General features: G+C 42.9%; 2 protein-coding genes across 4 annotated transcripts in view; one reads left to right on the forward strand and one right to left on the reverse strand.

The window, feature by feature from the left end:
* The first annotated feature begins 17896 nt into the window (after positions 1–17896).
* On the forward strand, positions 17897–42580 carry PGLYRP3 (peptidoglycan recognition protein 3). 3 transcript variants are annotated; one of them, XM_058715693.1, is made up of 10 exons: positions 17897–17980; positions 28153–28391; positions 28626–28721; positions 29869–29976; positions 30804–31005; positions 33546–33664; positions 34836–34988; positions 36246–36444; positions 39627–39745; positions 40412–42580. In XM_058715693.1, exons 3-10 carry the CDS (start codon positions 28667–28669, stop codon positions 40588–40590), a joined length of 1134 nt encoding a protein of 377 aa, XP_058571676.1. In that variant the 5' UTR covers positions 17897–17980; positions 28153–28391; positions 28626–28666; the 3' UTR covers positions 40591–42580. The 3 variants fall into 3 exon arrangements, with proteins under 3 accessions (XP_058571676.1, XP_058571675.1, XP_058571674.1); XM_058715692.1 differs by having other exon boundaries at positions 17913–17980; positions 28150–28391; XM_058715691.1 differs by lacking the exon at positions 17897–17980 and adding an exon at positions 26571–27194 and having other exon boundaries at positions 28150–28391.
* Positions 42581–70086: 27506 nt separating this feature from the next.
* LORICRIN (loricrin cornified envelope precursor protein) overlaps positions 70087–71795 on the reverse strand; it is a 19359-nt gene continuing 17650 nt past the window's right edge. The window contains exon 4 of the mRNA XM_058693223.1: positions 70087–71360. Within this exon, the coding sequence (XP_058549206.1) occupies positions 70321–71360 (1040 nt within the window). The 3' untranslated portion in view covers positions 70087–70320. The remainder of the gene's footprint in view (positions 71361–71795) is intronic.

The raw sequence follows: 71795 nt of genomic DNA on the forward strand, positions 1-71795 counted from the left end.
GTATATATTATGTATATTACATATATACATATATATATTGTGTGTGTGTGGTATATGTGGTGTATGTGTGTATGGTATATGTATGGGGTGTGTATTGTATGTATGTTGAGTGTGTGGTATATCTGTGGAGTGTGTGTGGTTTGTCATGTTGGTGGTGTATTTGTGGTTTGTGTGTGTGATGTAGATGTGATGTGTATGAATGTATGTTATATGTGTAGTGTGTATGAATATTACAAATATGTGGTTATTGTGTGGTGTATATGTGGTGTGTGTGTTTGTGTGGTATATATGTGTATGGTGTATAGGTGTGCTGTATTTGAGGTGTGTGAAATGTATGCAGCAAATGTATGAGGTGTGTGGCATATCCATGGATACATGTGGTGAGTGTATGATGTGTGTTGTGTGATGTATGTGTGGTGTATGAGCAGTATGTGTATTTGGTATATGTGTGGTCTTTGAGTGTGTTGAGTGTGTATGTGTGTAACATATGTATGTTTTCTATGTGACGTATATGTGATGTATTTGGTGTGTGAAGTATATATGTGATGTCTGTGTGGTGTAAATGGTGTGTATGTGGTATAATTATTGTGGGTTGTGTGATTATTGTGTGGCATAAGTACTGTATATATGTTGTTATGTGTGCTGTATGTATAGTGTATGTGTTGTTTGTGGTATGTGCGTGGTGTGTATGTGCTCCTTGTTTACTGTGTTTGTGTGGTGTTTGTGTGGTATTTGTGTGGCATGTGCGTTGTGTGTTGTATGTGTGGTGTTTGTGTGACATGTGTGTTGTGTCTGTGGTATAAGTGTGAATTATCATTGCGTGTGTTCGTTGCATATGTAGTGTATGTGTGGTACACATATTGTGTGTATGTGATATATATTCAGTGCATGTGTATTGTGTGGTGTGTATGGTTAGTATACACGTGTTGTATGTGTGTTGTTTGTATGTGTGTGGAATAAATGTGTGGTGTGTATGTGGTGTAAAAGTGATGTGTGTGTGCATAATAATAATAATAAATGTGTGTGTGGTGCATGTGGTGTGTGTGTTGTGTTGGTGTGGTATTTGTGTGATGTGTGGTGTGTGTGTGGTATATCTGTCCTGTGTGGTATATGTGTGGTGATTTTGTATGGTATATGTGTGATGTTCATGTATATATGTATAGTGTGTGCTGTGCATGTGATGTGTTTGTGTGTGGTATATGTGTGGCATGTTTGTAGAGTGTGTTGGTGTGTGTATTGTGTATATGTGTTGTATGTGTATGTTTGGTGCCTGTGGCACCTTTGTGGAGTGTCTGTGGTATGCATGTGTTGGTTTTTTGGTATACTTGTGTTGTATGTGGTCATTTTGTGTGAGGAAGTAGAAGTGTGAGTGTGTGGTGCACATATGATCTATGTTGGATATGTTTGTGGTATAAACATGGTGAATGAGTATTGTATATGTGGTGTGTGTGTAATGTATGTATGATGTGTATGGTGAATGTGTGGTATGAATGTGTATGTGGCACTTGTGTGGCAACTGTGGTTTGTGATATGTGAGTTTTGTATGGGGTGCATGTGTTAAATGTGTGATGAGTATGTTGTATGTGTGGTTGTATGTGCTGCATGTTTGATAGTTCTGTTAGTTTGTGTTATCTGTGGTGTGTGTGTGTGTGTGGTAGTTGCGTGTTGTGTATGGTAGTTTTGTGTTTTGTATCTGTGCTGTGTTTTGGCATATGTGTGGTGTGTGTACAGTGTATGTTTGATGTCTATGTGTTGTATATGTTTATTGTGTGTTGGTATATCTGAGGTTAGTGTGCATTTGTGTGGCATAGTTTGTTACGTATAGTGTGTATATGGTCAGTGTGTGATGTGTCTGGTGAATGTGTGCTGAGTGTGCTGCCTATGTGGGGTTTGTGGGTTTTCTCTGTGTTGTATGTGTGCAGTGTGTGTTGAAGGTTTTGTATGTATGTGTGTGTGGTATGTGTGGTGTGTATAGGGTTTATGTATGGTGTGTGTGTGTGTGTGTGCATGTGCATGTGTGTTGCTTTCCTTTGGTACACATGTGGTGTTTGTGCAAGTGTCATATGTGTGGTGTCTGCAGCGTATCCATGTTGTATGTTTTGGTGGTGTATTTATTACATGTGTGTTGTGTATGTTTGGTGTTTGTGCTGTATGTTCAGTGTGTATGTGAGGTGTATGTGTGTTTCTGTGTGGTGTATGTAAAGTATGTGTGTTGTTTATGTGATGTGTGAGTGTGGAGTTTGATGTATATGTGTTATACGTGTGGCTAGTGCTTGTGTATGTGTGGTGTGCATAGTATGTTGGTGGTGTGTTGTGTGTGATTACCATGTGGTGGATGGGTTTTGTTTGTGTGGTGTGTATGTAGGTAATATATGCATGGTGTATGTGTTGTGTGAAGTGACTGTGGTATGTGCCATGTATGTGTGCTGTTAGTGATATACATGTATGGGTTTTGTGTAATATATGTGCAGTATTTGAGTGGTGAACGTGTGGTACATGTGTGTTGTATGTGTGGTGTGTGTTTTTGGTTTGTATAATGTGTGTGTTGTGTGTGTTTGGCATGTATATGGTGTCTGTGTAGTATAAGTGACATTCATGTGTGGTTTAAGTGCACTGTACAAGTGGTATGGATGTTGTGTATATGTGGTGTATGTGTAGTGTATGTGCAGTGTGTGTTGTATATGTGTGATCTGCATGTTGTGTTTCTGTGTTTTATTTGTGATGTGTGTATAATACATGTGTTGAGTTTCTGCAGCATATGTATGGTCTTTAAGTTGTGTATATGTGGGTTGTGTAGTATCTTTGTGGTATGAGTGGTATACAGGTCGTGTGTTTTTGTGTGGTATAAATGTTTTGTGTGTATGGTTCATTTGGGTTATCTGTGTATATGTATATGTGTGTATATGTGTGTTGTGTCTGTGATGTGTGCAGTGTATGTGTGGTGTGTGTTGTGGTATGTGTACAGTGTGTATGATGTATGTGAGGAGTTCTATGGTTTCTGTCTATGGTATCTGTGTGGTGTGTGTGGCATGTGTGGTATATGTGTCATGTATCTGAATGTGATGGTGGTATATGGCTGTAAGTTTTATAGCTTCTGTGTGGTGTGCTTATATGGTATATGAGGTGTGTGTGATGTGTGTTTTGTATGTGTGGCATATATGTCTCATGTACTGTAGGTGTTGTGTATATTTAGTGTGTATATGGCATGTGTAGAGTGTTTTTCTGTGTGGTATGTGTGTGCTGTATGTGTATGTGTATGGCATGTGTGCTGCATGTGTGGTATATGTGTGTGGCATGTGTGCTGCATCTCTAGTTTATGGTGTTTGCGTGTGTGTGGTTTGTGTATGTGGCATATGTGGTGTGTATGTGTGAGGTATATGTGTGGGTGTATGTGTGATGTGTGTGGTGTGTGTGTTTAATTGTGGTTGAAGTGTGTTGTATATGTAGGATGTGTAGTATATTTTGGCATATGGTTTTATATATGTGTGGTGTGTTTGTGGTGTAATTATGATGCACGTGTGGCTTATTGTTGTATGTGCATTGTTTCTGTAGTTTGTGTGTGGTACATGTGTGGTGTGTGTCATATGAATTGTGCATGTGGCATATGTGTGCTATGAGTAGCATGTTTGGTTTGTGTGTCTTCTCATGTATATGTGTGGTTTGTGTGGCATATATGTGCACATTTTGTAGTGTATGTGTGGTGTGTGTATGTGGTATATATGGTATGTATGATGTGTGTTTGATGTTTAAGTGGTGTGTGTGTGGTATATGTGTGGTTAATGTGTGGTGTGTATGTTGTGTGTGTATGGTGTGCTTATGGTGTGAGTGTAGAGTGTGTTTGGTATGTTTGTGGTGTATATGGGGAAAACGTGTGCTGTATCTATAGATTTTTTTGATGCCTGTGAGGTTTGTGTATGTGTGGCATATGTGTGCTAATGTGTGTGATGTGTGTCTGGTGTGTGATGTGTATAGTATAAGTGTTGTGCATGTGTGGAGTAGGTGTGATTTATGTGCAGTGTGTGACGTGTGTGAGTGTGGTGAAATTGTGGTGTATACACAGGTGTGTGTGGTGTACATTTGTTGCATGTGACATGCCTGAGCTGTATGTGTGGTATAAGTCTGTTACAAGTGTGTTCTTTGTGTGTTGTGTGTTTGGTATTGTGTCGTGTGTTTATGATGTATCTTTGGTGTGTGGTATATATGTGATGTTCGTGTATGGTTATTTGTGGTGTTTGTGGGGTATATGTGGTGTGTGTGTGATATGTATGGTGTGTGTTTGGTATGTGTGGTTGGTGTTTGTCGAAAGTGTTTTCTGTGTGGTGTATACGTGGTTTGATTGAAGTGTGTGTGTGTGTGTGTGTGTGTGTGTGATGTGTATGTGAGGTATATATATTATGTGTGGTGTAAGTGTGTAGCTTATGTGTTTGTGTGTGTTGAGAGAGCGGTATATCTAAGTAATATATGCTTGTCATATGTATAGTGTGAGATATCGATGCATTATGTGTGGTGATTGTGTGGTATATGTGTATTTTATGTCTGGTTATTGTGATGTGTATGCTGTGCAGTGTATGTGTGCTATTTGTGTTGTGTTTGGTTTGTATATCATGTGTGTGGTGTATGTGTTGTTTGTGTTTGTGGTATATGTGTGCATGTTTTGTGACCTATGTGTCGCATGTGTGTTTGTGTATGTTGTATGTGTGGTTAGTGTGTGGTGTCTGTTGTGTACCTCTTCTGTGTATGTTATGTATGTTTGTGTAATATACATCTTGTATGTGTGGTGTGTATATAGTGTATGTGTGGTATATGTGTAGTGTTTGTCATATATTTGTGGGCTGTGGGAGGTATATCTCTAATATGTGAGTGGTATTGTGTATTGTGTGTATGTGAGGTTATGTGAGGTTTATATGCTGTGTATGTGTAGTGTGTGTTTGGCCTGTGAATGCAATGTTTTTCTCTGTGGTATATGTGAGTTGTGTGTGTGGAATGTGTGTGCTGTATCTGTAGTTTTTCAGTGTGCGATTTGTGTGTGTGTGGCAGGTGTGTTGTGTGTGTGTGGTGTATGTGTGGTATGAATTGGTGTGGGTGTGGTGTATATCTGTGCTTCTTGTGTATGGTGGTGTGTGGGTGTGATATATGTGTGTATATGAGTGGTGCTTATGAGATGTATCTGACTCTATGTGTGTAGAATATATAATTGCTCATAATATTCTCTTATTATCGTTTGTATTTCTGTGGTGTTGGTTGTGACCTCTCTTTCATTCATGATTTTATTTGGGTCCTTTCATTTTTCTTTTTGATATCTGGCTAGAAGTTTATCAATTTTATTAATTCTTTCAAAGAACCAGCTCCTGGTTTTGTAGATCTTTTTTTTTTTTTTTAATCATTGGTTTCTGCTCTAATCTTTATGATTTCCCTTCATCTGTTGGTTTTGGGCTTTATTTGCTGTTCTATTCCTAGTTCCTTTAGGTGAAAGGTTAGGTTGTGTATTTGAGACCTTTCTTCCTTCTTTAGGAAGGCCTGGATTGCTATATACTTCCGTCTAATGACTGTCTTTGCTGCATCCCAGAGGTTTTGGACTGTTGTGTTTTCATTTTCACTTGCTTCCATGTACTTTTTTAATTTCCTCTTTAATTTCTTGGTTAACCCATTCATTCTTTAGTAGGATGTTCTTTAATTTCCAAGTATTCATGGTCTTTCCAAGTTTTTTTCTTGTGGTTGATTTAAAGTTTCATAGTGTTATGGTCTGAAAATATACATGGTATGATCTCAATCTTTTTGTACTTGTTGAGGGCTGACTTGTGACCCAGTATGTGATCTACTCTGGTAAATAGTCCATGTGCACTTGAGAAGAATGCTGTTTTAGGATGAAATGTACTGAACATATCTTTAAGTCTATCTGGTCCAGTGTGTCATTTAAAGCCATTGTTTCCTTGTTGATTTTCTGCTTAGATGATCTCCCCATTGTTGTAAGTGGGGTGCTGAAGTCCCCTACTATTATGGTATTGCTATCAATGAGTTTCCTTATGTTTGTGATTTATATATTTGGGTGCTTTTAAGTTGGGAGCATAAATATTCATAAGTTAGATCTTCTTGGTGGATAGACACATTAGTTATAATATGATGCCTTTCTTCATCTCTTGTTACAGTCTTTGTGTTAAAATCTAGTTTGTCTGATATAAGTATGGGTATTCTGGCTTTCTTTTGATGTCCATTAGCATGGTAGATGGTTCTCCATACCCTTACTTTCAATCTGCAGGTGTCTTTAGGTCTGAAATGAGTCTCTTGTAGGCAGCATATAGATGGATCTTGTTTTCTTATCCATTCTGATACCTGATGTCTTTTGATTGGAGCATTTGGTCTATTTACATTCAGGGTGATTATTTAAATCACTGAATCACATGAATTTAGTGCCATTGTGTTTTCTGTAGAGTTGGTGTTTCTGATGATGGTCTCTGGTCCTTTCTAGTCTTTATTGCTTCTGATCTTTTTTGCTTTGTTTTGTCTTTTCTCCAAAGAGTCTCCCTTAGAATTTCTTGCAGGGCTGGTTTAGTGGTCACAACAAACACCTTCAGTTTTTGTATGTTGGGGAAAGTCTTTATCTTCCTATTTTGAATGACAGCCTTGGTGGATAAAGAATTCTTGGTTGCATATTTTGCCAATTCAGCACGTTGAATATATCCTGCTACTCCCTCCTGGCCTGCCGAGTTTCTGTGGATAGGTCTGCTATGAACCTGATCTGTCTTCCCTTGTAGGTTAAGGCCCCCCACCCCCGCCTTGCTGCTTTCTTAATTCATTCCTTGTCAATGTAATTTGTAAATTTGACTATGATATGTCTTGGTGAGGTAGGTTTTTGTTGAATTTAATAGGTCTTCTCTATGCTTCTTGGATTTTGATGTCTGTGTGCTACCCTTAAGAAAGCTTTCTGCTATAATTTGCTCACATAAACCTTCTGCCCCATTTCTCTCTCTTCATCATCCTATGATTTGAATGTTATTTCTTTTTAATAAGTCACTGAGTTCTCTAAGTCTTGTATCATGATCTTTTGCCTTTGTTTCCATCTTTTTTCTGCTTCATTATTTTCCATAATTTTATCTTCTATGTCACTGATTTGCTGTCAAGGCATTGATTTGATATTGCATCTCAGTTATAACATTTTTAATTTTGGCCTGACTAGACTTTCGTTCTTTTATCTCCACAGAAAGGGATTCTCTGGTGTCTTCCATGCTTTTTGCAACCCTAGCTAGTATTATTATAATCATGGTTTTAAATTCTAGTTCATACATCTTACATATATCTGTGTTGATTAAGTCCCTGGCCATCATTTCTTCCTGTTCTTTCTTTTAGGGTGAATTCTTCCATCTTGTCACTTTGGAGGAAGAAAAAAATTAATAAAAGAAGAAATAAAAATTTAAAAATTACAAACAAAACAAAATAAAATCAAATAAAGGAAGCTATATCCCTGGTGTGTTTCAGTCTGCTTGTTGAAAGAAGCTTGATAGAATAGAGAAAAAAGAGAAAGGAAAGAAAGAGAAGTTTAAAAAATTAAATAGTAAAGTAGAATAAAATAAAGAAAATAGAATTAAAGTTTTTAAAAAATTAAAAAAATAAAAAAGAATTTGCTCATTCTGTATCCAAGAAAGGGAAAAGAAAGGAAGAAAGAAAGAAAAAAAACAAAGAAAACAATTTAAGCAAAAACAGAAGCAAAGAAAATGAACAAATGAAGGAACCAGCAAATACAATGAAACCCAAATGAAGTTATATCCACTTTTCCCTAGAACTGAATCTTTAAAGTACAGTATAGTCCATCGATGAAGCAGGTGGAAGGATTTGTGCTGGTCTTCTGGAGGATGTGCCTGGAGGTTGCAGTTGTGCAGGGCTTGGTGTAATGCCTCTGTTCTCCACTTGGTGGTACTGCTTAGCTTACTGGAGTGGATCCGTGTGTTTGAGTGCAAGTGGGTGTACAGGCAGGGTGTATGCAGGGATGAAAATGCCCCCACCCAGCTCCCTAGTCTCTAGCATAGGAACTTTGCACTCTCATAGACCTGTGATCAAGCACCCCTCCTCTGTCTCAGGCCTCCGTCCATTCCAAGCTGTCCACCTGCCAGATGGTACCTCTCTCCAGAGTTTTATCTCAGATAGGTGTGTCTTCAAAACCCCACACTTCTGGGACCCCCACAGCTTGGTCCTGTGCTGATTCCCTGGGGGAGGGTCTTGCTGAGCAATGGCCAGGTACCAGCCTGCCCCAGAAATGTTTGCACAATTGTGCAGTGGCAAAGGTTCAGAGTTTATGGCAATCACAACACATACCTGGTGCCAGGTCTCACTGGACTCGCATCTTTGTCCTGATACCAGCAAACATGGCTACTCTCTGGGGTCTACCGACACCTTTGCCCCCAGGGAAGCCATATGGCCTCTACCAAATGCACTACAAGCAGGAGAACCACTTATTCCAATGTCGCACATGGACTCCTGAGACCATGATGCCTGCTCCTGGGGTTTCACCAAAGCACCTGAGCTGTGAACCTTCAGACTCTGCACCCTACTGTTTATATACTGATGCTATTGAAACCCTCTCTTTTCTCCCCCACAATGGTTTTGGGAAACAGATTTCTTGTCCAGCCCCCTGCAAATGTTTTCACTCTTTCTCTCTTTTTTTCTAGCTACTTTTGGGGGAACTGCTTTTCTTTCATGACCTTGATGTACCACCTGCCCCGTTCTCTTTCTCTCTGTTCTCCCTCCACAAAAAGGGCTCCCTACCCTCACAGCTCTGTGGCTTTTCTCTCCCCCAATTCACCTCTCCACACCATGTACCTACCTGCCAAGTTCTGTGGCTTAAGTTATGCAGAATGTTTCATTAATCCTCAGATCAGTTTCCTAGGTGTTCCAAATGGTTTGATGCTGATCTAGCTGTGTTTCAGTGACAAGACAAATTCAGGGTCCCCGAGCTGCTTTGCCATCTTACCTCCTACATCTATTACTCTTTAAAAGGATAAGACTTGCTGTTAATGATGAAGAGACTCATGGGGCACCTGGGTGGCTCATTCGGTTAAGCATCTGACTTTGGCTCATGTCATGATCTCACGGTCTGTGGGTTTGAGCCCCGTGTCGGGCTCTGTGCTGACAGCTCAGAGCCTGGAGCCTATTTCGGATTCTGTGTCTCCCTCTCTTTCTCTGCCCCTACCCCACTCTCACTCTGTCTCTTTCTCTCTCTCTTAAAAATAAATACACATAAAAAAAATTTTTTTTAAATAATGAAGAGACTCATTGCTTACAAAATTTTCCACAGAGTATTCAAATTCATTTATTTGGGGCCTGAAACAATTCTATTTTAGTCCATTTGCTTCTTAATGAGTTTAAACAAGCTGCACTTCTTTAAAGCCAATAAAACATTAAAAAGTAAAAAAAAAAAACCCTACTAGTTCTCCAAACCATTTAGCATTCTGGTCCCTAAGGAAATGTTTACCACCAATGCAAACCTCTAAATGGAATACCATCAACTCATAAAAATTATGTGACTAAGCATATATACTAGCAGGGAAAATTTAAAAAAAATAACAAAAACCAATATAACCAATAAAGTATATTAAAATAAGAATATGAATAGTACTACTTTTATTGTGGAGTTTAAACTACAGGGAAAAATGCAAATCCTATAATCCATACAAGAATCCATCCAATATCTACTATAACTTATATAGTAGATAATGAATCTAACAGAGCTTGCTTGAAATATTTGGTGCCAACATTAGAAAGGCTCCATATATTCTAAATCTTTGGGTCACCCATTGTACAACACATCTTTGCTTTTCCTATATTTTCACAATCCCAGTCACTACCTACCAGACACAATCACTACCTTAGTGTTCAAACACACAAGTTCACACTTAGTGTTCACATCAGATGAGGGCAGGCCAACCGATCCAAATCTCCTTTAGCATCAGTTAACCATTGATAAGAACTATCAAGGTCAAGGGAACCTGGATGGCTTATGTGATTAAGCATGACTCTGGATCTCACCTCAGGTCATGGTCCCAGGGTCCTGGGATTGAGTCCCTCTTTGGGGCAGAGCCTGCTTGGGATTCTCTCCCTATCTCTCTACTCCTCCCCTGCTGTTTCTCTCTCAAAATAAATAAATAAACACTTAAAAATAAAATAATAATAATAATAAATAAAAGGGAGGCAGATTGAAGAACTGTCAGCCTGCACTATTGCCATAGCACTGCTACAGACTTACTAATAAGCATCTTTCTTTCCCCTCTATGTAATTCTTTGTAAAGACACAAAATTGTTTTGTATTCATGTCCACTTATATCACTGTGTACTACAACAAAGCACCCTTCTCTTGAAGTATAAAATATGACCCACCTGAGTAGTGTTTAAGCATTTTTAAGCATAACTTTAAAACTTTTCTTAAAAAAATATTCCATCCTCCTGAAAATAAAAGGACTACTTTTATGAAGCTTTGGCATAACAGATAATAAAACTTCCAGTGGGTCCAGGGGATGTGGACACTGACTGGATCACAGAAGCATGGCAGCTACTTTCCTATCTAATCAACACCTCCAAAGGATGGTGTCCCTTGGAAACGGGGAAGACATACACTTTCCCTTGCCCCCACCCATAGCGGAGATGTCAAAGGGTAACAATTCTCCAGAATGATCAGCGTCCTCTTACAGCATTCAATAACTATCATTATTTATTCTTATAATTTGGATGTAATAATATCTTGCTTTACTAGCTACCATTTGTCAACTGAGAAAAGAGACAGAACTGAAGTAAAACAGAAGCATTTATTTAGGGTCTTATAATTGCAATTTGAAGCACAGATTCAGGTAACAACCCAAATTGTGTCCCTTTAGGGAACAAAAGTTAAGGGCTCTTAAAGACAAAAGGAAATGCTTGTATACGTTTTTTACAAATAATTGTGATTGGTATTGCTGGCAGAAAACTAATCTCAGCTAAACAGAATTAAGACCATCACTGAGCAAAAGTCCATTAAGTTTGCAAGTTGCAGGTGTTTCTGAAGAATCCCTGGAGTATTCATAGTTTGGTTCTGTTCAAAGGTTCATGGTCCACCCACTGAGGACATTAATAAGGCCCACCTCCTTAATGGCCTCCTGGCTCCATTTTAAAATCCCTTGACATAAATCACCCCATTTTGTTTCACCTTTCACTCATTTCAAATGATTAGAAGTCATATTTGCCACATATTTATACTTCTAATATAAAAAAGACAGGATATTTTTATTAAACAATTTTTAAAGTTTATTTATTCTGAGAGAGAAAAAGAGAGCACAGGAAAGGTAGAGAGAGAATGATAGAGAGAGAATGCCAAGCAGGGTACACGCTGTCAGCATAGAGCCTGCACTGGGCTCAAACTCATGAACTCAGAGATAATGACCTGAGCCAAAACCAAGAGTCAGACACTTAACTGACTGAGCCACCCAGGTGCCCCAAAACTTAGAATGTGTTTTCAGTCACTAAAATTGTATCCTATAGCTTTCAGGTCACAGGCAATACTTGTTTCTTCCTAATGGTCCCTTAATGCTAAATTTTATTAACATTAGATTATTACTTATAATGCAAAAGCAGGGATGAACAGAGTAGTATAATTTTCTATTTCCTTTATCTCTTCTTTTAGTGCCAATAAATTTGTATTTAGAAACCCAGTTACTATATTACCATTGCTATTTCAAAATCAGTTGACAAAAATAGAAATAGATGTTCTCTCCACACAAGTTCTATCAAAGTATCATTCTATCTTCACCATTGATTAAATCACGCTTCAATCAAAATAACTAATTTCAACTAACCAAAACTGTTAGTAATTTTCTACCTTAAATTCAACTAGTGTTAGTTACCAGTATAAAGCCTAGACACCCAAGTTGGCTGTTTAAAATAACGATAAACAAGATGGCTAACTGACACATGAAAATATGCTCAACATCACTCATCATCAGGGAAATACAAATCAAAACCACAATGAGATACCACCTCACACCTGTCAGAATGGTTAACATTAACAGCTCAGGCAACAACAGATGTTGGTGAGGATGTGGAGAAAGAGAATCTCTTTTGTGCTGCTGGTGGGAATGCAAACTGGTACAGCCACTCTGGAAAATGGAAAAGAGGTTCCTCAAAAAATTAAAAATAGAACTACCCTACAACCCAGCAATTGCAGTACTGGGTATTTATCCAAGGGATACAGGTGTGCCGGTTTGAATGGGCACATGCACCCCAATGTCGCTAGCAGCGCGAGTGACAATAGCCAAAGTATGGAAAGAGCCCAAATGTCCATCGACGGGTGAATGAATAAAGAAGATGTATATATATACAATGGAGTATTACTTGGCAATCAAAAATAATGAAATCTTGCCATTTGCAACTACATGGATGGAACTGGAGGGTATTATGCTAAGGGAAACAGAGAAAGACAAATATCATATGGCTTGGAACTGGAGGGTATTGTGCTAAGCGAAATTATCCAGAGAAAGACAAATATATGACTTCACTCTTATGAGGAATTTAAGATACAAAAGAGATTAACATAAGGGACAGGAAGCAAAAGTAATATAAAAACAGGGAGAGTGACAAAACCTAAGATACTCTTAAATACAGAGAACAAACAGATGCTTGCTGGAGGGGTTGTGGGAGGAGGGATGGTCTAAATGGTAAGGGGCATTAAGGAATCTACTCCTGAAATCATTGTAGCACCACATGCTAACTAACTTGGATGTAAATTAAACAATAAATAAATTAAAAAAAAGATTATTCCTGTTCAGATGACTCACCTAAAGAAAAATAAACAAATAAATAAAAATAAAAAATAATGGTAAACAAGTATTCCTAAAGACCTCAGTTTACTTAGTGCCCATCCTACTGCCTGGCACACAGCAAGCACTGAGTAGATGGGTGTGGGTAGGCTGACAGAGAGCAAATGATGAATGGACAGAATCAGGTAAGCAGGTGAGGAGGAAGAAAAAGCAGAAGGAGGTGAGAAAGAAGACACAAAGGGTCCTTAAATCCAAGAAGCATATGTGAAATGATACAGGTAGTAAGTATGGAGACATGCAGACGGGGCCAGTTAGGTCTAGCTAGTAAAGATATGAGAGGATATAGGAGTTCAGTCAGCCCTCTCAGACACTAAACCAGGAGAGACAAGTAGTGTGCTCCAAGAGTGTCTGCACTATGTCAGCCAGCAGAGTTTGGCTGCTGTGCCCTCCAGGCCTGTTGGGCTCAGGCCAGTCTTTCCAACCTGTAGAACCCCCACAGTGGGCAGTGCCCACTGCCTGAAAATCTTTCTGAAATGGCACCTTTAAACTGACACAGTTACCCCCCACTTGGACTGGCTGCCTGATGGGGTCCCAGGCTTACCAGTAATCAAGGCTATCAGCTGTTACCAGAAGGTATCTCAATCCATTTCACACTGCCCTGAGAAGGCAGTCCATATTCCTCCAGTTGTGTCATCAGGGGGAATATGCACATTTGTGCAGATTAGCACTTAGAATTAGGCAGTGGTCAGGTCCCCCAAGTAACTCGCTAATGGAACCTAGACTCTCCCTACAGATGCCCTGGTTCAGATCCCAGACTCCCCTGACCTGTGCCACCCATGCATGTGTAGCATGTATTCTGTCAGCTGTCCTTTAGCTCTTGGGGCCCTCCAGGTCTGTTGGGCTGAAGCTGGTCCCCAAAACTTGCATATCATTCAGGGTGGACAGTGCTCATTTCCTAAAAATCTTCCTGAGATGGCAGCTTTAAACTGGAGACTGTCAGTACCCATTTGGACTGGCTGCCTGATGGTGTCTTGGGCTTACCTACAGTAATCAAGTCTCCCTGGTATGCCTTAATAAAGGATGACCCAGCTAACTGGCTGGGCTGATGCTGGAAATGCAGTACAATTTCTTCCATCCCATCCTTCAGAGGTAATATGCACATGTGTGGAGAGTAGAGCTTGCAGTCAGGCACACTCTTGGCCTTGCAAGAGCTGGATCCTGAGACCTGGCCTCTATAGACCCTTGCCTGTTCCAGATCCCTGCCAGCCCTAATGCCCAGTATACACTCCTTCAGCAGGTCTTGGACACTGGGGACCTCCAGGCGTGGGGAGTTGATGCCTGGCTCCAAATGACTGCATGGTCTATAGGGTGGTAGAAGCCTAGCCACCCAAATCACTCAGGCAGCAGTTGTAAATTGGTGACAGTCAGTCCTGTTAAGGTTCCAGGTGTCTCTTATTGGAGGATTCACCAATAAGAGGATTCCTGCCTCACATTAAGAAGCCCACTATCCTCCAGCTCTGCCTACAGGGGAAATGGGCACATTTGTCCATCCTAGGGCTTGTGAATGGGCGTACCCCTTGTTCCCCCAAAGCTATCTCCTGTGACCCGTAATCTGCAGACTCTTGCCCTGTTCCAGCTCCCTGGCAACCCAGACCTGCATAAACCACTATGCTCTGTTCATGTTCCTTCAGGAGGTCTTGGTTAGATAAGGTGCTCCACTCCTGTGCATCCAGGGCCTGAATCTAAACACCTGCATAGTGGTGTAGTGGGAGCTCACCTCCCAAAAATTTTTCTGAGGCAGTGAAACTGCAAATTTGCCACAGTCAGTCCCCATTTGGACCTGCAGCCTGATCTGGTCCCAGGTGTCCCTGTATCAGGGCTCCCAGGTGTCAGTTATTAGAGCAAATAACAGCCAGCCACCCAGTCCTGATCCGAATAGTCACTGCTAAGGTGGAAGATGATGGGCTTCCAGGTTAGAAAAGGGTTTCACAGGTCAAGCAGGCCTATGTCTGTGCCTCATTCACATATGAAGTTTGAGCCCTGTGGTCAGAAAAAAAAGTCATCTCCCAGCCCAAGTGATGTCCATGGCTACGTCTGCCTTCTCCCAGGCCACGCAAAAGGGACCAAGGCTTGAGTGCTCATCCAAGGCTTGTCACTAACTGGCCCTGTGGCTTTGGCTGGCCCCTCAGTCTCTGTGAGCCCACCACCCCTCATCTGTAGGAGGTGGCATTAGACTCAGGGGATCTCTGAGCGCCCAGCTGCCTTACCCCTCCCTCTCCTCAAGTGAGCTGGACATGAACTTCACAGGGGACTTCCCTGCACCGTGACCTCTCTGTCCTACAACAGGCTGTTTCTACATGTGCATGTTTCATGCTAGGCGCTTCTGTTCCTGGGAGTTCAAAGAAGCCATCATTTTGCTCCAAGTGAACTGGGGAGTGAACTGGTTCCCAAAGGGGGAGTGTGGGATCTGGGCAGTGGCTCTGAGCAGGGCCATCATCACCCGAGGTGGTGGGGAAGCTTTCACTCTAACCCAGTGGCACCAGAGGCTCCTCAGGACAGCAGCCTCTCCCCTCAGCTCATCCTCCTGACAGGCTGTCACTGAGCACCTGGCCCTGCGACCACCCAGCTCTCACTGCAGCTCAAGGAGCCACCAGCAGGGCCTGACAATGGACTCACCCTGTTGCATTTTTGTCTCCAGGTGAAGTCCCCGAGGGCTCTGCCAGGTACCCCAGTCTTGTGACCCTTGCCTTCCAGGAGTCACTCGAGAAGCCTTCAGGCAGCAGGAAGGATGGGCCCGCCCCCTTGTTGTGCAGATCCCACCTGCTGAGGAGACCTGGGCCCCACTTCTCCACACCTGCTGGAGGGTCCAGGAGTCACAGGTGTGGCCTGGTGCAGGAGGGCGAAAGGCAGAGAGCCTCTCCTATAGTTAAGGACACCATCAGCCAGGGTGTGCTTGGTCCAGTCATGAGCAAAACATACATATGAATAGACACTTTTCCAAAGAAGACATCCAGAAGGCTAACAGACACATGAAAACATGCTCAACATCACTTATTATCAGGGAAATACAAATCAAAACCATGATGAGATATCACCTCACACCTGTCAGAATGGCTAAAATTAACAACACAAGAAACAACAGGTGTTGATGAGGATGCGGAGAAAGTGGAACCCTCTTGCACTGTTGGGAATGCAAACTGGTGCAGCCGCTCTGGAAAACAGTATGGAGGTTCCTCAAAAAGTTAAAAATAGAGATACCCTATGATCCGGAAAAATAGAGCTATACCTATGAACTATTAGGTATTTACCCAAAGAATATAAAATTACAGATTTGAAGGGGTATATGCACCCCAATATTTATGGCAGCATTATTAACAATAGCCAAACTATGGAGAGAGCCCAAATGTCCATCGACTGATGAATGGCTAAAGAAGATGTGGTGTGTGTGTGTGTGTGTGTGTGTGTGTGTATAATGTAGCCATCAAAAAGAATGAAATCTTGCTAATTGTAACAAAGTGGATGGAGCTAAGTGAAATAAATCAATAAGAAAAAGACAAATACCATATGATTTCAATCATATATGGAATTTAAGAAACAAAACAGGGAAACATGGGAAGCGGGGGAAGAGAAGGAAAAAAAACAAGCCACAAGAGACTCTTAACAATAGAGAACAAACAGGGTTGATAGAAGGAGGTGTGCGGGAGATGGGATAGATGGGTGACGGGTATAAAGGAGGGCACTTAGGATGAACACTGGGAGTCCCTTTTGCTGTATGATGTAACATATTCACAGGTCCTGGGATGAGACTGGGGACCTCCTAGGCAGGGGCATCATTCTACCAACCACCACACTACCAACTCAGGTGACAACTAATGTTGGATGTCCCCTACCCCCAAATCTTTTTTTTCTAAGTTTTTTAAAAAAAATTCTTATTTATTTTTGAGAGAAACAGAGACAGCACGAGTGGAGAAGGGACAGTAAGAGATGGAGACAGAGAATCCCAAGCAGGCTCCACACTGTCAGTATAGAGCCAGATGCTGGGCTCGAACTTACAAAACCGTGAGATCATGACCTGAGCCAAAATCAAGAGTCCAACACTTAACTGAGCCAGCCAGGCGCCTTTTTCTAATTTCAGCAATTTAGTAAAAGTCAAATACACGTCAAGGCACAAGGGAGACAAAGGCAAATCAGAAACCAGAGCGCGCGGGACAGGACCATGAAATTGCCCCAGGACTAGACTCTTCCGAGTAGGTGCTGCTTTGTTTTCCAGACCTGGCTTTTCCCCACGGAAGGCGGACTTTGCTGGCAGAAATCTCCTCCAAGGGGAAGCGCGCAGCGGGGGAGGAAGGGAAGGCGGAGGCAGAGTGGGGCGCCGGGACCCCACTAACCTCTGCTGTGACTTCTGGGGGCGGGGGAGGGTCTAAGTGGGCTCAAGGCAGGTTTCCGTGGACCCTCCCTCGCCTCAACCTAGGGATCCTGGTGCGCCTCCCCCGGGCGGCCACGAGGGGGCGCCGCGGCCCCGCCCCGCGAACGCACCTGTGCGGAAGCAGGCCGCGGCAGTTCTCAGCCGGCAGGTGTGGGTTCGCGCGCCCAGAGCTGCCAGACGTTCGGTTCCCCCAGCGCGGGTGTCCAGGCACGGGGGGGACGGGGGGACTGGCTTGGGGGCTGAGCCCCTCAGGTGGAGTCATCGCATTGTGTCTCCTTCAAACCGGGCTCTGAGCAGAGAGAGAGCGCGAGGTGTGTGGGCGCTTCTCCGGCTGGGGGACGTCCTCCCTCGTGTTTCTCTCAGGCGAGCGCAGTCGGCCTGGTGCTGGCCGCCGCGTGAGCGCCCCGACTGGCAGAGGGGGCGGGGCGGGAGCTGGTGGGAGAGGGAAGACGAGCTGTAAGCAAATCAGTGTGGAGGGGAGAAGACGGAGGAGACCCGCAAGGAGAGGAAGGAGGCGGGCGGGGGGGGGGGGGCAGGAGGAGGAGGAGAAGCATCAGAGTTGTGATCCCGGTGGAAGGGGAGCTGGGGGCAGGGAGACCGGGTGTGTGGAGCTGGGTGGTGCGGGGAGGGGCGGGGAGTGAGAGGAGGTGGTTGTATTCTGAACGGGGCGTGGCCTTATGTAAATGAGGCCGCGGTGGGCGCCTTTCCGGGAGGTAGAATTCCACAGGCTGTGGAAATGCCCGAGCGGTTGCTCGGCTTGTCTGAGGAAGACGTGTGTGGGGTGAGAATGGCTGAGACGGGAGTGGGTGCAGAGGGTTTGGGGGTGCGGGGAGGCAAGTGACCGTGTGTGTACAGTGTGAGGCCTGTGAGGCTGCATTGGGGCGGGTTGAGAACACGGTACATTTTCTTGGTAAGAGATAGCAGGATGAAGAACGTGACACTTCCCAGAGTGAGGCTTTTTCACTTTATTTTGGGTTTCGTGATCCCTGCGTAGTTTTCTAAATGTGAAATTGTCCCGACTGCATTCGCGCTTTCTTATGGTAATCGGTGTTTAAAATGTCGGATGCGTTTTGGTGTTTGTTTTGCTGTGTGTTTGTTTGGCTTGTTCTTTTAATTCAAGTGTTTTACCCTCCCATTGTCAGAGATGCTTAGTGAGTAAGCACCAAAATGGTCCTTCTCCTCTACTTCTGTTCACTTGTTTGTTTACTTTTAGTTTGTGATTTATTTTCAATTTCTTATTTGCTTTATGTAGAAGATAATTTAGAGTAACGTCCAGGACGGAGTTTGTATTTAAATGATTCAAGTTCGTTTCAACCTTGTTTTTGGTAAGGAGATTTTACATTTTTGCATATTTATTTTTGGGGGTGGTGGTGCTGGCTGGCCCAATGCGCGGGTGCGGGTCAGTTTTAGGGTTGGAAGTAAGGAGCCAAACGTTTGGCGGGGGGCGGGGGATGGTCAGGCTGAACCACGTCTCAGGATCCCCTCCTACAGCTCCATCCCGGGGTGGAAATGTCATGGCGAAAATGTGGCTTCCACGGGGAGATCTTTCCCGTTGGTCACTGGCCCCCATCCGATATTTCAGATATCCATGGTGGGCCCCCTTAGGGCCAGAGCCCTGGCCAGAGTTAGGGTTAGGTCCCAGGAGGCTCCAGGCGCCGAACCCCCTCAGTGCAGTGGTCTCCCCGGAGGGCTGAGTGGAGGGCACGTGGGAGGTTGCGGGTCAGGCTTTGTCTCCGCCCTCAAGGGCCCATCTAGAGTGTGGGTCACGCGTAGGTCGCGCCTCATTTTCCTCCTGGCGCAGTCGACGACCCTGCTTTGGAAATGTCATGGAGAGCTTCCCAATTCCACGCTGAATCATCCCGCGCTGGTTTTGGGTGGAAGGGGTAGGGAGAGAGACTGGGGAAGAGGGGAGGGGGAAGAGAGGCTTGTTGCGTCATGAATGGGGCGTGACCTTATGTAAATCAGGCGGTTCCGGGCGGTAGAATTCCTGGGGCTGTGGAAGTCCCAGAGCTGTTGCTTGGGTTGTCTGAGGAAGGCTTGTGTGGGGTGAGGATGGTTGAGACGGGAGTGGGTGCAGAGGGTTTTGGGGTGCAGGGAAGCAAGTGACCGTGTGTGTTCAGTGTCAGGCATGTGAGGCTATGGGGGTGGGAGGAAATTGAGGCTATACTACCCAGTCAGGATAGATACTACCCCTGGAGGTAGTTTTTACAGGGCTGGGCTTATCCGTTGCGTTTTGATTGTGACAGTTATTTCCCTAAAGGTGGGCAAGTTGGTTGTGTGTCTTGTGACAGAAGTGTGCTGAGTTTATGCTTTTTTTTTTTTTTTTTTTTTTTGGTAGGGATTTGGAAATCAAACTTGGTTCTGTAAAGTTGTTGAATTTTTTTGTTCTGTTTTATTTTAATAAAAATAAAGCCTTTGGGTATATATAGCTCTTCCCCCCTTTTTTCTTTTTGTAGTTTTCTAATTACTTTTTGACAGTAAAGAAAATGGGTTCATTTTTAGGAGGAAAGAAAGTGTAACTTTGGTGAGGTTGTTGTGTGTCTCTTCCCGGAGAAGAGAAGTTAGTTGGGGTTGGCTGTTACCTGTACTACAATCCCCAGAAAACTCAAGACAAAACCCAGACTTCCCATCAGGCCACAGCATTTGTGTTGGGCCTTCCTTAAAAGACTTTCAGGAGAATACGATTTAATGAGATTGACACACCTCTAAAGAGGTATGGCAACTCTGGCCACATGGACAAAGGATGGGTTTTCACCATCAGCTCTGGGACAAAAGGTGGTGGGCCCTGTGCTTGCTCTCAGGCTCAAGTAAAAACTGTCCTTACAACCCTGCATTGATTTGTAAATATATGTTTTAAGGGTTTTCTGGCTTTACGTTTTCACTGGGGCTGTGGCTTTTACTCTGTAAAAGTCTCTATTGAGAATTTACATTGATGGTTTCCAACTTTGGTTTTCACTTAGGGGAACCACACCATTATGGACTCACAGAAACTGGATTTACTCTTTTGTCTATAACAACAAAACAAAACCACACAAGATATACAAAATGCAGATTTCCAAGATACTGGGCATCAGGCAAAAGAGGACGGCAATTCCAGACACTTGGAAACACACACAGGTGAGCCAAGCCCTACACAACATATGTGCTGCCTCGAGAGAGTTTCCAAGTAAGGTGCAGGGAGGGGAAACTGAAGAGGAGCCCAGTGTACTATGTGGAGTTGAGGACACTGAGCTGCGAGTCCACAGGACGATGTGGTGGGGAGGACAGAGCTGTGAAAGTCAATTAGCAAGAGCTGTTGGGGGGCCCTAAGTGTGCAGCACAGTCCTGCTCTGTGCCTCCATGGGCGCCAACTCCAGCAAGTCAGGGAGCAATCTTGTGAAAGGATTAGAGGGAACAGAGCCTGTACCTCAGCACTGGAAATACAGCCTGTTGCCAACAGATAGACTGGAAAAAGTAACCCCCCTCACTCACGAGGCAGGAGGACTCAGGGAGGTCTTGCCACAGTGTTGGGAACTCCTAATTAGCCCTTTGCTGAGCACTGCTCAGGACCACTGAAAAATCATTAAAGTAACACCAGACATGATCAAACTGTTTCCAAGTAACTGAAATGCATCCTTGATCAAAGCTCAGGATTATAGAAAACACAAAAATATCCAGCAACCAAACAAGGTAACATTCCCACTGGCCATTCCATCCAAGATTTTGAGGTGTGCAGAGCAACAGGGGAAATGACCGTTAATGAGGAGACAGTTCAATCATCTGGAAATGACCCAAAGCTGACACAAGTATGAGAATCACCAGAGGAGGACATTAAGGCGTTTCTTATAATTGTATTCCATCAGTTCAGAATGTTCAACAGGTAAATGGAAAATGTGAAAAAGACCCAATCTCACGTTAAGCAATGAAAACCACAATGCCTGAAGAGAAGTGTACTGCAAGGGGTTGACAGCAATAGAAAATGCAGAAGAAAGACATTTCATAGGACTTGTTTTGAATCTGTAGACCCCATTGGTTAGTATTGCCGCCTTCACTCCATAAAATCTAATCCATGAACACAGGATGTCTTGCTATTTCTTTAGTTTCTCTAATCTCTTAGAGCAATGTTGTATAGTTTTCACTGTAAAAGTCTTTGCTTCCTTGAATCAGTTCATTTATAGATATTTTATTGTTTGGGGTGCTATTGTAAGTGTAATTGTTTTCTTAATTTCCTTTTCAAATTGGTCTTTGTTGGTGTAGAGAAACACAACTGATTTTTGTCTATCTTGTCCTCTGCAACTTTATAGAATTAGTTTATTGACTCTAGTATTTTTGTTTGTGAAGTACTTCGGATTTTTCTCTAGATAGGAGGATGCCTTCCACAAATAGAAATAATTTTATTTATTCCTTTCCACACTATTTTTGCTCAACTTCAATTCTGAAAGATATTTGGGCTGGGTGTGGAAGCCAACAACCGCCACAGGCCACCCCTGGATTTTTGGGACAGAGATGAGCAGTGACAGGAGGTTGCCTATTTTGGGTCACCTCAGCCCGGGGTCTTGGATGAGCACACACAGCCTGGCCAGGGAAATAGAGTCCTTGTTCTTTGCAACCACCTCAAATGAGAAGGACCAAAAGACCCCTTGAGGCTCCTACAGGGAGGGTTCCTGCCCCTCCCCGACCTGGGAATGGCCCAGAAATGAGAAGTCAGAAAAGGGAAGGGGCTGGGGTGGCTGCTGACTCCAGGCCGTGGGAGGCCCCTGAAAGCTATGCCTAATTCCACCTGTAGAGAGCAAAATGGGATCTCTCACTCAAGCAGGGGCCTGGGTCAAGCAATAACACATGCAGTTAAAGATATTGCAGCTAGGAGGTACTGCTAGGACCAGCATCAGCTGACACCCCAGAACTGACAATAATTAGAAACAGAGGAGGGGGCAAGACTGATTAAATCCCTTTAAAAAGGAGAGGATTTTTACAGCAAACTGTCAGACTCTTCAGACATGACCTCTCTATGTCGGACCACTTCAAAAAGGCAGCTACTGCTGAAGGCTCTGCCCAATTGATCCTCAAACAGAACTGAGATCCTTCACTGCTTAAACATAATAAGCAATAAGTGCCATGAACTGTCCTGGACCGGACCAAGGCCAGAGGACTGCATGCCCACAGACTGGCTTCTACACTTTCTGTCATCTTGTTTGTTGTATGGTTTGTCTTATGTTCTGCTCTCTGTGTTGGGTAAGAAGCCAAGTTTAATCACTTGGTGAAATGTCATTGAATTTGGAACCCTGAAATTGCTTTATAATAGTGATTAACTTTGCTTTTTGATTGAATAAAGCTGACATTGTGGAAAGACACAATTCTGTGTGTGCACCTTATTAGTGTGCGCATGACACTACCTCACCCTCCTGCTCCTTGGGCAGAAAGGGGAAGCCACCAAGCCCAAAAGGTAGAACCACACACACTTGCATAGGGAGCTCTTTCTCTGTTATAATTTGAATTCAAACCCAAGCTACCAAGGTTCCAAACCCCACACCAGCTATACCATGACCACTACATGCCCCCCATGACCTGCGGTGCTATAGTTGAATCTCAGCATTTGAGGTCAGTAGCATCTAGAATTGAACCAGTCTCCCTCTCTACCTTCCTTCCTCCCTCTTTCTCTCCTCCTTCCCTCCCCCTTCACTCTGTCCCTTTCTTTCCCTCCCTTGCTCTCTCCCTCTTCCTCCTACTCATGGTTGCCTACCCTCACCTTCTTTCTCCTCTTCAACTTTCCCTTTTACTCCTCTCCTTGCCAACAACACACTCAGACTGAGGCTGCTGCACTGCCGTGTTCGGAATAGGAAACCCATTGTCTTTCCAGGTGAAGCCCTCTAGACATCTATAGAACTTTTACCTGGTTCTAAACAGCTGCTAGAATAAAGGTTGTTAAGAGCAGCCAATTTGAAAGACTTTTCACCTGACCCCATTCCAGGGTTCCTCTAAGACTGAAGACTTAAGAGTCCGCAGTAGAGCTCTTAATACTCCACCCCAGGCCCCATGGCAGAATGTATCCTTCATGGGTGCCTACCTGGTGACAAGCCCTGCTCTGGCCACATGGTGAGCAAACCCTAGGTCATTGCACCATGAAGCCTCCATTGGAGGCCTGCGGGTGGTGCAGTGGGGGCACAGCTGGTTAGTTCCTTCCCATTATGGGGCCCATGCACCCCATCTTGGGGAGACTTGCTGTGAACAAAAAATGGATGAAAGCCGACCAAGAATGGGAAATGTGTGACTTCAGCCTCAGAGGCTACTGGTCTCACCTGGAGCTCACCTGCTTGCAAGACAGTTCAGAGGGCTTGCAAGGTAGGGAGGGCCTTGGACCCAGGATTTCAATTCACAGTCCCCAGGTCACTCCCTGAAAATGACCCTGAGGCAGCAGCTGCAAATTGGCGACAGTCAGTCCTATTTGGACTTGTTGCCTGATCAGGTCAAGTACTCTTCTGAATCAGAGAACCCAAGGGTCTCTTACTGGAAGAATCACTGCCTAGCTGACCTGTATTGCCCTGGAAATACAGTCCAGTATCTTCCAGCTTTGCCTTCAGGAAAAATATGCTCGTTTATGCAAATTATGCCTTGAGATTAGGCATATCCCTTATCACCCTAGACGCTGATCCTATGACTCAGCCTACCTCACCAGATTATTAGCTCCTTGAGAGCAGGGGTTCTCATATTCACCCAGTCCTGGATGATAAGCTTTGCATTTGAGACATCTGATAAACATTTGCAGAATTATACGTGCCTGCCTTGGTTTTGACGGAACGCACGCTTAGAAGATTACTTCCTGTAATTGAGAGGTTGTGCCTCCCAGGAGAGTGCAGAAAAGGAAAGAAAAGAAGTGGGAGGTGCAGTGGACAGGGATGTGGGGAGGCCCGTTTGGAATTACTGCACAGCATGCTGCCCCCTTGTGGCCTACCAGCTACAGGTCAGCCCATGACATTCCTTGGATCCCAATTCTTACACTTTTGGCTCTCAAGACCCTTTTACACTAAAAAAAATATTGAAGATACCAAAGAGTTTTTGTTTATGTAGGTTATGTGTATTAATACGTATAATATCAGAAATTTTAAAGTCAAAATACTGATTCACTTACACTAGTGTAACTAAACCCATATTAACACATTTTTAAATGAAAAATACTATTTTTTAAAGCAAATAGGTGGTATCACTTTTTACATTTTTGTATGCCTCTTTAATGTATGAGTTAAAAGAAGACTCCTGAATTCTCATATCCATTTCTGCATTCAATATGTTTTCTGTGTTGTTTTGGTTGAAGATATGAAGAAAATCCAACCTTACACAGATAAGTAGTTGGAAAGGGGAGGAATATATTAATAGTCTTTAAAAATCACTGTGGATATTCTTCTTTGATAAGACACCAAAACTCAACAAGTAGAGGTTTCTTAAGGTTAGTTGCAATGTAGAATCTGAAACCATATCAATGAGTCCTTTGTATTCTGTTACATTGAAATCCATTGTCTATTGTGAAATTTGAATGGGTCTTTATTCAGGCATCATTTTGTAAGTTCATATATTGGTCATTGAAAAATATTGATTCACTGAGTTATCCACACTTTCCAAATGCTGACACATTTCAATCTTTAATATGTACATATATAAATCAGATAAATTAATATCATCGCTGATCTTATCAGAAAAGTCTTAAAGTATTGGGAGACTGTCAAACTCATGATAGCCAACACAAATTTTCCAAAACTCTAATTTTTGTTTGAAAGCTCCAATTTCATTATTGCGAACAAATTTCATTTGTTGTTTTCCTTGAAGTAAAAGGCACACTCTGTTCATTTTTGAGATGTCTGAGATATATATATATATATATACACACACACACACACATGAATATCCATGGTTTGTCTGTTAATTGTTCTTTCAATATACTTGAAATGGTGCTACATGAAAAAAAGTGGCTAGTTCAGCTCACCATGCAGTCACACAAGAACTTTTCCCTGAGACAACTATGTTGAGAGAACATTCAGGAAAGGAGCTGCTCTGGCCAAGAGAGGTGAGTGTGGCTGGGAAGGATAACTGGACCTGAGTCATTCAGAACTTAGCATTTTAGTCCTAAATGCACAGAACCAGAGAGGGACAGCCCACATTCTTTCTCCCTCCTGATGCCATCATACAGAATGGGCCCCTTAGCCCTAAGTATTCGCTGCCTGGGTGCTACTTGCTTCCTCTTGGCAGCCACTGCCTAGTATTCCCATCCCTCCCTCACCAGCCAAGATTCCAATCCCATCCCTGACGTTCTCATTTGCAGGCCCACCTGCAGAAGGGGACCAGTCTTCTCAACTGTGGAACTGGATGCCCCAGAGGTGAGCTTCTCATTGCAAGAACTTTATTACTAGTCAAGGTGGGGATATAGCAGAGGTAAGGAGAAACAGCAAGTCAGCAAAGTTTGGGAGACTGATGGGATCCCTATAGTATTGATCCCAGACTACAGCTAAAGTAGCCCCCTGCTCTCTTTCACACTGCTCCTGGGGCCTTTCTCTCCAGCCTTGGGTCTTGTCGGTTAAATGGGGAGAACGGCATTTGGAAGTGGTTTATTTGTGCGATCCCCCCTTGAGGGGGCTTTTCCAGTTCCCACAGGCCTGAGAGTAAGACTGCAGTCCCACTAAGGGCCACCCGTCTGGATTTGGGGCATTCCCTCAGAAGGGTCCTTTCTGCAGTCTCAGGAGGCTGCCCCCACCCCCTGGGAGGTGAGAGCCGTGCAGGTCCTTGCGGAGATACTCCCCTCATGGGAAGTGAGCTTGGAGTGGGTGAGGGACCAGGTGTTCTTGGTGGGGCTGGTGGATGCATGGGCCAAAATAAGTACTAGTGATGATAGCACATTGTGGATATCCACATTGTGGATAGCACATTGTGCCTTCTGGAATGTACCTTTCTGTTCCTCTGCCTCCATCCTACCTGTGCAGGTGGCCCTGGTGGAAGGAGGGTGGGGCAGTGGCCCCCATCCACAACCTTGACACTCCTGGAGCAGGTCTGTCTTGTTGGGGATGAAAAGTTTTCTTCTGCCTTTCAAAGTTCATTAAATGGACTAAAAATTAAATTGACATGAGACAGATTAATAGAAAATCAAGGAAAGCTTAAGAAATTGTATACTTCCTATATATACATGGCAGAGCCCCAGGAAAACGGAGTAACTCCCCGAAATGGCCAAAGCCATCACCTTAAATACCATCATTAACTAAAGACAAAAGATGTTGGGGGCAGGAATTCAGTTGTGGGAGGTTCCCAGGAAAAGTACAGCAAACAAGGGCAAAGTTAAGCAGATATAAGTTATTGCTTTCTCCAGTGATAGCAGCTTCTGGACAGTCACACCTGCATCCTAGTGCTGAAGGAGACACCCTTACAAGTGGAGATTTCCCTATTCATGTGTCTCTTACAAAAGCGTAACTTCTTGGTTTTCAGAACTTCTCATGGCTCTTGTGTATTTCCTTATAAAATAACCAGCCTGGAATAACCAATATGCCAAAAAGGCATATCTTGGGGTAGCAAAGTTTGACCCACTCAAGGCCAAGAAGTTCCCAGATGTTGGGTTGGCTGGGCTTCCCAAAGGCTGGGGATGAGGAAGCAGCTCAGGGAGCCTTGGGCAATTATGCTCTTTCCCAGGGAGGCGGAACCTGGGCTTATTCACAGGGTGAGGTCTTGCTCTCAGTTTGAGTCTGGTCTCTCCCAGTTACTCTGGGTGCCCTGCACGGAGCCTCCTGGAAGCCTGAGAACTCTGTCCCCTCTTCACCTTCTATTAGGAACCCAGGTGTTCTTCTATCCAGAAAGCCAGGAGCCAGGTGCTCCCTTACCGGGGAGGGAGTGCCCTCTGGTGAGAGGCGTCCTGAAGGCCTGGGAGGTGGCAGCTGGAGGAGAGCAGGGCCAGAAGCCAAGTCTGAAGGAAGGAACTGCCAGCCAATGAAGGGCGGGCTGCCTGTACCCTGACCTGTGGGGCTGGGACAGCACGGGACCCATAGGTATTTCTGAGTGTGAGTGTGAGTGTGAGTGTGTTCCTTGTTGAGAAGCCCTCTCCCTTGGAAGGGACTGGACTCTTCTATCTGGCTAAAATATTAATATGGTGGAGAAAGTTCCGTGATCTTCCCTTTTGAACTCTTCCTCCAAATAAAAAAATTCTATTTTAAATTATACTAAATGAGTTTAGTTCTACCATGCCGGGATCTTTCCTGCCAAGGTTGTGGGTCCTGGAGTTAACTCTACTCAATTTCTTTCCTTTCTGTCTAGCTCTGAATCCCTATTGATTATGTTTCACTTGGTCCCTATTCTGCTATGGCATCTTTATTTTAAGGATACAGAATGCATAGCAGTGTGAACCAAGGCAGATGAACTCTGGCACCAGGCAGGGTTGTGATTGGAGGTGGGGGTGGGAGGTGCCACTAGTCTCTGCCCTGGGTGTGATGAGGGGCTGGGCTCAAGCCTTGTAATTTCAGCTGTGTGATGTGACAAGCTCGGGACAGCATTTGCCACTTAAACACTCATGGTTGGGAAAGTACCATGAGCAAGTGACCAGGATCCAAACCTTCTGTTGACCAGAATTGATTGCTGGTTTCTAAATAGCTTTGCAAAAGGCCAACCTGTTTTCTGGGAGGCCAGCCACAGGGCTCCATATTGGACAAGCTAATCCTTACCTCTCATTTGGCCAAAGAGGAAGGCTGACACTTTCCCACATGTTTCCTACTCTCATCTGCAATTGGCTCATTTCCTCTTAAGTGACAGTTTTTCCCAAATGAATGGAATACTGGGTATTATTAACCAAGAGATTGCTGGTCCTGATCCAGGAAGTTCCTATATGCTCAGGTCTTAAAACATGGTTCTAAACATTTTCCATCTGGGGACTACTGATTATAATATAAAAACTCTGGAGGACAATGATATACCTCATTTTATCTGAAACTTCCCTCTCTCATTTCTCAGTAGGATAACCAGGAGAAAAGTTGATGTTTTGTTGTCATTTTGGGGAACTGGTATTTCATTTTGATTGAGCATAAACAAGCAATTCATTTCTGCCCAAGAGAGCCAAAAAGATTCCTGCAGCCAGAAGAGACCACAGAGATCCTGGGGTTTAACCTCTTGGGCCCACGTTGAGAATCTCCAGCATCAAAAACTTGGACAGACTGTGGCGAAGTTCCAGGCAGAGGCTGTGGAGACATACCTGGGTATGAATCCTGATCTGCCACTACTGGTTGGGTAACTTTGGGCAAGAGCTGCTAGCACCCTCAACTTTAATGAGCACCTGCTGAGGGTTAGGCTCTGTGCTGAGGACCCTGAGACCTCTAGGCAGGTGCTGGCTCTCAGTTTGGTTGTGAGGCAGGCAGGGGTGCCATGCAGTGGGGTGGGTATCCTGTTTGAGGAGTGAGCACAGCTGGGTTAACTGTTGACATCTCTTCCAGGGCCAAGGTCCACACTAACCCTGTTGGCACCCTGGGACCACATGAGGATGCTGCTGTGGCTTCTTATTTTCCCCGCTTGGGATTTTGGGACTTGGGGTGAGTTTTCTTTCATTGGGTCAGAAGTGCTTTTCATACTAATTGTAAGTCATCCTCCTTATCGCTCATTGATTGTTCCTTCTGGCCAGTCCTTGGCTCCCCATTAGAGCCTAGCTCAGGTGTCCCCTGCCCTACTGAGAGTGGTGCCAGTCTTCAGTAGTCTCCCCAGTCTGCCCAGCACACCTTGGCTTTAGTTTCATGGTCATGAATTTGCTCCGATAATTTCTCAGAAGGACAGAATGGAGGCCCTTAGTGACCTTGACTTACAGACAAGGATACGAGCTGGGCTCCATTGCAGCAGTGACTTATCCAAGGTCATCTGACAGCTTTGGAGAGGTCACCAAGTATAGTGGCAGTGAACGCAGCTTGGGTCAGACAGCCTAGGTTGGAACCAAGCCCATGGCTTAAACCCATATCATCTTAGACAAGTAACTTAACTTCTTTGAGCCTTAGTTTCTCCTCTGTGTTGAGGGAGTGGTTAATTTTCTTTGCTTATCACATATACGTGTTTTAAGCCACAAATCTAGTAAGGCTCTTGAAAGTGCTTGGTAAACTATAGAGCTGCCCTGTGGGAGGTGATGTTGGTGACACTGCTGGTTCTAGTAGGTTTTGCTCCTATGATCTCTGGTACTAAACAGGCAGAGGAGAATGAGGCATGTTGATGATGACTAATCCTCAGTTAATCCCATCTCAAAAATCTAGTTTGTGAGGACAGTCACAACAATCTGCAAATTTCTGTATTTCAAGAACCTTGTCTGGATCAATACATACTTGATACATGTGTACATGTTACCACCAAATAATGATGACCACCTTGGTATGTGACCCTCTGATCTGAACAAAGGTATGTAGGTGAGCCAGGAGAGCTAGAGCTGCTCAGACGAGGGGGCAGGAGAGATGGCAATTCCCCTGGAATGGAGGGGATTTGGGAGGGCATGAAGGTCTCACTGGGGCAGATGTGGGAGGCAGAGGTGGGGTGAAGCCAGAAACATCTGTAGTTCTCTTTTGTGTTGTTTCCTAGAAGATGTCAGGGGACTTGGGGGAGTGGAGAGGCTGTGGACTTTGGGGTGGGGATGTCGAGTCTATTCCTCTTCACTGGTCCAGGTATTCTCCAAGGACCAGCACTAAGTGCAATGTTCCTTTGCAGGGGATTCCCCACTGTTCTCCTGGAATGAAACCCAAGCCAGAGGATTATCAGAGGGGCTTCTAGACTTGTTTGTTGGCATCTCTCAGCTCATTCACAAGGGTCAAAATGGTGAGGTGGTTTGGGGTTAGCTAGGGATCCTCAGGTAGCCAGAAGTGTTTCTCGGGACTTAATTATACTTGGGCTGGGTTGGTAGGTGGGGTTGAATCCCACAAAGCTCCCATGGATTGCCATGAATCCTCAGGCAAAGGTGGGTTCCAGGAAGGAGGGAAAACCCAGGGACTAAGAACAAGGCCCCCAGTCTCCAGCTGTCAGTAGAAGGGTAGAGACACCCTATCCCTCAGAAAGCTCCCAGATGCTTCCAACATAAAGATAGTAAGTGAGCCCTCAGGGGTCCTGGGGTCCTGTGCAGGGCTCTCAGCCCTGTCTGCAGTGCATTTTCACATGGGAGAAAGACATGTACCTGATGCTCAGGGAACTTCCTAAGGGCTCGAATCTGAGGAGAGAAACAGAGCTTTCCTCAGAGAGTCACCGTTCTGAGGGGAGGCCCAGACAATAGACAGGTCAGAGACCCAGGGCAAATGCCAGTGAGGACAATGCATTCATACTGGGGTGCTTTAAGAGATGGCAGCTCAGAGCCCCATGGTTAGCACAGAGTGTCACAGGGGCTACTTTCTGGAGGTGGGAAGTGCAAAGCAGGCCAGGGTAGGGCTGAGGGGGGTTTGTCCTTTAGGATATACAATGAGGGAGTGTATGAAAACCAAGACAGCTTTACTTCTGATGCTGATGTAGAGTCTGCATGGGGACTGCTTTTAGCCAGAATAGGCTATGGAGATGAGAAGGGGGGCTGTGGGTGGTGGAGGCATCCAGGGGACTCTCCCAGGCCTGCAGAAGAAATAGTAGTGCTTGCTGTATGCCATCCTGTGGTCCCCTTGCAGAAGCTCCCACCATTGTCTCCCGCAAGGAGTGGGGAGCGAGATCACAGACCTGCAGGGCCCAGCTGACACAACCTGTGGCCTATGTCATCATGAACCAGCTCACAGGGATGGAGTGCCAGGAGCAGGATGTTTGCAGCCAGAGGCTTCGGGGCTTTCAGTCCCATTCTGTCTATACCAAAGGCTGGTGCGACGTGGTCTATAAGTAAGCAAATGGGTGGGTCCTGGGGCCACATTCAAATCTGCCTCTGAGGGGGCCACCCAATTTCCCTCATCTAGTTTCCCATCTTCCCATTCATGTTGCTTTTATAATGAATAAAAAATGTTAAAACAAATGAACAAAATCCAGAATCCTCAGAGGTGTTTAGGAAGGATGGCTCAGAGCCATTTATTCAAAGATGGTCTCAGACACTGGAGGATTCTGGAACAAGTAAGGGAGGTTGTGTAATAACTACAGTTGCCCATGGAGCATGTAGAATATTACAGTTTACAAAGGTCTTCACAAGCATTACCTAGGCCCTCCCATCCACTCTGAGGAATGGGTGAGAGAATGGGAGAACTTTACCACCCCCTGTGTCAAAGGTACGGATGCCATGGTCTAGAGAAGACAGAGAATTTGTTAAGTTAGGGAGTGGGACCTAGAGCTGTTCCCAGACTGCCTACTGATCCAGCAGTCTACACAAAGACAGTGAGGAGCATTCTCCCACTGGGTTCCTTGGAGGACCACGTCACACTGAGGTCTGATCTCACAGGGAATGGTGGTGGGGATCGAGAGGGGAGAGCCCCATGTTAAAACAAATGTGATGCATGGAGAGATCCTGAGGTTGTGTATCAAGTGTCCACTCAGGATTACCAGTGGAGGCCCAGAAACTCTTCCTTTCCCCTTAATAATGAGAATAAGAGTGCCTGGGTGGCTCATTTGGTTCAGCATCTGACTTGTTTTCAGCTCAGGTCATGATCTCATGGTTTGTGAGATGGAGCGAGCTTCAGTCATAGGGCTCTGCACTGACAGTGGTTATCCTGCTTGGGACTCTCTCTCTTCCTCTCTCTCTGCCCTTCCCCACATGCACACCCACTATCTTTCTCTCAAAATAAATAAATATAAACTTAAAAAAATTTTTTTTATGAGGATGTGTATATAGACACACATAATCTCCAGTTTGTATGGTACAGCTGACTGTTGCCATAAGGGACAGTTCACATTGGACTAACCAAAGGCTGCTGAAGAGTGACAGAGATACTTACTGAAAGTCTGGGCAGCAAAGTCTTCCCAGATCAGTGGGCATACTGAGGCCCCACCCAATCCCCAGGCCATGTCAGTGCAGGGTGGGAGGTGGGCTCACCTCCATTCAGGGTCTTTAGGCATCCTTGAGAAAGTGTTCTTTCTGTGCTCCATTTGCTATGGAAACTCAGTCTATTAAGAGTGGAATATGGCAAGAGCTGTGAAAACATAATTTCTGAAGAGTGTAGTTGGGAAGTGGAGAGTAAGAAAGTTAGAGAGACAGAAAGGAGGCAGGAGGTAGAGCAAAAGAATAGATATATTGTTTTTAAAAGAAACTGAAAAAAAGGAATATTCTAAACAAATTTCTGTGATACAGAAGAGCTTACAGGTATTCCTAAGGAGAAACTGAAGATAAAGCCAATATTAAGGGATTCCTGAACTCCAACTGTTTATTTTATTTATTTATTATTATTTTTTTTAATGTTTATTTTTGACAGAGAGAGAGAATTACAGAACATGAGAGGGGGAGGGGCAGAGGGAGAGGAAGACACAGAATCTGAAGCAGGCTCCAAGCTCTGAGCTGTCAGCACAGAGCCCGATGCAGGGCTCAAACTCACAAACTGTGAGATCATGACCTGAGCTGAAGTCAGACGCTCAACCGACTGAGCCACCCAGGCACCCCTCCAGTTGTTTATTTTAAATGTTCATGTGCTTTCCCCTATAATTAAAAAATAGGATGGATGAGTTTTCATTGCCCTGGAAAAGTGTTGAAATAATGTTCTCAGGTGTTTAAGAGTCACACATTTGAATTCCACTTTGAACCAACCGAATATATTTTAAAAATTTTTTAAAAATGTTTATTTATTTTTGAGAAAGAGTGAGATAGAGCATGAACAGGGGAGGGGCAGAGAAAGAGAGAGAGGGAAACACAGAATCTGAAGCAGACTCCAGGCTCCGAGAGTCAGCACAGAGCCGGATGAAGGCTTGAACCCATGAACTGGGGGATCACGACCTGAGCCGAAGCCGGATGCCTAACTGACTGAGCCACCCAGGCACCCTAGAACCAACTGAGTATTTTTTTAATTAAAAATTTTTTACCTTTATTTATTTTTGAGAGACAGATAGAGCACAAGTGGGGAGGGGCAGAGAGAGGACACAGAATCCAAAGCAGGCTCCAGGCTCTGAGCTGTCAGCACAGAGCCCAATGCAGGGCTCGAACTCACAAACCATGAGATCATGACCTAAGCTGAAGTTGGACGTTCAACCAACTGAGCCACCCAGGCGCCCCACCAACTGAGTATTTTTAAAGTGAGGTTCTGGGACACACAACTAAGCTAAATCACAACATAATTTAAAGTATATTCCCACATCTCTTGGAAATTTAAATGGGTTATCTATGTCCCACTGTTAGGTAATTAAAGCATAGTACTTATTGATGAGCATTTAAAACACTTTTCCACTCTGAGGGTGGGTGAGAGGTCTTCTTTAATTTGCCTTCAAATCCATGTTTCCTTGCCCTGCAGCTTCCTGATTGGGGACGATGGCAGGGTGTATGAAGGTGTCGGCTGGGATGTCCAAGGCATGCATACCCAGGGCTACAACAACATCTCCCTGGGAATTGCCTTCTTTGGCAATAAGATAGGTAACGGTTGTCCCCTTGGACCTTCTGCCAGAGAGTTTTCCACACTCTCTTCCTCCACTCCCTTGTCTTAACACTCTTGTCTCTCCAGTCTACAACATACTGGTCCTCTCTGACCATCACCCTTCTCTCTCTCTCTGTCTCTCTTTTAATGTTTATTTTTGAGAGAGAAATAGAGCATGACTGGGGGAGGGGCAGGGGGGGGGGGAGACACAGAATCTGAAACAGGCTCTAGCCTCTGAACTGCCAGCACAGACCCTGATGCAAGGCTCAAACCCACGAACTGTGAGATCATGACCTCAGCTGAAGTCAGACACTTAACCAACTGAGCCACCCAGGTGACCCATCCTTTCTTTTGAGTTCCTTTCTCCCTTGGATTCTATGATATAGCTTTTTTGTTGTTGTTGTTGTTGTTTCTCTTCTTCCTCTCTGGTCTGCACTCCTGTTTGGTAGCTGAAGCCACCACTGACACCCCTTAAGCTCTCAGTTCTTACCATCACTTCTGGAGTCTGATGTTGTATGGCACTGAGTCTATACTTATGGATGGCAGAGGAAGAAAAACATGGCTTCTCTCTTGCTGGAGCAGCAGAACCCAGCCAGAGCTGGCACCAATGAGGTCTGGGAAATGTAGTTTGAGGTTTCTAGCCCCTGCGAAACAGGAGAGCTCAAGAAAAAAATGGAGTTAAGAGCTAGTAAGTGAATAACTGGAACCTGCCAGGATCCTCATTTGCCAACTGGGGCTAGGAATAGCATTTATCTTGGAGGTTTTCAGTGGGAATTATATGAGTTAATGGATATAAAGTGCACTTGCCACATGCCTGATTGTGGCAGTTCCTAAATTCTGTTCCCTTTTCCTGCATGCTAAGGCATACCTGATTTAGTCAAGTTGGCCTTCCTTTGCATGTAGCTTTAATTGCCGCCCAGCTCTTTCACCTAGAGATGGAGTATAAATAAGGTCCTAGTTTGGCAATTGGAATAGGTCACCAATTTGGCTTCTAAGAGCTCTGTCCAAGTAGCTCCTTGTCTCTTAGGCCCTATTTTGGCTACTGGATTTGTTTCCTCTCTTCCAATCTATCAGTTATTCAGACCTAGGTGACATCTTATCCTCTCCCAGGTCTAGATCAGGATGGAATGTCTTGCTGACAGTTCTTGGTCCCACGTTATCCTCTTTTAGGAAGTAGTCTAAGCCCTGCCGCCCTATCAGCTGCAGAGGACCTGATATCCTATGCCATCCAGAAGGGTCATCTGTCACCCAGGTATATTCAGCTACTCATCTTGAATGAAGAGGTCTGTCTGGTCCCTCAAAAGCCAGTGATGCCTAGGAAAGGTAAGACCCTCAATCTTGCCTCACCTTCCTCCCAGTTATCACTCAACCACATTAGGGAATGCTGTGTCCTATTGGTGTTCACTGGCTTCTTGGATCAAGAACACCTCATGCTGAGATCCAAAAAATTCTGACAGGCTAGCTTCCTGGCCTCATCTCCTTCCCACTAGTAGTGTGATATAGCCGTGAGACCATTCTTGTTAGCAATATATATGTGTACACACTTTCATTCAAGCAACAAATATTAACTGAATACGAGGCACTATTCTAGGAACTGAGAACACAGCTGTGAACAAATATACAAATCTGCACATTTCAGTGAAGAAAGACAGGAAATGAAGAACTCAACAAGTAAAATACATATGATGTCAGATTGCATCAAAGCTATGGAGAAAAAGGAAACATGATAATGGGATGGGGTAAACATTTATACAGTTTTGTGTATAGCAGGTGAGTACATACACACACACACACACACACACACACACACAGCATTCTAAGAGCAAAATGCAGCCATCCTGCAGCATGACCACACACTGAGAAAAACGAGTCAGCAGGTAACACTGACATCAGAGTGAATATTCCAAGAAGTAGGGTAATAAAAATCATATGTTATTTTGGAGTGAGCAAGCAGTGACCTAAAAACAGTACAATATATCTAGCTTTCTGCTAGAGTGGACCTTTTCTTGGACTCAAGGATATTTTTATTAAGCTTTTTTTTTTTTAAACTAAGTTTTTAATAAAATGCTTCTGGCTTTCAGATGGATGCTGTCTTCAATAATGATATTTTTAGCATTTGTAGAGTTTTTTATATATTTTGAATTATTTCCATATACACATGATCAGTTCAGAGACACAGCTGATTTCTTCACATTGTCCTGTTTCATAGGTCCACACACCTGCATAAATGTGCAATATAGCAAGTAGGTAGGCAATACATCAAGCAGGTAGGCATACTTTGTCTTTTGAATAAAATGGCCATGCCTCTGTACAATCAACAGTCCTTCCCCTTATGTTCATATAATGATTTCCACAGTTGTTATCAGAACTTATAAATTTTTACCTCTGTCCCTTAGCTCCAGGCCCATGACCCAGAAAGTTCCTATCTGGACTTTCCTAAATTCCAAAGCTTGAGCTTACATCAGGAAGTGGCAATGGGTGCCAGAGGTTGGGGAGACTGAGAAGGAATCCAGCCTACAGTTATGAGTTTGTCCATAAGTAGGTGTGTTCCCATGCTCTTGGTTTTTTACCTTACCACAGCTTGCCCCAACATCATTTCACGGTCAGTATGGGAAGCCAGAGAGACACACTGCCCTAAAATGAGCCTCCCAGCAAAATATGTCATCATCATCCACACCGCTGGTACAACCTGCAATGTATCCATGGATTGCCATATTCGTGTCCAAGATATACAATCCTTCCACATGGACACACAGCACTTCTGTGACATTGGATATCAGTAAGTGGGATTGAAAACATGCCCTCCTCTTGCTGGGATGAGCACTGGGTGTTGTATGGAAACCAATTTGACAATAAATTAATGTTAAAAAAGAAAAAACATGCCCTTTTATTCTTCAGGACTGTAGGAGGAAGGCTGGGGAAGGAACTGATGTTTATTGAACCCTTCTTTGGTAGTGGGTGCTTCACATAAAACCTCACATTTTATTCAAGCAAGTCTCTGGACTGAGTATCAGTTAGATCATAGCTAAGGGTTAGTTATCTCTCCTGGGCATATTCTCTATGAGTGGTTGGGAAGACTCTGAAAAGACAATAACAACAATAATGATAAAGCAAGACCATGAGACCCTTACAGAAGGCCATTGGAGGATTGTGCCTTTTTATGCAATCTCTTCCAACCACTCAGGGTCACAGGCCCTACTCACCTCCTACCTTACTCTGGCCCAACCTCAAACTTGCTCCCTCTGATGTTAGAATCCTATGATAACTCTGGTATAGTTTACTCCATTTTATAGATACACAAACTTTTCACCTTCCTGGGCCTCTTTTGCCTCATCTCTGAAACAGGAACAATAATACCTTATCTATTTGAAGATACAGAGTGAAGTAAAAATGTTCTTTTCTGGTTCCTTTAATGCCAGGTCTATAATAAAGAAACACATTAAGTTAGTGGAATGGCAGAAGCCACTTGGAAGATGACTTGGAATTTTCATGGAAAGAATTTAGGTTTAGCATATGATAAATTTCAATTACTCATCCATGACTTAGTTACAATAAAACCATAGTCTCAGATAGATATGTGTCTTTTGCATATGTGTCATTCTGGGCTGGTTGCTGTTCTCCTTTTAACTCCCATTTTAAAAGTAGCCTTTGTCATCTAGATGTCTTCTTTAAAGAAATGTCTGTTCATATCTCCTGCCTATTTCAAATTGGATTATTTATTTTTTTGGTGTTGAGTTGTATAAGTTCTTTATATACTTTGGATACTAACCCTTTATTGTATATGTCATTTGCAAATATCTTCTCCCATTCCATATGTTGTCTTTTAGTTTTGTTGATTGTTTCCTTCTCTATGCAGCTTTTGATTTTGATGTAGTCCCAATAGTTTATTTTTGCCTTTGTTTTCCTTGCCTCAGGAGACATATCTAGAGAGATGTTGCTATGGCCGATATCAGAGAAATTACTGCCTATGCTCTCTTATAGTATTTTTATGGTTTCAGGTCTCACATTTAGGTATTTAATCAATTTTAAGTGGAATTTAAGAAACAAAAAAATAAACAAAAGAAAAAGAAGATAGAGAGATAAACCAAGAAACAGACTCTCAATTATTGAGAACAAACTGATGGTTTGTTACCAGAGAGGAGGTGGATGGGGGATGGGTAAAACAGGTGATGGGGATTAAGAGTACACTTATGATGGGCACTGAGTAATGTATAGAATTGTTGAATCACTATTTTGTACAACTGAAACTAACATAACACTATATGTTAAATGTACCAAAATTAAAATTAAAAACTTAATTAAAAAATTAAAAGCAGCCTTTGCAAACAGGAGGAAACAGTTGCTGCATTTTGCAGGATTTCCCACAGCCTTGCTATGATTAATTAGCACAGACGAGAGAGTTGTTCATAAATTTGGAAATTCCAAATGGCAAATGCTCAGGGAATGTTAGTTTTCCTTTTTCATTCAGTCTTCAAGGACTTCATCTTCATTCCTTGATTTTATGGTATCTCCCTTTCACTCCAGCCTCATGGTGTGTTATCTCTAACATTGAATGGGGGCTCCTTCTTGATCACCATTTGCTAACATTTTAACCAATATTTATTGAGTGTCTGCTATGTGCCTGGTGCTTGGCAAGATAGATATGGCTCCTTCCCTCATGGAGTACTACAGAGAAGACAGTGAATAGTAATGACAATCCTTCATGTTAGACACTGTGACAGATAAGGAACAGGATATGCAGAGGATGATCTTCTAACAAGACTTTGGTGGAGTTGGCAGTAATAGCAAAGGGCTTCCAGAGGGAGGGGCATTAAGGCTCTGATGTGGGTAAGGAATGGGGATTAGTGGGGCAAATAAGGGTGAGGAGTGCTCCAGGTAAGGGGAGCAGCATGCTCTCTGGGGTCCAGAGAGGGCATATCCTTGAGGAACTAAAGGAGCTTAATTCATATCTAGAAATACATTTCAGCAAGAAGACTGGTGAGAGGTAAGGCTGGAGAAGCCAACAGGGACCATATCAGAAGAACTCAGACAGACTGACTCTATTTGAAAGGCAACTGGAAGTCATGCCTAATGATTGGATTTGTATTTTAGCAAAAGCACTTGAGGTGCTGTTTCAGGAATGGATTAGAAGGAGGTAAACCTCTGGGCAGGGAGCTATTGAAGTAATCCAGACAACAGGTTATGGTGACTTGGAGCAGTATGATAGCAGTTGGCATAGAGAAATGGAGGAATCAAGGTCAGAGATATAGCCATGTATCATGATAAACCATGACCAATGATTGGATGGGACTGGAGAGGGAGAGAGAGGGGGAGGCAGTAAGATGATGTCCACTTTTTTGGCTGAGAAAATTGCAGAAGATGGGTTCATTTGGACATGTTGATTTTTATAGATAGTAATTAAAGCCATGGGACTGGGCAACTGTCCCAGGAGAATATGCTGAGTGACAAGAGAGAAGGGGAAGGCCAGAATCCTGAGGAGCACCATATTTGAGGAAAAGGAGGTGGATGGAAGAGAGCTCTAGGTGGGGGGAGCAGCAGAGTAGAGGAAAATAGGAGGGTGTGGGCTCCTGGAAGCCCTGGGGTGAGAACATTTAAAGAAGAGCATGGCTAACAGGGTCAATGTAACCAGAACAAAAACAAGTTTCCATTGTACTAGTATCAAGACAGTCACTGGTCACCTTGGTGGTGTCAGACTCAGTGGAGTTGTGGGGACAAAACCATGTTGGAATGGGCGGAAGTTGCTGTTATTGCTTGTGATTATCTTCACTTCTTGGGTTCAGCGATTATGGAGTTTTTGTTGTTGTTGCTGTTGTTGTTTGGTCTCATACACATTGGCACATAAGAGACGTTCACTCTATACCTGATAAATGGAAGAAAGACTGAATTAATGATTTAAGGGGTGAATGAAGCTAATTCTCCTTCTAGGAGTGACTTTCTCTATTTTCCTTTGTCCAACCCCAGCTTCCTGGTGGGACAGGATGGTGGTGTGTATGAAGGAGTTGGCTGGCATATCCAAGGCTCTCACACCTATGGATACAATGATATTGCCTTAGGAATTGCCTTCATAGGCAACTTTGTAGGTAAGGGGTGAGCATGAAGCAGAGAACATTCTAGGGGGATGAAGTTTAATATACAATGTCTGGGAAGCATGGGGGAAAAGGCAACATTGAGGTACCTGGCAGTGTGTTTAGAACATTTCAGCTTTAAAGTGGACTCTCAATATAGGACACAGGTCCCCCAGAGTCCCTGCCAGGCAGAACTTTTCCCCAAATCCACCTGTCCCCATACTCAGCCCTGTCTTTATAGCCATACGCAAGGCAAGCATGGATCAAGAGAGAACACCATCCTTTGCAAATATGGTGTCTTTCTGGCTCATTTGGCAAATGTATTCTCCTCCCTGGTGAATGTTGGGGAGCCCCACTGCCTGCTATGGCAAAGCAGTGGATGGTCCAGTGGTGCCATGTCTGCCTCATGGTGCTTGCTGAGGAGTGTTGTGTTGTACTGCAGCTCTCTTCTAGAGTAGTTTTGAACTTTCTGGAAGGAGCTTTGCAAGGAGGAATCAGAGAACAAAATGATTTTGTTTTCTCTTTGTGCTTGGCTGCCACAATTAATGTGAATTTGTTGGTTATGGTAGTGGTAGGTATGGTAGGGGTGGGGACAGCGGGAGACTGGAATCTAGGAGCTTGTCCCTTCCCTAAGCATGTAACCTTAAGACCCTAAAACTGATGGGAAAATGTGTTTTGCAGAAAAGCCGCCCAATGCTGCAGCCCTGGAGGCAGCCCAGAACCTGATCCAGTATGCAGTGGACAAGGGGTATTTAACTCCCAACTACCTGTTGGTGGGGCACAGTGATATTGTCAATACACTGTCTCCTGGGAAAGCTTTGTACAACATCATTAAGACTTGGCCTCATTTCAAACACTGAAGGAGCCCCTGCTCCTTCTGAGATTGCTTCTCCCACCGGGCTACTAGGTCTCCCCTGTCCTCACCCTCTATCCTGACTCAACACCTGGTGTTGTCCCCTCCATGTCAGCCCCATCCTGCCCCTCCTTTCTCAGGTTAGGATGATCCTCTCCTGCTAGCACCACCCGCCAGCAGCCCCAAACCCTAGAGCTGGGCATACCCAGCCTTTGAGTGAGCCCCACCTTCCTCACTCCTCATTTTCTCCTCCCCTGGGCGCCCAGCTCCTAAGCCAGGTGGGAAGATGGGCTGATCCTTGTTTGACTTCTCGTTCCCTCTCTGGCTGCCCCTCTGCCCCATGTATCTTCCTCTGCCATCTACCCAGCAGCCCCCAAGCTTCACACAGGACCCAGGTCAAGGCCCAAAGCTCCTCTCTGCTCACACACCCACTTGTCCCCATGTGGATGCAGCCCTTATTTTAGGGCTCATTGCTTACAGGTGTGGTTGTTCTCTCCACTGGATTGTGAGGCTTTCCAGGTTTCTTTGCCCCCATGTCCTTGATTCCTCAGCAGTGTCTGGAGTCTTGTGTATGCTATAGATGTTTGTTGGAGAGGTGGATGAATAAACAAACGTGTGTGTCAAGTCCCTGCTTCCCTTTCCAGTCTGTTCCACCAGCCTCTCTTTTTGGAGACACCTTCTGGGACTGTCCCCCATCCTGCCATTCTCTCTCTGTTGTTGCCCCTCCCAGTCTGAGGCTCAGAGCCAGCTCTTGTCACTTGTCTATAATGGTGCCTCTAGGGTCCTGTGTCCTGTCCACCCCAAGTTCCCTGAGGGCAAACAGTAGTCCTCTAGGCCCAACTGGTCTGTGTCTACACAAGCCACCTGTGCCTGCGGCCTTCCCTTGCCCACCTGTGCCCGCTGGCCTTATGTCTACAGGGCTGTAGACTTCCCCATCTCCCCCAGAACTCATCAAGGCCTCTTCAAATCAACAACACTGCATGGTCTGGATTACTGTCTCCTCCATATTATTGACTTTTATTGGTCTCACCCACACAATCTGAGTAAAAGCAGAGCACTCAGCTGTCAAATGCTTTTTTAAAGGCAAATTCTGAGGCAGCCCATTCTGTTCAGTTGGCTCTTCTGAGTCCTTGGTATAGAAAATTTCTTCCCAACTCCCCTTAATCATGTGAAGCGGGGTTCATAATACCCCTCACCACATCAGAGGATTGTTGTGAGGATTAAGTGAATTAAAATGTGTTGATGTCTAAGACTTCATGGTTGGCATGTGATAATGTTTTCATTAAAGTCTGTGGAGCTATGGTTATTCTTGTTGCTATTGCTGTGACTTTGTCCCAGGCAATAGCTTGTGTAGGGGTCAAGAGCAGGCTGTCCCAAAGTGTGCCTCTTGGGCATACCGATTATTTTAACTGAAAGTCACGTCAGGGGCACCTGGGTGGCTTAGTCCATTAAGCGGCGACTTCCATTCAGGTCATGATCTCAAGGTTTCTCTAGTTTCTGTAGCAGAGTCCTCTCTGCTGTCAGCATGGAGCCTTCTTGGGATCCTGTTCCCCTGTTTCTCTGCCCCTCCCCCACTTGCCCGCTCACTCGCGTGCTCTCTTTCTCTCTCAAAAATAAATAAACATTTAATAAAGTCACTTCAGAGACAGCCTGTGCAAGAAGGACACTCAGACCCTCCTCCGCCCCCCTGAGAGAAGGAATACATCTCCCATGTGAAAGGTACCCTCCCTGTAGCAGGAGCGAAAGAGAGGAGGCTGTATAACAACGCTTGTTACTTTTTACTAATTTACCACCCCGGCCCAAAATTTGTTTAGAATCCCTTACAAATTGAAGCTCCCAGTGTTAAGTTTTCTTGATCCTGTCAATACCTCACAGACTTATTGTCTATTTGTCTGAAAAGTGTAAAAACTGCCGGCATGGTTATTTCTTTGGTCTTAATTTCATTCCTGGACCTCTGTGCACACTTAATAAAACTTTGGTTTTTTTCCTACTGTTAATCTGTGTCCTGTAAATTTAATTGTTAGTCCAGCAAAGACCTTGAGGGTAGAGAAGAACTTTCTCTTTCCTTCAGTATCTACTAGTCCTATTTGCAGCAGGAAGGATGTGCCTTTGCAGGCACCAGCTGAGGCAGCCCCCAGGAGTCTGGCACTCCCTAGGAGAGCAGGCTGGCCTGAAGCTTGGGGTGCACAGGCCTTGGCAGGTCTGACAGAGTCCATGGTGAAGGAGGGACACCTTTTTCACAGTGTCTGGCTGTCAGGTTGTGAGGGGCTCTAAAGGTCATCTTGACAGTTGTTTTCAACAACTGCAAGCTGGGGGGAAAAAGCCAAATGAAGTTTTATTAGATTCCAGAATAAAATACTAATCTGGCTAACGCCCCACATTTTATTAAAAACTGAACCCAAAAGGGCCAGACGACCTGTTCAAGTTCATTCAGTGAGTTAAAGAAAAGAAGGAACATGGCACTATTTCCTTCGTACTTCTGGTCAAAATCATTTTATGGTCCCTCCTTTCTGACAGGGTAACGTAAAAAAACTCAGCATGGCAACCAGGGCTTTCTACAATCTCACTCCAAGTTACCTTTTCCCATAGAATGAGCCCAAGTGGTCAAGGTATGGGCTTGCTTCTTGGGCTTGCCCATCTTGGAGCCTTTGCCCATGCTGTCCCTGCCCTGCTCTTGACTACTGCAATTCCACCAGCTTTTAAGACACTTATCCAGGCTAGTTCTTCCAGAAGGCTTCTTGCTTCTTCAGACCAGAAGTCACATTTTCCTCCCCCAAGTGCCCATGAACTTTACCTGGGGCTCGTGGTTGCTCATCACTGCTCACCCCCTTCTCCCTCCCAACCCTGACTCTCCAGGCTGTGTCTCACCTGTCAGGGCTCAGGATCTCCAGGAGCACACTGAGGACACCTTTGTGTCTGAGCAAGAAGGGAAGGGCAGGAGCTACACCCGGGCAGGGCTGAGTGAACACAGGCAGCATTCCCAGCCTGGGAGGGCGGCTGCTTTTCCCTCAGCTGGGCTTGAGATATTTGTCAGACTGGAAAATCCCCATGTCTTCACACTGACTGAAACTACCCACTTGTTGCAGCCCATTAGATTTCTCACAGGTTCGTTCCATCTTCATTCCAGGCCATTCATTGCTCCCACCTTCCAGTGCCCCATCCCCATCAGTGAGAGTTGGGGAAAAACATTCTTCACCACCAAAGTTCCCTTACTACTCTTGGAGGCTTCTGTGCCCTTCTCACTGTGGAGGCCACAGCCACGGTTGGGGGTGGCCACTCCCCTGCCTAGCCCCCACCTGTGCTCCCTGGCTCTTCCTCTGTCTCTTTGGCTTCTTTCTTCCCCACTTTGGCTGTGTTTTCCTCTCTGTTTTGTATCTGTCTTCCTCCCACCTGTGCCTGTCTCTCTTTTTCTCCTTCTCTCATGCTGCCTCCCCTTCTCTCCTCAGTGCTTCTCATTTTCTTTCTTTGTCTGCCCTTCTACTTCTGTGTCCACTCTGCTTTTGCCCTTTTCTCTTTTGCTTTCCCCAGCATGCAGAATATGGCAGCATGAAAGCAACAGCCAAAAGGGGTCTGAGACTGTAGACCCCTGCCACTTCACCCCACCCTGCCCCAGGGCTGCCAGGTGTCTCTGGGGAATGCACACATTTTCCAGAGCTTAGAGCCACACAGAAGCAGAGGCGGGACAGGTGTTTCTGGTTCAGCAGGTTCTGCCTGGCAGGGCTGACTAAGGGCAAGGCCTTAATTAGAAATGCTGGCTGGGAGAGAAGGGAAGGTGTTATTACCTGGGAAGAGTGGTAGGTGGGGGTGGGAGGTCCTGTGAGGTGTGGCAGGGACTTCTGAGGGACTTTCTGCAGAGGCTAGAGTAAGAAGTGCCTCCCCATGGTAGGGAGCTGGTAGTTCCTTCTCAGGGTGTCTGGGAGCCCTTTGGTACCCAAGAGTGATGCAGCTGTCTGTATGTGCGGCGAGCTGGGAAATTTCTTAACTCATCCTCCAGGCTCAGCTTGTTGAGTTCCTTCTGCTCAGAATCCATCTCTTGAGGCCCCCAAATTAGGATTCTCCTATTTGGTTCTTCTTTGGCACTCTGTTCATTGGTAATTATTTTTTACATAATTATAAATCCGTGTGTGTACCCATGTGTATATATGTTTTATATGGTCTGACTGACCCACTAAATTATGAGTTATGAGAGTGGGGATCATGTTTCCCCCATTCATGTCTGTATCTCCTCCTAGTGCATAGTAAGTGCTTGGTAAACATTTTAGACATGCAGAATTCCAAGGGGGAACAAGTGCTGTGATTGTTTAATGACTTGTCTTGGAGCAAGTGGCAAGTGTTTGGTCTCTCCTGGACGGGGTCCCTTCCACTGGCTCATCACACGGAGGGTGGGAGAGGGGGAAGGAGCCAGGGTGTGAAGATGGGGGGATCAGAAGGAAACTGACCTGGGGTCAAACCAGATCACAACAGAGCCACAGAGTGGACACCCACACATGGATAATTGAGATAGCTGAGTGCCTACTAGTATTCAGTGGTCTTTTCTTTATGCAGTTGGGCACATGATATACATGATTTCATTTAATCTTCAAGACAGCTCTGTAGGGCTCTTTGACAGCTGAGGAAACTGAGGCTGGGCTTGGAGAGATTATGTCACCTTCCTGTTTTTAATTTTTTTGATTTTTGATTTTTTTAATTTTATTTTTTAAATTTACATCCAAATTAGCATATAGTGCAACAATGATTTCAGGAGTAGATTCCTCAATGTCCCTTACCCACTTAGCCCATCCCCCCTCCCAGTAACCCTCTGTTTGTTCTCCATATTTAAGAGTCTCTTATGTTGTCCCCCTCCCTGTTTTTATATTATTTTTGCTTCCCTTCCCTTATGTTCATCTGTTTTGTATCTTAAAGTCCTCATATGAGTGAAGTCATATGATATTTGTCTTTGACTGACTAATTTTGCTTAGCATAATACCCTCTAGTTCCATTCATGTAGTTGCAAATGGCAAGATTTTATTCCTTTTGATTCCCAAGTAATACTCTATTGTATATATATACCACATCTTCTTTATCCATTCATCCATCGATGGACATTTGGGCTCTTTCCATACTTTGGCTATTGTTGGTAGTGCTGCTATAAACATTTGGGTGCATGTGTCCCTTTGAAACAGCACACCTGTGTCCCATGGATAAATGCCTAGTAGTGCAATTGTTGGGTCATAGGGTAGTTCTATTTTTAGTTTTTTGAGGAACCTCCATACTGTTTTCCAGAGTGGCTGCACCAGCTTGCATTCCCACCAGCAATGCAAAAGAGATCTATGTCACCTTTGTAAAGTCACATAGCTAGTGCATGCCAGCACTGAGGTGAGTTTCTGTTCTCCAGGTTGTTCCCTAGGTTGCTCACATTCCTTTTACAATGGGTAGAAAAAATACCCAGGGATCCCTTACTCAGACAAAGTTCACTGGACCAATTACTTCCCTTGATCCAACAATATTCTTTAATTTATAAGGTGATACCTGCAAAATCCTGTGTAAATGGTGTAGTTCTGAATCCATGTTGTAATAGTGACAGCATCGGCAAACAACGAAACAAACAAACAGACTCATATACAGAGAACAAACTGGTAGTTGCCAGAGGGGAGTTTGGTGGGGGGGATTGGTGAAATAGATAAAGGGGATTAAAAGGTACAAACTTCCTGTTATAAAATAAATAAGTCACAGAGATGAGAATACAGCATAAGGAATATAGTCAGTAATATTGTAATAACATGTGGTGACAGATGTTGACTACACTTACTGTGGAGAGCACTGAGTAATGTACAGATTGTTGAATCACTGTCTTGTACACCCAAAACTCATATAGCATTGCATGTCAATTATACTTCTATAAAAATAATATTAGCAATGCATTCCAAGGCTGCCTTTTGGTTACACTGTCTGTCCCACTGGCCCAGTGGATCCTTCTATCACAACTGCCTCTAACCTACTTCTTGCCCTCACCAGGCCCATTTTTCAACCTAAGTGTGGGACTCCAGTTTGTCCTGATTTAGTGTTAAAGAAGTATTTCCTCATAGTTAAAATCTGTTGAAATCTTTTGGATTTTTATTTCATCATTGTCTATGAGTCATAGCTCCTTCTTCTTCAGCATTTTATTCAAATCCTTCATGGTCACCTCCCAGACATCCACAGGCGTTGGACAACCAGATCCAGGCACTCCTACATACATTGCCCCATTTGACCTCTGCAAAAAGGTGCAAGGAGGGCACTGTGCTCCCATTTCCCAGATGAATAACTGAGGAGATGTGGTCAAGGACCTAGATTGAGGTCCCTTTCCCTGTACCACCATTGCCTTGTATAGAAATCTACCTTGAGGATGCTAATCATCTGCTAGTCACAAATCTCTGCTATTTGTTGCAGAAACTACAAATATGATAGCAAGTGCTATTGATCATTCACTCCCTATAATTCTGCAAGTGCTAAAGGGAGACACAAATTGTGGCTAAAGTGTGTGTGTGTGAGGTGTGCTCTGTGTAGTTTGTGTGGTGTGTGGGGGGTGGGTGTGTGGATGTGGATGTGTGTGATATGTGTGTGGTGCATATGTGTGTGTGGTGTCTGTGGTATATATGTGTGTGTGGTGTATGTAGGTCTGTGTGTGTGTGTGGTATATATGTGTGTATGGTGTGTGTAGTGTATGTGTGGTGTGTGTATGTGTTGTGTATATGTGTGTGTGGTATGTGTGTGGTACATATGTGTGGTGTGTGTGTGGTGTGTATATGTGTGGTGTATATGTGTGTGTGTTGTATGTGTGGTGGTGTGTGTATGATACATATGTGTTTTGTGTGTTGTATCTGTGTGGTGTGTGGTATGTGTGTGTGGAGTATGTGTGGTGTATATGTGGGTGTGTGTGGGTATGTGTGGTGTGTATGTGTGTGTGCGGTGTGACAATGCCATTTTTCATTCCTATCAATTAGTCCATTTCATTATGGAGCACCCATAGACATTACTTCACATTATATCAGTATTCTTATGAACTCCAGATATGGAATTTTTATTCTTGTTTTTTACTAAATTTAACTCCATTCTTAACTATTCTCCCTTCTTCTCTGATGTCATGAGATGTCATGAGATGTCTGATGTCATGATGTCATGAGATTCATGTATGCATCTTCTGGTATGTATTAGGTGTGCATCTTCTGGTCTGGTGGCCATGGATCTGGATGTGGCCCCTTAACTCTTCAAGTTGTCTTTGGGCATTCCAGCCTGTTACTGACCCAGGCACACAGGGAATAGTGTATGTATATATAGTAAGCCAGATATGACAGGTCCAAGGACTTTTCTGAGTGATGTGTAGCTTGTGGAGGGTGGATAGAGCTTCATGATCTGTAGACTTCTGGTGTTTGAGGAAATTAAAGGTACATGGCTACTTAAAATCAGAGAATCTTGGTTTGGATTCTAGCCCAGTGAAGCCAAGGATACTTGTTGAACTCTTTCGCTTTGTTATTCTGTCAAATTTAGGTAATGAAATTCTCTGGGCTGGTATTTAAAAGGGAAAAGAGGAAGAACTTGCAATGTTACAACTAAGCAGAAGTATAAAATACCACATATTCTCACACTTGAGTAACCTAACTTATGGAAGTTTTCATCTGGAGATAGGAGCAGGGGAGATACACTAAGGAAGTGACATGAGTTGAGACAGGGTCCTACTGGTCATGGGCTGTGGTTCTCAGGGCCTTCTCTGTCTGGAATGTTCTCCCACACCCCCTTCCATTTTTTTTGCCTGGCCAATTTCTATACATTCTTTAGTTCCTGGTCTAAACATCATGTCTTCAGAGAGGAAATCTCCCCCTACCATCCACTAACCACATACTCTTTCAGAACTTGCTGCTTTCCAACACTGCTTGATTTGGAACTATATCTTTTTTTTTTTTTTTAATTTTTTTAAAGTTTATTTATTTTTGAGAAAGAGAGTGAGTGACTGAGTGCCAGTGGGGGAGGGGCAGAGAGAGGGAGAGAGAGAGAGAGAGAGAGAAGGAGACACAGAATCCGAAGCAGGCTCCAGGCTCTTCTGAGCTGTCAGCAGAGAGCCCGACGCAGGGCTCGAATCCACGAGCTGTGAGATCATGACCTGAGCCAAAGTTGGACACTCAACCAACAGAACCACTCAGGTGCCCCAGGAACTATATCTTTAATTCTGCGATTTTCATTTTATAACTGTTTTCCTCACTAGACATTAGATTTATGAGGCCAGGGACCTCCCCAGTGTATCCCTAGCTCCTGAGATGGTGTCAGGTACAGTAGCACATAATGGCAGCACAACACATATTTGTGGAATGAATGAATATCCTTGGTATCTTCTCTGCAGCAGTGGGGTTGAATTAGGTTACCCAGGTATTTTCCAGTTATAGGGGTCCCAGTGTGTGCTCTGACTCCCTTAGATGTTAGGGTAGAAAGTGGGTGAAGAAACAAAGCAGAAGGGAGCTAGAATCCTGTCCCAGTGTGACCAGGAGAGGGTGCAGGTGGGCTGGCTTCCTGGCCGGGCCTGTGGTGGGGGGGGAGTGTATGCAAGCCCTGGTGGGTGTGGAGTTGGAGCACCTGAGGCCAGCACATGGGTCCTGGCAGGCACAGGCACAGGGAGGAAGGGAGAATGGTAGGAGACGCGTGCAGACCTGTTGGGGCACTTGCTGCAAGGGCGTATCACGGTGATCTCGTGTCGGCATCTTGTACTTGTGGCCACAAAACTTCTTGGCACATCAGATGACCAGTGGCAAGGTGGCCTGTCCTGAGATGGAGGTCACAGAGGAGCCCTGCCCGCCATCCTGATAGGTTCCCAGCACTGCCCTGGGGCAAATCTGCTTGCTTTAGTTGGCTTCTGCTTCCTGGGCCCTCACAAACAGCCCCACATTCCACTTCCTTCTCCAGGCTTCCCTCCCCACCCTCTTACTCTCACCTTCCTGCAACCTTGCAAATATGCCTGCAACCCCATTCCCAAAGTTCTCTTCACATCAGTCTCTGGGGGGGAGAGACTTCCGTTAAGGTCCAACTTCCGTTAAGGTCCAACTTCTACACCTTCCCTTGATTTCCTGCTGCACTCCTTTGGGATCTGCCTTTTTAACTTATCACTTTACCTCCCAAATTTACATTTATAGCCAAAACATCTATTTTGAGCAAAAGTTCCAATTCTAAATCTGTGCTTTTTTCCATTTGGATATCTAATGGCATCATAAACATTCATGCCTGAAACCGAGCTCCGGATAGAACTTCTAAAACAGCTCCTTCCAGTCTTCCCCAGCTCAGTAAAGGGAAATACCATGCTTCTAGTTGCTCAGGGCAAATCCCTTGGGCAACCCCTTCCTTTCTCTCATTTTCTTCATCTGTCTGATTCTACCTTCAAAGTGCATTCAGCATTCAGCCACTTGTCAGCACCTCCTTTACTGCCACTCTGGTTCAGGTCACCACCATCTGTCACTTGAAATGATGCGCTGGTCTCCTAATTGATCTGCTAAATATGCTGTCCTCAGCCCTGGAACCTATTCTCAATACATAAGCCAGAGAGATCTATTAAAATCCAAGTCAGATCACAATTCTCCTCTACTCAGAACCCTCTGATGGTTTCCCATTTCGCTCAGAGTAAGAGCCCAAGTTCTTATAGGCCTCAAAGATCTTACACAAACTGGCTCCTTGTTTTGCTTCCAGCTACCTCTGCTACTACCTCTCCTCTCTTTCACTTCACTCCAGCCTTACTGGCCTCCTCCACCGCACACACACACACACACACACACACACACACACGCATGCGCACACACACACACACACACACACACTCAGTGATGCTGTTTCATCCATTTGTAATACAGTTAGATTTAAAAATTACATTATGCATTCTATTTTGGAATTTTTCTTTCCTCCTAAATTATTTTTTTTTAATTGCATACACTTAGGATCATTCTTGCTAACATAAAGTTCAAAGGGTTTTGACAAAGCACAAGTGCAGTATTGCACAGAATAGTTTCACTTCTCTCCAAATCCTCTCTGGTTCACCTACTCAACCCTCTCCTCAAACCCTGAACCCCTGACAACCACTGATCTTTTTACTATCTCTATAGTTTTGCCTTTTTCAAAATGCCATATAACTAGAATCATACAGTAGACAGCCCTTTCAGACTAGCTTTTTCCCCTTATCAGTATGCATTTAAGAGCCACCCAAGCCCATTTCTTTTTAACTGATGAATAACTGATGTACCACAGGTGACATAGCCACCTATCAAAGGGCATCTTGGTTGCTTTTGGTTTTTAGAGATTATGGATAAAACTGCTATAAGTTTTTGTTTGTACATAAGTTTTCAAATCAGTTGGATAGGTCCCTAGAAGCATGACTGCTAGCTAATATGTATTTAACTGTATTTAACTTTGTGAGATTATTATCTTCCAAAAGAGTTATACTATTTTGTGTTTCTAAAGCATTCAGCAGTGAATGAAAGTGCCTGTTGCTCCTCATCCTCTCCAGCTCAGTTTTTTTTCAGATTCTAGGCATCCCAATAGATATGTAGTAGTATCTCATCACTGTTTTAGTTTGCAATTCCTTAATGATAGATAGTGATCCCTTTCTGAGCTCCAGATCCATTTGTGCAATGGACTGAGAGCAATGACCGTCCTAGCTCTCACGTGTCCAGCAGTGAATGTACCTCGTTTCCCCCCAAAGCCTTTCCAAGGTGGAAAACTCCATGGCTCTCTTTCCTCCTCCTCTTCATCCACACCAAGTATGGAAGGCAGTACTGATACTGGCTCAGGACTTATAGTTTGGAGCTGGACTGACACTGAAGCCACATCTAAGCCCCAAGGTTATTATGAGGACTGCACGAGATAATGCAGATGAAGTGCTTACAAGCAATTAGCTGTAGTCTTCTGGTCATGAGCTAAGAAATGTCTCCTGACTCTAATCTCTCCTTTCCTTTCCCATGCCTCAGTTAATTCCATCATTTCTCAGCCAAGTACTTCATTAGTCCCATTATTGCCTCTTCATTTTTCAGAGTGCTGATGATGCAACCTTTCTTAAAACAAAGAAAGCAGTCAATCAAACAAACAAACAAAAAAGCCTGATCTGTCAGGCTCTTGTTGGGTTCTTGTTACTCATAGTATGATATGAAAACTTCTTATCTTGGGATACTGGGCATTTCATTCTCTGCTCTCAGATCTCCCTCCCTTCCTTCCTCATTCCCTTGATTCTCTCTTATCTGAGCCAACACACCTCTTCCCTGAATATACCAGACCCATTCTCAGGTCTGCCTTTGAACATGCTGTTCCATCTCCTTGGGTGTTCCTTCCCTTGCTCCTCTGCCTGATAACCTGATGGCACTTAAAAACCCAGCACAAACATCACATCTTCTATTTATCCTTCCTCCATCCTCTAAGACAGAGGTCCTTGATTTGAGACCCTGGAAACTCTTGCTTTTCATTCTGTGTTAGGATTTTGCCTTATTTCCCAATATCACCTGTGAAGTTGTGGGCTTTGAGGAGGGTGACATTCTGTATTATTTTGAGATGATCCTCCAGCCTATAAGGGATCAATAAACATCTGTGGCATGGTTCATAAACTAATGGTATTGTTATCTATTTGCTTTCCCACTAGAAGTTTAGTTCCAGAAGGGCTAGGACCTGTGTCCATCTACCTTTGTGTCTTCAAGGTCGAACCCATTCCTGAATGTGGTAGTTGCTTAATAGCTTGTGTGAGTGAGCAAGAAAGTGAGAAAATGAGCTCATGAATAAGGGCAAAAGGATGCCCTCAGGTTACAGTTGCATGGATGATCCTAGAGTGTGAGGGGCTCAGGCTGAGTTAGATCCCAGCAAAAGATCTGGGAGTCTGCTGGAGGTTCCTTGAAGCAGAATTGCCTTAGTCCGTGGGAATGTCTTCCTGATTTTTCCCTCCAACCCCTGTCCCCCATCCATTCCTCCTCTACCATGATGGGGTTTTGCTTGATCCTAAGGTGATGTTAAAATAGACAACATAAATAATAGAAATAAAAATATGCTTGGTGTCTTAAGATAGATTAATCTCTTGGAACCTCAGTTTCTTCATCTGCATCTAAAAGATAGTTACTGTGGGAAATTCATTCTGTTTACAACAGTGATGGAATGACAATCCTTTTAGTAGTATGAAAATGTTTGTTGGTCTTAATTAACGCATTTTGTTTCTCTTAATATTTTGGTATTTTCTTTAAAATGCAAGTGGCTTCAGAAAGGTGATGACCAAGTGGGTCTCAATAAATGCCAATGAGGAGTCCAAGATGGCCCAGCTACTAAGGGAACAGGAAAACAAGCCCATCTGACTTCAAAGCCAGTGTACTTTTTTCTAGTCTGATGTCCAGTAGAGATACAGGGGTACTCTACCACTCTCTTGCGGAACCTATGACAAAGACCAACAAGCCCTTGTCAGAAAATACCACAAGGGTACCTGTAAAGTGTTGAATGTAGGAAAACACTTGCAGGTCTAGGAAGGAAACGTCCAAACTTTGGCTCCAAATGACATATAGAGAAGGTGCAGGGCTGCTGCTTATTAGTAGGAGGCAGGAGAGTCTGTGCTCACCAGTGTGGGATGCAGGAAGCAGGAGCACTGAGTCAGGGACTCTCAAGTAGGTTGATATCATAAAGCAGTATCAATGACTTCCATCTTGATAGGGATTTATAGCTAAGAGTGCCATGGCAGTCATGTGAGATGGACTTTATTGCCCCTATTTTACAGAGACTCAGATAGGTTGAGTGGTCTAAGGCCAAACAGGCTTACAAACCTTGTGTCCCCACATCCAATTATTTTACTGCACATCTTGGGCTCTTTCTGGCACATTGCACTGGTAGGTCAAACAATTTTAAACACACACACACGAATATTGTGAGACTTTCCAGCAACAGGGAAATCCCCAGCTTGAAATGCTTTCTTCAGGAGCAGAGAGAGTAGATTTTTTCAAAAACAATGATTTATTTCATTTTATTTTAGGGGTTTTTGGCTTAAATTTTTCAGTTTTTAAATTTATTTAAATTTTGATTAGCACACAGTGCAGTATTGGTTTCAGGAGTAGAATTCAGTGATTCATCCCTAACATACAACACCCAGTGTTCATCACAAGTGCCCTCCTTAATACCCATCATCCATCTAGCCTATCTCCCACCTACATACCTCCATCAACCCTTAGTTTGTTCTCTATTGTTAGGAGTCTCTTGTGGTTTATTTCCTCCTCTTCTCTTTTTGCCCCTTCCCTTATGTTCATCTGTTTTGTTTCTTAAATTCCGTACATGAGTGAAATCATGTATTTGTCTTTCTATGATTCACTTATTTCACTTAATACATTCTAGCTCCATCCACATAGTTGCAAATGGCAAGATAGATTCTTTTTGATGGCTGAGTAATATTCCATTATATATATATATATATATATATATATATATATATATATTCCATTATATGGTAAGTTTGAAGGAAACTGTCAAGGTGCTGCTGCTTCTTCTGGGTCTGGCTGCAGAATTTAGAGAAAGCTTTTGTTTATGTATTTATCAAATAAGTGCTAGTTACCTACTGAGTAGTCAAAAACTCTATGTCTTGGTCATCTTGGGCTAAATACCATAGACTGTGAGGTTTAAACAACAGATAATTATTTTCTCATAGTTCTGGAGTCTGGCCATCCTGGATCAGGATGCCAGCAGCATTGGGTTCTACTGAGAGCCTCTTCCTGGTTTTCAGGCAGCTGCCTTCCTGCTGTGTCCTCACATAGCAAGGAGAAAGAGAGCACATCTCTTCTTATAAGGGCACTAATCACATCATGAGGGTCCATTCTCATGACCTCATCTAAATCATTTGAATTTTCACTGAGATTTGGGTCTCCTAGATCACCTCACCCAGGGCTCTGGATCTGATTCTGGCCCTGAGCAGTGACCTTAGCTAAATGAGTTTAACTATTCTGGGCCTCAGTTTCTTCATTGATAAGATGGCATAATTTCCACTCTACTTCACAGGAGTAAAAAGTCAAATAGGATGCAGCCATGGAAGGTGCTTTGTAAATTGTCATTGTTGTTATTACATTTTGTGTATCTGAAATGAGAGCTCTGGACACAGGGCAAGAGACCAAGAGAAGAGTAACCAAAAAAGGTAAAAGCATTCCAAATGAATAGACACAGTGAAGAAAAAAAAATGACCAGAAGAGCTGAACTTGAGCTGTGTGAATGTATGTGTATATGTGTGTATATGTTCATCCTCTTTTATCCATAGTCAATGAAAATAGATTTTGCTTTCAGCAGAAAATGGAGGCAAAACAAATGGAGTCAGGGGCTGTGGCTTTAGAATTGATGTGTGGGGTAGAATTAGTACAATTCAGGAAAGACTTTTAAGTTAGCTTCTCCCATAAATTGAAAAACTCCAGTAGCCATGTTGCTTGCCTAAGAACCAAATTCTTGCAAAAGTTTTCATAAAGTCTTTAGTTCTGATTCCAACAGTCAAGGTAGTGAGAGAGCTCAGATGTTTTTTAAAGAGGAAACTCCCTGGTTCAAAAAATGAAGCTATTTTAACCAAATAACAGGAAGATTTCTAAATGAGAATTGTCATTGCCTTGAAAGATCAGAAGAATAAAATCTTCTGAATAATGACTGTACATATTCTTCTCCAATAACCTTTCACACCCTCTCAAAATAATACAGGATCCTCTTGGGCCCTCATGTCATTCAGTAAACAAGCATTAAATAGTATCAGGCATGGTCTCTATATTTCAACTCTTCAGTAATAAAGACATTGAGGATAGGTGACAGAACTAGATTTGGAACCCATCTCCTCCCACCACAAATCTAGGACTCCTACCTTCTTTCTACTCATCCTGATAGAAGTTGTAGGGGCCAAGGCCAGGCTGTCCCAAGATGGGCCACTTAGGCATGACGATTATTTTGAGCTGAAGGCAATCAAGATCCTGTGGGCTCAAGAGAAACTTTTGCCCCTCCTTTAAGAGGAGAATCTAAATTGAGGGTCTTTTCCAGAATAATGGGCATTACCAGAGGTAAGTTTTATCTGAGTGACCCACCTGTATGGCAGGGCAAACATCTAATTATTAAATATCTTCTCTTCTTTTTGTTGTCCTGTGTATTGCATTCCTTCCCTTTGAAGATAAAAGTTCCCAACCCCTACCCCCTTCTGCTTAGATTACATGTATACCTTAATTTGCTTGACTGTCTTTGGAATTTCCATGTTCAGTATGGGATTCCCTGTACATATGCTACTAAATCTGATTTTCTTCTATGAATCTGCCTCATGTCAATTTGATTTTTAGTCCAGCTAGAGAGACTTTGAAGGGTGCAAGAATTCTTCCTCCCTGACAAAGTCATCTCATAATTTTTTTGGTATTTTTAATTACTCAACCACAGGAAATATGCTTAGTGGTTCTGGGTGTGAATTTAGGCATGTTATTCTTTTAAGTCTCAGATTCCCTGTAAATGGAGATAATAGCTGTATCCAATAAACTTCTTTATATCTGTCAGTATGTCAGATTATATACTCTGAATGACCCTTTGAATTGAGCCAACTAAAATGCTTGCAACAGTTAAAAGAAAAACTCATCAAAGTGTAGTCCTGAACTGGTACAAAACTAAGAAACCCGCAGAATATTAAAAATCAAATGAAAGCAGGAAATGGGAGAAATTTGAGTGCCAAAGCTAGCTTTTGCCCTGAAGGTTTCTGCTCAACCACGGAGGTACTGAGCATCTGCTTTGACAATAGCATAAATGTATCAGGGTTCTCCAGAGAAAGATAACAAGTAGGTGAGAAAGGTGGGTGAGGGGAGAGGGAGGGATATTTATCTTAAGGAATTAGCTCATGTGATTGTCAGGGCTGGCAAGTGTGAAATCTATAGGACAGAAAATTCAGGCAGGATTGCTATATGACAATCTTAAGGCAGAATCCCATCTTTCCCAAGAAATTTCAGTTTTTGCTCAATTAACTGATTGAATGAGCTCTAGGGGCCTAGGGCAGCTTGCCCCAAGAAAGGCCACAATGGCATATTGATTATTTTGAGTTAAAGTTACCTAAGAAACAGCCAGTGCAGGAAGAACATTATGACCCTCCTTTGTCTCCAGAAAGCAGGAAATAGATCTCCCATGTGAAAAGTACCCTTTCTGTACCAGTAGGTAAAGAGACATCCTTATCATCAGAAATAGGGAATACAGGGCCAAGAAAGCTGTCTAAATAACATTTGTACTTTTACTAATTTACTACCCCAGGCCCAAATCCTGTTTAGGATTTCTTACTATTTGAAGCTCCCAAATAAAGTTTTATTTGTACTGTCAATTCCTCAGAGATTTATGTCTTTTTGTCTAAAATGTATAAATGTTACATGAGTTGGTCATTTCTTTGGGTCTCAAGTTTATTGTTTGGTTTCCATATGCATGTAATTACACTTTGTGTGTGTTTTTTCTCTTGCTAGTTATTAAGGTAACTAATTTAATTCTTGGACTAGCTGGAAGAATCTTTAAGTATAAAGAAAAAAATTTTCCTTCCCAAGAAGGCTTACCCACATTATGGAGGGTTATCTCTTGTTTTTAAAGTCAGTTGATTATAGATAATGGCTATATCTACAAAATACCTTTCCAGCAACACATAGATGAGTGCTTTATGAAATGAGTATTATAGCATGGCCAAGTAAGTATTTCAAACTAACCATCATAGATCCCAAAGGACTACTCCTTCAGTATAAAGATGAATGAGAAATAAACTGATCCTGCAGAAGAGAACAAAATATTTTATTGAAAATTGGTAGTATCAAGAAAAAAAATCCTTTCAGAACTTGTAAGTACCAGCTAGAATTCATGTGAGTTTGTGATATGAATGCATGCTATCAATGTGATTGAAAAATTGAAAGCGATTACATGTTAGGAGTCCCCCCAGGGGATTGGAAGAACTGGTATACATTCTTTCGGGCGGAGCTGTGTCGCAGACTATGAGTCTAGAGTTCTCTCTTGTCCATCAAGAGAGCAGACACAGAATTGAATATGAGACAGGCTAATGTCTATTGGGGAGACAAGAGCCCTGAGTAAGGGTCCTTTCTCCAAACTTATTAGGATCTTGAAAGTTTACATACATGATAGACGTGCAGAAAGAAACAATAAAATAGTAATCATTAACTCATATGTGAGAGATAGAGTCTGGAAGGCGAAGGCATGTGGTGTTAGAGGTTAGGGTCAAGACAAAACAACATCTGAGGACCAAGCAGAAGGCCATTGCCTGCAGGTACTTCATCTGGTTGTCTGACTTTTCTAAGGACTAAGATAAATGGAGCATGCTACCCTGAAAACAATAAGTTACCCAAGATTCCATTACTATGTGTATATCAGCTGTTCTCTGAAGCTTTCATCCTGTTAAGACAGCTTTCTGCTTCTAGCTGTTCTGGGATGCTTTAGTCATGTGGAAGCAGCTTTTCACTCTATGCTTTGTTCTACTTAGTGACTAGCCCTGGGCACTTTCTCCCTGAGGTGGCTTTCCACCCTAAACCTTGTTAACCCATTGGTGTAAGGGTAGAGAATTCTTTTTGTTTTATTTAAAAAAAATGTTTTAACGTTTATTTTTGACAGAGAGAGACAGAGCATGAGCGGGGGAGGGGCGGAGAGAGAGAGAGGGAGACACAGAATCTGAAACAGGCTCCAAGCTCCAGGTTCTAAGCTGTCAGTACAGAGCCTGATGCAGGGTTCGAACTCACAGACTGTGAGAACTTAGCCGAAGTTGGATGCTCAACCGACTGAACCACCCAGGCACCCCTAAGGATAGAGAATTCTTAAACCTATTTCCCATAGAGCTAAGCTTCAGCCTCAGTCTCAAAATATTCCTACATATTAAAGCTCCTACTAAATTGAGCATGACACAGTAAAAAAAAATCACAAGATGTAGAAAGAGACAAGATACAATGAGTAAGAATTCTTACAAAAAGTAAGAATCAGCAGAAACTAGAGACAGAAGAATTAGCTCCATAAATGGATCAGATATTAAAATTGTCAGACATGGAATAAGAAATGACAATGGTTATTTATATTAAAAATAGGTTTAAAAACTCTGAAAAATCAACAGGAAAAACTCTACAATTCAATAATAGAATGAGCAAAAGATAAGAATAGACAAATCACAAAAGAGGATACCTACATATCTAATAAATATATGAAAATACCCTTAACTTTATTTTTCATCAGAGAAATGTAAATTAAAACTACAGTGAAATATTGTACACGAGTTGCATTTACTGCTTTGAATTGTAGAGAACATACACTTTTATAGTAATAGAGGGTTGCCATAGAAACTTATGTCAAATGAAATAAGCCAAATATTTAGCAAGATGCAGAATATTACTTGCCCTTCTCTAGAGTTATGGGATGCATTTGTCCTTTACATTTGGGAAAAATGGTTCAGACGCTACAAGAATTGCCAAGTGGTCTGCTCTTTTACAAGTTGAATAATAAGCAGAATATCAGTGCCCTTTGTTTCCAAAAACATGGTTTAAAAACAAAACAAAACAAAACATGGTTTCCATGGAAAATGTTCTAAGAAAACTACAATATAATATTCAAAATAGAATTAAGAAGAATAGAACATATTCTTTTCAGCTGAAGAATCAGGGAACTTGAAGAAAAAGAAATAGAAATTAGTCAAACTGAAATAGAAGAGGAAAATAGAATAAACAAAACAGAATAATATTTAAGACATGTGGGGCAATATCAAATTAGCTAACAAGTGTGTAGAATGCCAGAAAAAAAAAAAAAGAACAGAAGCAGGGAAAATGGGGAAGAATAAATCTTTGAGGAGATAATATTTTAATTCATTAAAATAATGAATCACATAAAGCCACAGATAAAGAAATTCAGAGAGTGCCAATCAGGGCAAATAAAGAGGAGACCATACCTCAGTCTATTTTAGTCAAACTACTGAAAACCAAAGATGAAGAGAAAAAAAATTAAGAAGTCTGCAATGAAAAGGAACACATTACCATCAGGGGAACAATCATAGACAAAGAATGTCAGACTGGATTAAAAAAGATGGCCTTACTATATGTTATTTATAAGAGAAACATTTTAAATATAAAGATACAGAGAGGTTGAAAGTAATAATATGAGAAAAGAGATTCCATGTGAAGAGTAAGTGTAATGAAAATGGAGTGACTATATAACTATCACATAAAGCTGGATTCAAAACAAGAGATTATGGTAGGTAAGGGGAAACATTACATAATGTTTCACCTGGAAGATGTAACAATTCTAAATGCATTTGTACCTAATAACAATCACAGTTGGTGACTTTAACACCCTCTCTCTCAGGAATTGATAGAACTAGTAGACAAAAATCAGTCAAGATTTAGGAACACTGAACAATGTTATTAACCAATAACCAACTTGACTTAAACATCCAAGAGTTAAAATTCTTTAAAAAGTTTTTTTAAATGCACATGAAACATTCTTCAAGATTGATCATGTGTTGGTCCATAAGACATCTCTATATATTTTAAAGAACTGAAATCACACAGAATATATTTTCTTACCACAATGAAATTAAATTAGAAATGAGTAACATTAAGATATCTAGAAGGAGTTAAGATGGTGGAGCAGTATGGGGACCCAAATAAATAAAATCAAGAAAGAAAGAGGAGAGATCAGAACCAACACCCCAAAAATACAAATAATAACAAAATATTATGAGCAATTATATGCCAACAAATAGGGCAATCTGGAAGAAATGGACAAATTCCTAGAAACATATAAACTACCAAAATGGAAACAGGAAGAAATAGAAAATTTGAACAGACGAATTACCAGTAAAGAAATTGAATCAGTAATCAAAAATCTCCCAATAGAGTCCAGGGCTGGATGGCTTTCCAAGGGAATTCTATCAAACATTTAATGGAGAGTTAACAGGTATTCTTCTGAAGTTGTTCCAAAAACAGAAATGGAAGGGAAACTTCCAAACTCATTTTATGAGGCCAACATTACCTTGATTCTAAAACCAAAGACCCCAGTAAAAAGGAGACCAATTTCCCTGATGAACATGGATGCAAAAATTCTCAACAAGATACTAACCAACCGGATTCAAAAATACATTCAAAGAGTTATTCACCATGATCCAGTGGTATTTATTCCAGAGATGCAGGGCTGGTTCAACTAATGAATTGGAAATCAATTAACGTGATACATCACATTAATAAAAGAAAGGATAAGAACCACATGATCCTTTCAATTGATGCAGAGGAAACATTTGACAAAATACAGCATCTTTTCTTGATAAAAACCCTCATGAAAGTAGGGATAGAAGAAACATACCTCAAGATCATAAATGTCATACTATGAAAAGACCGACATCATTCTTAATGGGGAAAAACTAGAACTTTCTCCCTAAGGTCAGGAACATGACAGAGATGCCCACTCTTATCACTGTTATTCAACATAGTGTTGGAAGTCCTAGCTTCAGCAATCAGACAACACAAAGAAATAAAAAGCATCCAATTGGCAAGGAGGAAGTCAAACTTTTTCACTCTTCACAGACGACATGATACTTTATGTGGAAAACCCAAAAGACTCCACTAAAAAATAAAACTGCTAGCACTGATACATGAATTCAGCAAAGTCATAGGATATAAAATCAATGTACAGAAATCGGTTGCATTTCTGCACACCAATAATGAAGCAGCAGAAAGAAAAATCAAGGAATCAATCCCATTTGCACCAAAAACCATAAAATACCTAGAAATAAACCTACTAACCAAAGAAGTGAAAAATCCATACACTAAAAACTGGAGAAAGCTTATGAAATAAATTGAAGAAGACACAAAGAAATGGAAAAATATTCCATGCTCATGGATTGGAAGAACAAATGTTAAAATTTTCATACTACCCAAAGCAATCTACATATTCAATGCAATCTCTATCAAAGTAACACCAGAATTCTTCACAGAGCTACAACAAACAATTCTAAAATTTGTATGGAACTAGAAAAGACCCTGAATAGCCAAAGTAATATTGAAAAAGAAAACCAAACCTGGAGGCATCACAATTCCAGACTTCAAGCTGTATTACAAATCTCTAATCATCATGACTGTATGGTACTGGCATAAAAACAGACACACAGATCAATGGAACAGAACAGAGAACCGAGAAATGGACCCACAAACATATGGCCAGCTAATCTTTGACAAAGCAGGAAAGAATATCCAATGGAAAAAGACAATCTATTTAGCAAATAGTGTTGGGAAAACTGGACAGTGACATGCAGAAGAATGAACCCGGACCACTGTCTTACACCATACACAAAAATAAACTCAGGGGCGCCTGGGTGGCTCAGTCGGTTAAGCGTCAGACTTCAGCTCAGGTCACGATCTCACGTTCCGGGAGTTCGAGCCCTGCATGGGGCTCTGGGCTGATGGCTCAGAGCCTGGAGCCTGCTTCCGATTCTGTGTCTCCCTCTGTCTCTGCCCCTCCCCCGTTCATGCTCTGTCTCTCTCTGTCTCAAAAATAAATAAACGTTAAAAAAAAATTAAAAAAAAATAATAAACTCAAAATGGATAAAAGACCTAAATTTAAGACAGGAAGCCATCAAAATCCTAGAAAACAGGTGACAACTTCTTTGACCTTGGCCGCATCAACTTCTCATTTGACATGTCTCCAGAGGCAAGGGAAACAAAAGCAAAAATGAACTATTGGGACCTAATCAAGATAAAAAACTTCTGCACAGCAAAGGAAACAATCAGCAAAACTAAAAGGCAACTGACAGAATGGAAGAAGATATTTGCAAACGACATTTCAGATAAAGGGTTAGTATCCAAAATCATAAAGAACTTATCAAACTTAACACCTAAAAAACAAATAATCCAGTGAAGAAATGGGCAGAAGAGATGAATAGACACTTTTACAAAGAAGACATCCAGATGGCTAAGAGACACATGAAAAGATGCTCAGCATCACTCATCATCATGGAAATACAAATCAAAACCACAATGAGATACCACCTCACACTAGTCAGAGTGGCTAACATTAACAACTCAGGCAACAGTGGATGTTGGTGAGGATGTGGAGAAAGGGGAACCTTTTTGCAGTGTTAGTGGGAATGCAAACTGGTGCAGCCACTCTGAAAACAGCATGGAGGTTCCTCAAAACATTAAAAATAGAACTACCCAGGGGTGCCTGGGTAGCTCAGTTGGTTGAGCGTCCGACCCTTGATTTCAGCTCAGTTCATGATCTCATGGATTGTGGGTTCAAGTCCCACATCAGGCTCTGCACTAACAGTGCAGGGCCTGCTTGGTATTCTCTGTCTCTCTCTCTCCACCCCCACCCCCACTTGCAGTCTCTCTCTCTCAAAATAAATGAATAAACTTTTAAAAAAGATTGTTATTAAAAAAAAAATAGAGCTATCCTACTACCCAGCAATTGCACTACTAGGTATTTATCCAAAGGGTAGAGTGGTGATTCTAAGGGACACATGCACCCCAATGTTTATAGCAGCACTATGGACAATAGCCAAAGTATGAAAGGAGCCCAAATGTCCATAGATAAATGGATAAAGAAGATGTGGTGTATACATACAATGGAATATTACTTGACAACCAAAAAGAATGAAATCTTGCTATTTACAACAATGTGCACTGCAATGCTATTTACAAACTAGAGTGTATTCTGCTAAGCAAAATAAGTCAGTCAGGGAAATAATATATGATTTCACTCATATGTGGAATTTAAGAAACAAAACAGGTGGACATAGGGGAAGGAAAGCAAAAATAAGATAAAAACAGAGAGCGAGGGGGTGCCTGGGTGGCTCAATCGGTTGAGCGTCTGACTTGGGCTCAGCATAATCTCACGGTTTGTGGGTTCAAGTCCTGCATCACGCTCTGTGCTGACAGCTAAGAGCCTGGAGCCTGCTTCAGATTCTGTGTTTCCCTCTCTCTCTCTGCCTCCCCTGCTCACACTCTGTCTCTCTCTCTCTCTCAAAAATAATAAACATTAAAAAGAAAACAGAGAGAGAGGTAAACCATAAGAGACTCTTAAATGCAGAGAACAAACTGAAGCTTGCTGGTGGGATGTCAGGTGGGGGGGATGGGCTAAATGGGCGAAGAGCATTAAGGAGGACACTTGTGGGGATGAGCACTGGGTGTTATATGTAAATAATGAATCACTAAATTCTATTCTTGAAATCATTATTACAATGTATGTTAACTAACTTGGATTTAAATTTTTTAAAAAGATATCTAGAAAATCCCTTGAGATTTAGAAATTAGGTAAAGCACTCCTAATAACTCATGGGCTAAGGAAAAAAACATCACAGAAGATATAAAATATTTTGAAATAAGTGATAATGAAAACACAGAATATTAAGATTTGATTTGTAAAAATATAATAAAAAAAGATTTGATTTGTGGAAAACTAATCACTGACTTGAGTGTCTCAAAGCTATAACAAAAAGAAACAAAACAATTTCTACTGACAATAGAAAATACAAACTATGATATATTTACACACTGGTAAACCAAATGGTAATGAAAAATAAGAAGCTACTGCTCAAAGCAAGCACATTTCCCAGAGATAATATTGAGCAAAAAAAGCCAGACACAAAAAATGCATACCACAGGACTATATTTAATATAACCTAAAAGAATAAGCAAAATTAACCTAAAATATTAGAAGTCAGAATAATGATACATCTGACATAGTTAATGACTAAGACAGGGATAAGGTTTAGTTATTGGGGTGAGTTCACTTGGTAAAAATTAATCTGTCATTTCTATTTTGTGCATTTGTACACAGATGTCCTCAACTTTTAGCAGGGTTGAAACAGTCAGGAACCTTGGGAGCAAGGCCCTGTGCACCTGGAAAGCCTCCTGCTGCCTGGTGGCCCTTAGCACTTTTCTTGCAGAGCAAAATACCAGCTAAGGAGCAAGCCAAGACCAGTCCAAACCAGTCTGCACCAAGATGGACCCCAGTGCTGAACTTTCACCAACTTTCTCCTCATTATAATAGTAAAAGTCACTCTCAGGTGTGGAGATTTAACATGTTAATTTGACATGCAACTCATGAAGAAGCATGATGTTTAAGTGCACAGGTGCTAATAAATCCCCACTTCTACATGCTTAGATGGCACACTTTTCCCACCTAAGTTTCTTTAAAAAATCCTCCCTGACCTCTCCTCAGTGAGTCAGCCTAAAGATTCTTTGTGCTCCAGCATAAGCCCCAATAAAGTTTTGCCTGTGCTTTTAAATTTTGGGTCCAGCCTCATTTCTACCTTTGCTAGGACCAGGGGCCCAAGTCTGGTAACAGAGTTATATCCCAGTAAACACATTGTGAATTGAAAACATCTTAAGTTGAAATGCATTTACTACATCTTGACCTACCAAACAACATGGCTTAACCTGGTCTACCTTAAATGTGCTCAGAACAGTTACTTTTGTCTACAGTTGGGCATTAGATTATTTATCTAATGCAAAACCTATTTTATAATAAAGGTTTGCATATCTCATGTAGTGTATTTAGTACTGTACTGAAATTGGGAAATGGAAAGGTTGTATGGGTACAGAAAGGTTGTAAGTGTATCATTTGTTTACCTTTATAACTGTGTGGCTGACCGGGAGCTGCCCAGGAAAATAACAAAATTCAAAATTTGAAGTATGGTTTCTCCTGAGTATTGCTTTCACACCATTGTAAAATCAAAAAATTTTAAGTCAAACCATTGTAAGTTAGAGACCATCTGAAAATGTATGCTATACTACCATAAAATTTTACCTTTCTTTTTTTTTTAGAATTTGATTTTGATTTACCTATGATGATATTTTTGACTGTATCTCTTTGTATAGTTTTTTATTTTAGTGGCTACTGTGGATATTACATTATGTATACAACATAACTTATCACAGACTATTGCTATTGACATTTTGAAATGTAGACCTTATCTCCATTTTGGTCCTTTACTTAAATTCCCCAATTATATTATCTTAAATATTTCTACATACATTGAGAACTACATCAATGTTTTGGTTATTGGTACAACTTTCAATATTATTTTTAAAAAACTCAAGAGAAGAAAGATACTGTCCTAAATTTACTCATAATTTTATACTTTGCATTGTTCTTCATTCCTGGTATTTTTAAGGTGCTTTCTTTGATCATTTCCTTTTTGTTAGAAGAACTTCTATTAGCCATTCTTTGAGAGTAAGTCTGCTGGAAACAATCTTTGGTTTGTTTTGTTTTGTTTCATCTGAGACTATATCTCACCTTCATTCCTGAAGAATATTTTCACTGTATATAGAATTTGGTGTTGCCAATTTTTTCTTTCAGCACTTGAAAAATGTGCCACTTCTTTCTGGCCTTCATGGTTTCTTCCTCCCTCCCTTCCTTTCTTCCTTCTTTTCTCCCTTCCTCCCTTCCTTCCTTCCTTCCTTCTCTCCTTCCTTCCTTCCTTCCTGGTTTCTGATGAATAATCTACTGTCATTTAAACCATAGTTTCCCTGTAGATGATGTGTCATTTTTCTCTACCTGCTTTCAAGATTTTTTTTCTTTGTCATTAGTTTTCAGAAGTTTGGTTATAATGTTTTTGGTGTGGGTTTCATTTCTTTTTTTTTATATGAAATTTATTGTCAAATTGGTTTCCATACAACACCCAGTGCTCATCCCAAAAGGTGCCCTCCTCAATACCCATCACCCACCCTCCCCTCCCTCCCACCCCCCATCAACCCTCAGTTTGTTCTCAGTTTTTAACAGTCTCTTATGCTTTGGCTCTCTCCCACTCTAACCTTTCTTTTTTTTTTCTTCCCCTCCCCCATGGGTTTCTGTTAAGTTTCTCAGGATCCACATAAGAGTGAAACCATATGGTATCTGTCTTTCTCTGTATGGCTTATTTCACTTAGCATCACACTCTCCAGTTCCATCCACGTTGCTACAAAAGGCCGTATTTCATTCTTTCTCATTGCCACGTAGTATTCCATTGTGTATATAAACCACAATTTCTTTATCCATTCATCAGTTGATGGACATTTAGGCTCTTTCCATAATTTGGCTATTGTTGAGAGTGCTGCTATAAACATCATTTCTTTGTCTCTCTCTTTTGCTTTTATGTGTACAACTCTTATAAGCATCTTTATTATATGTTTTACCAGCTTTATTGAGATATAATTGACATATAACATTGTGTAAGTTATATAACATGTTGATTTGATACATTAAAAATTGCAAAATGATTACCACTATAATATTAGCTACTACCTCCATCTTGTCACATAGTTACCTATTCTTTTTTCTGATGAAAATATTTGAGATCTATTCTCTTAGAAACCTGCAAGTATATGTTACAAGATTATTAGCTATAATCACATACTTACATTAGACCACCAAACTTGTTAATTTTATGACTGGAAGTTGTACTCTCTGACCAATATCTCCTCATTTTTTCCACCCCCCCAACTCCTGATAAACATGAGGATGCTCTATTTCTCTGAGTTTGTCTTTTTTAGATTCCACATATAAGTGATATTATACAGTATTTGTCTTTCTCTATCTGACTTATTTCACTTATCATAATGCCCTCAAGTTCCATCCAAGTTGTTGAAAATGGCAGGAATTCCTTCTTTCTTTTGGCTGAATAATATTCACATATACATGGTCTTCTTTATCCATTCATCTATTGATGGACATTTAAGTATTGGGAGTAATGCTGCAGTGAACATTGTATATACAGATATATTTGCAAGATCCTGATTTCAGTTTGGATATATACCCAGAAATGGGATTTCTAGATTAAATGGTAATCTTATTTTTAACTTTCTGAGGAACCTCCATACTGTTTTCCATAGCAGCTGTACCAATTTGTATTCCCACCAAGAGTGCACTAGGTTTTGTTTGTTTGTTTTTTCCCCTCTACATCCTTGCCAATACTTGTTATTTCTTATCTTCTTGAGTATAGCCATTCTGACTGGTGTGAGATGATATGTCATTGTGATGTTGGCTTGCATTTCCCTGATGGTTAGTTATGTTGAGTACCTTTTCATGTACCAGTTGGCCATTGGTGTGTCTGGATAATGGTATATTCAGCTTCTCTGCCAGTGTTTAAGTTGTTAATTTTTTTTTTTTTGCTGTTGAGTTGTAAGTTATTTTTCTAAATTTTAGATTATAACCCCTTGTCAGTTATATGATTTGCAAATATTTTCTCCCATACTGTAGGCCACCTTTTCATTTTGTTGGTTTTTCATTTGCTGTGAGAAGCACTTTAGTTTGATGTAGTCTCATTTATTTATCTTTTTGCATTTGTTGCTTATGCTTTGTTGTCATATCCAGAAAATTGCTGCTGAGACCATTATCAAGGAACTTTATCCCTATGCTTTCTCCTAGGAGTTTCATAGTTTCAGGTCTTAACTTTTAGTCTTTCATTCATTTTAAATTCATTTTTATAGAGTGATGTATTGGTGTGGCTTTCTTTGGGTTTATCCTGTTTGAAGTTGACTTACCTTCTTAAATCTGTAGATTTATGTCTTTCACCAAATTTACATAATTTTGATCTATTATTTATTCTAAATTTTTTAGCCCCATATTCTCTTCTCCTTTTGGGACTCTGATTACATGAATGCTAGCTCTTGTGTTGTCCCACAGGCTTTTGAAGCTCTCTTCTTCTTCTTCTTCTTCTTCTTTTCTTTCAGCCTATTTTCTCTCTGTCATTGAGATTGGATAATTTCTACTGACCTATTTTCGAGTTCACTGATTCTTTACTCTGTGATTTCCATTCTGCTACTGAACACATCCAGTGAATTTTATATTTTTCAATTCTAAAATTTAATTCTACAGTTGTTTATTATAAATTTTCACTTAATTCTTCTTTATAGTTTCCATTTCTTTGCCAAGACTTTCTATTTTTTTCAAGTGTGTTTGTAAATTCTTGTGGAAGCATTTTTATATCTTTAAAGTCCAAAATCTGTTTCATTTCAGTGTTGGTATTGATTGTGTCTTTTCTCATTCAAGTTGAGATTTTCCTGGTTCTTGGTATGGTAATTTTTTATTGTGTGCTAGACATTTCAGGCATTATGTTTTGAGACCCTGGATCTTATTCAAATCTTATATTACAGCAGGTCTCTGCTAATACTACACCAGTGAAGGAAGTGTGTGCATAGGGGGTGTTATCGTCTTACCACTGGAAAGGAGAAGTCCAATCTTCTCATTCTTTTTTTCCAGGGTGGTTAGTTATAGTAAGGTGGATATTATCATAAAATATTTCTGCCTCTCTAGGTCATGTTTCTTGGTCCTTTGGATGTGGTGGGAGGTATTTGTTTGCACCTGTTGGTATTTCTTGGTTGCAGACTTTGCAGTGCCCAATCTAAGATAATAGGAAGCAAAAAGGAAACCCAGGGTACTTACCACAGACAGTGTCAGTCCTCAAGTTCTGAGGACCCTAGCTACTCTGCCTTCTTCTCTCCACCTTTTAGACTGTCCTTATGTTTTTTTAAATATATTATGCCCAGATATTTTAGTTACATTTAGCTGGAGCGATAAGAAGTGCATCTACTCCATCTGACACAGAACTAAACGTCTTACTTTTATTTAAAAAATATACATATGTATATGTATATATAGTATGCAGTGGTTGGACTATTGGGTCTTTAAAGCTGCTACCTGTTTTGACTCTCTAAATGGAAGAACTGGGGAGGGATAATTTGTCTTTTTGTCTCCAGCAATGACTGGGTAAGGAGAGTACTTTGGATTTTTGGTGTAGCAGGTGTTTTGCTCCAGGTAAATCAATAAGTTAACATTTACCTAGAGCTAGTAGAATCAAGATATGAAATGGGGCCTGGAGAGTTCTTGGCCAGACTGATACTCTACATCTCTTTTGAGACCTATGCAATTAACAGAGCAATTAGAGCTTTTTCCTTGCTAATTGGTATGCTTCCTGTGTTTCCCCATGACCTCTCTGGTACTGGTATGTTTTTTGCATACACTTACGCTGTATGTTCCTAAGTTAGGTGAAGCGTCGTTAAGAGACCAGGAAACAGCTCCTGTACTTCCTCCTCTCCCTACAGGTACCTAGTAAACATCTCATACGCTGTAGAGAGTCACATATATACAATTATTCTTTCTCCTGTGAGTCTGGGTAGCATACGCTAATGCTCCTCATGTGAAGCCACCCTGCCTTCAGACCTTGCAGAGCAAGTTCTGGACTATGCGAGACAGCATCTCCCCAGGGCAGACCTGTCTTTAAAAAGCATTGAGCTCAAGAAGAAGACCCAGAGTGGCAATCCAACCCACTAGGGGATGTTCATGGAAATCTGTCCGCAGAATCTTTGTGTTTGAGGATCACCTCACCATCTTAAGCAATAAAACAGAGAGCTCACATCTTTGCTTCTGGTTGCCAGTCATTCCTCCCTCCTCTGCTGACCCCCTTCCCCCCAAAAAATAAGTATTTGTTGAATGAATGTATATATGGACGGATGAGTGAACGGAGGAAAGGAAATGAATGAAATGTGACTTGGAAGATACAAAGGTGACTAAAACCCAGAAATTCTCATGAATTGCAAATTTATTGACTGAGGAGGCACTGGGGTTGGGAGGTAATTGTACAGAAACCAAAGAGGAAAACCTGCAGAACAAGAAGCAGCCCCAGAACTCTAAGGCTTCGTCTGGGTGTAACACACGAAGCATTTGGGAACCTCGGCAATATCAAGAGAGCGCTGAGCCCATAGGCGCCCACGGAAAACGGCTCTAGCTCCTCAGTCTCCGCGGCGTCCAACTGGCCTTATTTGCTTGGCCAGGTAGGCGCCTGCTTCTGCTGGGTCTGGTGGCAGATCGGGACGCCCTTGCCACCTCCGGAGCCCCCACCGGAGCTGCCGCCCCCACCGCAGGACGACCCCCCACCACTGGAGAAGCAGCTGCCGCCGCCCCCGGAGGAGCCGCCGCCCCCACCGCAGGACGACCCCCCACCACTGGAGAAGCAGCTGCCGCCGCCCCCGGAGGAGCCGCCGCCCCCACCGCAGGACGACCCCCCACCACTGGAGAAGCAGCTGCCGCCGCCTCCAGAGGAGCCGCCGCCCCCAGAGCAGGAAGAGCCCCCTCCGTAGCTCTGCTGCGGCATGCAGGAGGTCTGGGTGGTCTCCTGCGAGGAGAAGTAGCCAGCTCCCCCGCAGCCGGAAGAGCCCCCGCCGCCCCCGCAGCTGGAGGAGCCCCCGCCGCCCCCGCAGGCGGAGGAGCCCCCGCCGCTCCCGCAGCCGGAAGAGCCCCCGCCGCAGCCGCCGCTAGAGATGCTTCCGTAACTCTGGCACTGAACCTGCTGCCCGGAGCCTCCGCCGCCCCCGGAGTAGCCCCCGCAGCTGGAGCCTCCGCCGCCCCCGGAGTAGCCCCCGCAGCTGGAGCCTCCACCTCCGCAGCTGGAGCCTCCACCGCCCCCGGAGTAGCCTCCACAGCTGGAGCCTCCGCAGCTGGAGCCTCCGCCGCCCCCGCAGCTGCCACCACCTCCGGAGTACTTGACACTCCCACTGGAACCGCCGCCGCCGCCGCCGCCGCCTGAATAGCCTCCGCAGCTGGAGCCTCCGCCGCCGCCGGAGTAGCCCCCGCAGCTGGAGCCTCCGCCTCCTCCTGAGTAGCCTCCGCAGCTGGAGCCTCCACCGCCTCCAGAGTAGCCGCCGCAACCGGAGCCTCGGCCGCCTCCGCCGCCTCCGCCGCCCCCGCCGCCCCCGCCGCCCCCGCCGCCCCCGCCGGAGGTCTTCCCGCAGCCCACTGGGGGCATGGGGGTGGGCTGCTTTTTCTGGTGAGACATCTTGTTTAAGGAGAGAGAGAAGCCTAGAAAGAGAGCAGGGAGCATCACTGGACCAACCGCAAGAGCATGGAAGAGGCAGGGACAGCCGTGGAAACGCCCATCATCCTCCAGGGCAGCACGGCCAGGCTGGGCTTGATGCCCTCTGTTTAGACCGGGAAGAACTCTCCTATGGGACTCCTGGGATTAGTCGTTTCCCCCTCAGAAAGTCTTTACCAAGCAGTAAATAGCCCAGGTACTGCTCGCATTTCTCTCTCCCAGCTCTGCCTTTGGCATCTGAGTGATTTGGAAGCAAATAACCCACAGTCCCACCTCTATCCTCACTTCCTGAAAAATGAGACAGTTCGAGCACTTCATCACTCATGCCTCCTCCAATCCCAACACGGATTCTCTGAATGCAAATAGAAATTCCCACAAACCTCCACCTAGGGTGGAGGATTTTACCTATCCCTGACAAAACA

Source organism: Neofelis nebulosa, chromosome 2 (assembly GCF_028018385.1).
Source record: "Neofelis nebulosa isolate mNeoNeb1 chromosome 2, mNeoNeb1.pri, whole genome shotgun sequence".
Classification (NCBI taxonomy): Eukaryota; Metazoa; Chordata; class Mammalia; order Carnivora; family Felidae; genus Neofelis; species Neofelis nebulosa.

What these genes read in the sequence shown, in the direction of transcription:
- PGLYRP3 (XM_058715693.1), top strand. Translation starts at nt 28,667, where the DNA reads ATGAGGATGCTGCTGTGGCTTCTTATTTTCCCCGCTTGGGATTTTGGG. An exon ending in TTGGGATTTTGGGACTTGGG is followed by an intron (nt 28,722 to 29,868) that starts GTGAGTTTTCTT and finishes GTTCCTTTGCAG; the next exon opens with GGGATTCCCCACTGTTCTCC. An exon ending in CATTCACAAGGGTCAAAATG is followed by an intron (nt 29,977 to 30,803) that starts GTGAGGTGGTTT and finishes GTCCCCTTGCAG; the next exon opens with AAGCTCCCACCATTGTCTCC.